General features: G+C 37.1%; 1 protein-coding gene and 1 pseudogene across 2 annotated transcripts; both read left to right on the forward strand.

Moving 5' to 3' along the window:
- The first annotated feature begins 20137 nt into the window (after positions 1 to 20137).
- Positions 20138 to 24837, forward strand: LOC143596956 (uncharacterized). The gene is made up of 10 exons (XM_077075599.1): positions 20138 to 20245; positions 20596 to 20715; positions 20792 to 20900; positions 21314 to 21550; positions 22255 to 22367; positions 22890 to 22954; positions 23064 to 23269; positions 23366 to 23513; positions 24448 to 24494; positions 24584 to 24837. Exons 1-10 carry the CDS (start codon positions 20141 to 20143, stop codon positions 24721 to 24723), a joined length of 1290 nt encoding a protein of 429 aa, XP_076931714.1. The 5' UTR covers positions 20138 to 20140; the 3' UTR covers positions 24724 to 24837.
- A 1700-nt stretch (positions 24838 to 26537) lies between these two features.
- On the forward strand, positions 26538 to 35860 carry LOC143596958 (ATP-dependent Clp protease proteolytic subunit-related protein 3, chloroplastic-like; annotated as a pseudogene). Its single transcript, XR_013146813.1, has 10 exons — positions 26538 to 26815; positions 32298 to 32399; positions 32676 to 32798; positions 32878 to 32937; positions 34155 to 34251; positions 34330 to 34403; positions 34538 to 34591; positions 34668 to 34751; positions 34832 to 34949; positions 35656 to 35860. The product of XR_013146813.1 is annotated as an ATP-dependent Clp protease proteolytic subunit-related protein 3, chloroplastic-like (transcript).
- Positions 35861 to 72089: the final 36229 nt, after the last annotated feature.

Genomic DNA, 72089 nt, shown 5'->3' on the forward strand with positions numbered 1-72089 from the left:
TATGTCATCAACATACAATACTAAGAAAGTAATGATGCTCCCAGTAGCTTTCTTATACATATAAGCCATATCAGTGTTCTTGATGAATCCAAATTTCTTAACCTCTTCATCAAAACGGTTAGTCTAACTTCTAGATGCTTATTTCAATCCATAGATTGATTTCTTTAACTTGCATACTTTATTAGGATGTTGTGGATCAACAAAACCTTCGGGCTGAACCATAGACATGTCCATTTAGAAAAGCGGTTTTGATATCCATTTGCCAAATCTCATAGTCATAATATGCGGCTATGGCAAATAATATCCTAATAGACTTTAGAATTGCCACCAACTAAAAGGTCTCATCATAAACAACCCCTTAAGTTTGAGTAAAACTTTTTGCTACAAGTATTTCTTTATAAGTATCCAAGTTTCCATGCATATAGGCTTTCTTCTTGAAAACCCACTTACTTCCAACCGGTTTGGAATTAAGGGGTGGTACAACCAAATCCCATACTTGGTTGTCATGCATAGATTACATCTCAATGTTTATGGCTTCAAGCCATTTCTCATAATCGGATTGTGACATTGCATCATGGTATGTGGTGGGTTCATCCGAATCTACCACATAACATTCATCCATGAAAAATCCATATCTTTCAGGTGGATTACTAATTCTACCAGATCTTCGAACGTTTTGTGTGTCTTGATCAACCATTTGATGATTCTCAATAACCTCTTGTTGATTAATAGTATCAACCACACGTGTATCAGCTTGTGGTTCACGATCCTCTTCGAGTTCCACCGTTATACTAGTTCCTTCCATTAGGAACTTAGTTTCCAAGAATTCGGCCTTTCAAGCAATAAACACCTTTTGCTCGCTTGGGTTGTAGAAATAATATCCAATAGAGTCTTTGGGATATCATACAAAGATACACTTAGTGGATCGGCTTTCAGGTTTGTTTTGGGTGCTGTCCTTAACATAAGCCTCACAACCCCATACCTTTAAATATGATAATGATGGAACCCTTCAATTCCATATTTCAAAAGGTGTCTTGTCCACTTTCTTGGTTGGGGCCATATTTAGAATACGGGTCACGGAGAGTAATGCGAAACCCCAAAATGATAGAGGCAATGTGCTTCTAGCCATCATAGATCGAATCATATCCAATAGAGTTTAATTCCTCCTTTCGGACACACCATTATGTTGTGGTGTTCCTAGTGGAGTGAGTTGTGAGATGATCCCACAATTCCTAAGATGATCTTGAAAAGCATCACTAATATTCACCTCCTCTATCGGAACAAATTACTTTGATGGTTTTATTGAGTTTATTTTCAACTTTATTTTGGAAGTTTTTGAACATTTCAAAGGCTTTATCTTTGTGTCTTAACAAGTACACATACCTATAACAACTATAATCATCGATAAAGGTAATGAAGTATCTTTCACCATTCCTTGTCATTGCCTTAAAAGAACCACATGCATCCAAATGTATGATACCTAATAAGTCTTTTGCCCTTTCGTTAATTCCACTAAAGGGTTCCTTGTTCATATTTCCTTGTAAACAAGATTCACACTTATCAAATGAATCTTCATTTGATTCCAAAATACCATTCTTTTGAAGTGTATGTATGCGATATTTGTTTATGTGACCAAGGCGACAGTGCCAAAGATAAGTCTTACTCAAATCCACTTTGAGTTTCTAGGTTCTTGATTGGGTACAACTTGTTATCAAATGATGTGTTATCATAAACTAATTCATAAATGCCATTAGATGGCATTGCTTTAAAATAAAAGACCTCGTTCATGAAAACACAAATACCATTGTCTACAAACTTCAAATCATAATCATGTTGTCTTAAAAGAGAAATGAAGATAATATTCCTAGTCAAACTAGGAGCATACAAATTGTTTTTCTAAACAACTTCCAAACCATTTAGAAGCTTCAAAATATAGTCTCCTTGGGCTTCGACATCAACTTTTGCTCCGTTGACCATGAAAAGACTTGTATCTACTTTCTTGAAATTCTTATTTCTTTTGAACTCCTGCAATAAATTGCAAATATGAGTTCCACATCCGGTATCAAATACCCATGTGTTAGAAGAAATAACATTAAGATCAATATGGATCATGAAGGTTGTACCCGAGGTTTTCCCCTCATTCCTCTTGTCTTTCAATTCCTTGAGATAGGTTGCACAATTCCTCATCCAATGTCCTATCTCACCACAACCAAAGCACGGATCCTCCGAGCTAACCTTTAGCTTCTTCTCCTTTGGTTTAGGTGGTTCCGCTTTAGCCTTCCCTTTGAACTTACCCTTAACGTGTCCCTTACCTTTGGCAACCTTTGCCTTAGGTTCCGGGTGATGCCTCTTCTTATTGCCACCTTCACTGATCGTGAGAACCGGTAAAACCTTTTTACCCATTCCCGCTTCGACTATTTTGAGCATTGTGTGAAGCTCACCAATGCTTTTGTCCCATCCATTCATGTTATAGTTTATGACAAAAGTCTCAAATCTTTTGGTTAGACCATTGAGGATCATATCCGTGGCTAACTCTTTTGAGACGGGACAATTTAGTCATTCAAGTCGATAAATGTGGCTTTTCATGTTAAGCACATAAGATGAAACCGATTGGGTTTCTTCCATACGACATGCATGAAGCGCTCGAACCGTTTCGAAGCGTTCCACCCTAGCTTGAGTATGGAACATTTCCTTAAGTTGGGTGATCATGTTATATGCCCCATGATTGCAAAGTCCTTTTGAATTTCGGGAATCATAGTTCAAAACATGAGACAAGAAACTTGCACCGAATCCTCTGTGTCTTTCAACCAATCGTTATAGTCATCTAAATCGCCAATGTTTGGTTTGTTGGCTATAGGATTGTCCAATATGTAGGATTTCTTTTCTTGCTTAACGATTCTCAAGTTTCGATTCTCAAGTATAGCTCTTAGTGATAGGTTATGCACGGGCGGGATAATTGCGTTAGGTGGATTGTTGATTGCGGCCATCTACATAATTTATCAAAGCTCAATTTTAGTATTTTCGATATCATTTAATCAATTTTAATCGTTAATACACTTTATGTCTCTAATACAATTAATGATTAAAATCTAGAACCCAAAGTTACATTCAAATAGTAGTTAGGTGACCTTTATCCTACTATTGAATTAACAAGGTAGTCAACGTTTGACGATTACAACCCTTTGAAACTCCTAGTTTTATGGGATCCGTTAAACATCTTATGTATAGTTGGCATGTTTAATCCCGTCAACACCTTTGTACGCCATGCTTCGTTGACCCTATTCACATGATTTCCAAATCAAGTCGTCCTACTTACACACACATGTGAATTTGCACATACAAGTGGTTAGGTGACCTTTATCCCACAAATATGGCAAACCCATCTCAAACTCACAAGTTTCCTCCAATGTGGTTAGGCGACCTTTATCCCACATCAAGTCCCAAGTGATTCGAGTGTTGTATAAAAGGACGGTGTTAGACTTGTTTTAAAAGGGATTTAAGTTTTCTAAAATCTAGAATGGAAAACTATTTGCATACCTTGCATTTGCATGCATTCAAATGCATGGTACTTTGTTTGAAAATCAATTTTCAAAGTTCCTTTTAATAAAACCCATTTTATTGTGAAATCATTAACCTTTAATAAAACTAATTTTATTAACTAATAATTTCTAAGGAACCAATTTTATGCAAGTTGTTGATTTTAAGTTAACAATCCATATTCAAAACATAAAACAACCAAACATGCATAAATAAAACAACCACAAGTTCATAACCATAGCGACCTAACATTGACAACACTTGTTGATCGAAACAAGTGTGCCAAAAGGTCTCTTCTAAGGGACGAGAATAACACAAGGAATGTGTAGATGAACTCCCACTTGACCCCGCATCCAAATGCTTCAAGTGTCTACGTTGTGATGTGACTCTTACACTTTATATGGGCTTCCTTTTGGGCTTCAACTTCAGCTCCTAGATTTCTTGGGCCTCCATGTTTGGGTTTTGGCCAATGGGCTAAAATCCCATCTTGGACTATGAGGTCCATTAAGACCCAAAACCAAAACCCTAACTTTGTTGCATCATCTTTTATAATAAATATATCCTAATACATTTTTCTTTAATAAAAGAAATACAACTAATCTACTTATTATTACAAACCAATATGAAATGAATAAATAGATTACAAACCCAAATAAAAGAATATTACAACCATATTGACTAATTTGAAAAAATCACAACATAATCACACTTCCAAATACAAGGTCATGGCTAGGTTATGAACATGCAAATACATATCTAAATATGCAAGTAACGCAAGTCCAAAATTGTTCCCCTTTTGACGCTTAAATTTTTGGCCAAAGTTAAATAAACCGAATATTTTGGGTTACGTCCAAACAAATAATCAGTCATCCATATCACTTAATTCTTCAAATTTACCACATGCATGTAAAGAATAATCTTGAAAAACCAAGGGGTAACCAAAAGCCCAAAAATTATCTGCCATATGGTGAACCACACCAAAAAACCCGAAAATGTTTTAGATTTGATGTGGTGAAAACTGTCAATTAAATATTAACTAATTAAACAAGTAATAAAAACTAGACCTAAGACTCAACTACACAAAACATCGGCAAGTGAACCGATCAATTGTATTAAAGCTAAGTAAGTCCAGAATATCGAACCCACATGACTCTATAAATTACGTTAATTAACTAATTAGACTCGACTTACGACACGACTATTTATTATTAATGTTTTAAGGGGGATTTTAAACTAATATTAAACTAAGAAAGTAAATAAACAAGTACACGAGAAACAAGAGATAAATCACAAGATTGAAACCAATAAGAGAAGGAATCTACCTAGGTAAGAATCCCATGCATCAACAATCATCAAGCAATGGATAAATAACATGATTATGGAAACTGATTTCTAAACATATTCATCTAACAAAACCCTAAGGACCTTTGACTGAATCAAATGAAATCCCAAAGAACAATTATTAGATTATTAAGCAATCAGTATTATTGATTTCTTCAAAGTCATCAATTAGGGTTAATTAAAAGTATCTAAAGCAAGCAATCTTACGAAACACTAAACCCTAGATAACTTAATAAGCTAACATGACATCATGAACATGGATCAACACAATAAGCAAGAATATTGTCAATACTATCCTAGCATGCAATTGACCAAGACACATGAACAACTCCTCACCTTACAGCTTTTGGAATTTGGCAAACATTCATAATCCTAATCAACAATCAACAAGCTTCTATGATCTAACGGGCCCATTTAATCACAATAATCAAAACACCAAGTAATGATTTAAACATAAACCCTAAATCTAAAGAATACAATCAAAAGATAAAAGATCTATGTGAAGCAATAGTAAATAATCAATCAAGATAATAAATACTTATACGCATCATGAAAACAAAACCCAAGTCTTTTACTATTAAATCAACAAAACCATAATCAAAACAATATCCAAAGCAAGAATCATGTCGAAGACATGTTCATCAAACCTAGGTAGACATGAAGTCTAGCCTAGCATAGTTATAATAAAAGACAAATAACTAAACCAAAAACAAAGAGAAACATCGTGAAAATTAATGAACAAAGACAATGAAAAAGAACGAAAGAACCCGTCTTAATCGATCCTTGAACACCCATATGAAAGCTCGATGATCTCCCTTGATTCCTAGCTCTAAAAATACCTTCAACTTGGCTCTAACCTCTCCAAAATCGGCTGGAATAATTGTGTCTTCGGCTAGGGACATAATGATGTTTATATAAGCGAATACCGGGCTTGGGCTTGCAAAAACGTGTGAACAGTGAGCCCTAGGCGCCCCGCGGCCCTTTACTTCGCATGCGGCGGCTTGCTTTTTTTTGCTGATCAGAAGGCCTAGGCGCCCCGCGAAGGCATAATGCCTTTCACCTTCGCGCGCGACGGCGCCCTCTAAAGGGAAAATCCGGATTTTTTTATTATTTCTTGATTATTCTTGTTAAATCTTGATAATATTCATTCTTGAACTCCAAGTAACGAAAAGAATCTTCTAGAACTTGTTTCCCTTGCTTCTCCAAAGCCACCATCTACATGAAAACAAATCGAAACTCTAAGTGGAATAATCATGTAGTCATTGACGAGTAAAATGAACATAAACTTCGCATGAAATGATAGAAAGAACTAAGTAAAAAATGAAAGACATCAAACGATTCAAAACATGATAAATATGAAATACTTGACTCAAGAACTTAAATTAATAAAATATAAACGAAACATGAACTAAATCGAACTCAAAACATTAAATAAACAAAACATTACATAGGATTCGAGATGTATAAATAGATGTATATCAAATATCCCCACACTTACTCTTTTTTCGTCCATGAAAAAGTCTAATGTTGTTGGATCAGAATCGGAAAATTCAGTCTTACAAACATATAGGTTAATTTTTAAAGCTTAGAAAACGCAAAACCGCGATCACCGATATTGTTGTCCACTTAAACCCATGCCTTAATCTTTACCGGTACAAATATGATCCGACAATAATAGTACTTAGTGGTTTACACAATTAGGACCCGCTTATTTTCAGCTTTTACCGGACCAGACCACCCCAAATTGACTTAAACCTCAAAAATTAGCAGATTTAAAACTTTTGTTGCTCTATTTTTTATGAACAGTTAAGACGATCAAGGGTATTGTTTATCCACCTAAGCTTAAGCATCAAAGTCCACCAAGCAGCCATTAGATATGATTAAGGTTCAATTAAATTATAGCTAGTGTTCCCCACAACATGAAATACTCCCGTTATCAAGCAATACACCGAACCATTACCATAGGTGAATATGAAAAATTTCATCTGTAGGGCTTACATGTGGCGTGTCCCATGTGATCCGTTTCATAATGGGACGCAAGCAAGGGAACCCCACATGGCTAACAGCATGGATGATCAAGTCTGTAATGCATTTGTACTTTTTGTACTTTTTATGATCATGTTTAAAGACTTAAGTGGCAGAAAACTGCGGGTTTGCTCTTTTTAGCTTTATTTTAAATATTCACAATCCCATTTGGAATTGTGAATACCCAGATGAATAGTCGGCATACAAACCCATGGTCTCCGAACCCGGGGCATCCCATCAATACAAGATTTAAGGTTATAAAACCATACGCCAATGATGTGTAAAACACTAAAACTAGCAGTTTAAGATTTATATCACAGGCTACACGGCATACTCTAACGTTAAACCTACCCAAGCATCATATGATAACGTATTCAAATTTTAAACTTTTTCAAACATTTTCACTTTTCATACCAATAATTGAGGCTTGAGTATGGCTGACCTTTCATTACTTATCTTACACAGACAAAACGCTTTACCCACAAGAGATTTCCGACCCATTTTATCAAATTTGCCATTTCATTTTCAAGGCTGAGCCTATCGACACATCCCGAGTTAAGTGCGCTTTCTTTTATTTATCTTATATTATTAGTAGTTTGAAAAACCAATTTCCGATAAATATCATCATCTCCCACTTTAACGCAAAAAAAAAACTAGATTCAAGGGACATTTTTTAAACATTTTTCAATTTTTTTAAATTTTTAATTTTTTAATTTTTTCAATTTTTCTTAATTTAAAGCAAAATTAAACTACGACTCAAATATCCTATCCCCACACTTAAATTTTGCATTGTCCTCAATTCAAGGATAAGGACGACTTAAAATAAAAGTAAAAAATATAAAATAAAGTCGGACTACAAAAACTAAAAACTAAAAATTAAAAACAAAAACAAAACAAAAAGTTAACAAGCTAGATAAATGGAAAAGACTTAGCTGGTAATATGCGAATGAAACATGATGCCAAAGTCTTCTTCCATGAATGCCCTCCAACTACGAACGTGCTCAGCAAATGGTAACTCCTTCTCTCACGAACGTAGCGGCAAAAAGTCAACAAACAATATCTAAAAGTATATCTTATCAAATTGATAGATATTAAAACATTTAAACTATTTCACCAACCAACAAATATATAAAACATGAATAATTCGAAGCAAATAAATAAACATGAAGTATACGGCTCCACTGATCCATCATCCCCACACTTATTTTTTTCATAAAATTCTTCCTTGGGGATCGTCTCTAGCTCAATCTTTCTTCAAACTAGCAAAACTTTAAAACACAAAAACAAAGACGAACTACAAAAAACTACGTTAGCGACTCAAAGAAAATAAAAATAAAGAAAAATCTACAAACTCTACACTTGAGTTTTCACTCAAGAACTCATGTTATGCGAATCACGTGGCGGACCGAGTGGAGCTTCCTCCACCTCGGTAGAACTCCAATGCCCTCAAAGATATCGAATCACGATCCGACCATTCGTCAATCTTGGTCTTCTTCTTTCTAACCCCACGAACCCTCTCAACCTTACGATTTCCACCACCTTTTTCTCCAACACGCTTTACCATTACCCGAGAACTCGAAACCTCTAGCCCCTTTTCACACTAAAACTCACCAAACGGGGTTTTTCAAGACTAGGACCCATGCCCAAGATAAATGATTCTATCGAGTAAACTGGGTGACATGGATCAATGAGACCGTCTTGACCACTCGTATGCCTCATGGGCTTAGCCAAATACGTGGCACTATCATCACCGGCTCTAAGAGTTATCTTGCCTTCAAACACATCGATGGTTGCCCTAGCCGTACGTAAGAATGGACGACCTAAAATAATAGGAACTCTCTCGTCGGCCTCCATATCTAAAACAACAAAATCATCGGGGAAAACTAAATTGTTTACCTTAACAAGCAAATTCTCCACGACACCCCTCGGATACTTAACGGAATGATCAGCTAAAGACAACGTCATACGAGAAGGAGTGAGCTCTCCGAGACCCAACTTTTCATATAAAGAATACGGCATGAGGTTAATGCTAGCTCCAAGATCAGCCAATGCTTGATACGTCGTCTCACTTCCGAAAAGACATGGAATAGTAAAAACACCGGGGTCGGGTAATTTCTCCGGTACTTTATTCAGAACCACCGCAGAACACTCTCCATTTAGCGGTACAGTCGACAGCTCCTCCAACTTATCCTTTCTTTTAAGAAGATCTTTCAAGAACTTGGCGTACTTCGGCATATGTTGGAGGACCTCGATGAACGGGAGGTTAACATTCAATTGGCTAAATATATTGAGAAAATGCCCGTAATCTTTCGTATATTGTTGGTTTTTTAGAAGGGCGGGGTACGGGACATAAGTAGGGTTAATGATGTGTGGTGGTGGCTGGACTCCAACCGGCTTCTTTTCAACTTGTGGCTCAATAATCGATGTTGTAACTTGTGACTTACCCAGAGCCTCTACCTCTATTTCCTCATCTACCAACTCATCGTCCCCATTTTTCCCAATTTCTTTACTAACTACCTCCGGACCAAAAACCCTACCACTACGAGTGGAGATGGCTTTCAATTGAGCAGCCGGATTAGTTTGAGGAATACCCGAAAACTAACCTGGAAACCTTTCTTCTAAACGACGAGCAATATCACCAAAAGTTCTTTGAATATCGAGAATAGAAGATTGTTGATTCTTGAAAAGCAAATCGTGCTCGGCAAACTTCTTTTGTGTGGCTTGGTCTCTCTCCAGCATTTGCTTCATCATCTCTTCCAAACGTCCAATTCCACTGTTCGAATCCTGCACATTATTTTGAACATTAGTATTATCGTTGTTATTATTATTAAAATACTAACCTTGTCCTGAAGCATAAGAATTTTGAAATCCGGGTGGTGCGCCTAACGGACGCCAATTAGAATTATTCTGACTCGGGTTTTTGTAGGTGTTCCAACTCTGATTGTTGCTATTGTTGTAATTGTTGTAATTGTTGGGAAACTTATTCTGACCAGCAACAAAATCAACCTGTTGATTCATCACCGGACACTCCAACGTACCATGTCCACCCCTATAGAACTCACACCTGTCCACCTTGGCCTTTAGCTCCCTAACCTCTCTAGTTAGTGATTCCAAAGCAGCTGCCACACTAGTATCCAGATTAACCTGGTGTACACCTGGAGCGGATGAGGATGTACTGCTAACGGGAGTGGAATTCCCGTGATGTGGCACTTTGGCAAGGTCCGATTGAGCGAAGCTCTCAAACATCTCATTACACTCGGTGACATTTTTCCTAGCCAGTAGACTTCCTCCCGCGGCCGTGTCGAACCGAACTTGGGTTTCGTAGTTCAACCCAATGTAAAATTTCTCTACAAGAGCCCACGGCGTGTGACGATTCTTTGAGCATCGAGACAGCAAGCTCTGAAAACGCTCCCAAGCATGACAATATTACTCCCCCCCGGCTCCATGTGAAACGAGTGAATCTGATCGATAAGAATAGCCGCTTTATCATGTGGGAAGTATCTCTTGATTAATGCAGAACGTAATGCTTCCCAAGTGGTGAACGTCCAGGTGGCTGCGTGTCAAGCCAAGTAGCTTCTTTACCTGCAAGTGAAAACGGAAACAGATGTAAGAAAATAGCATCTTCGGTAGCACCTTGTAAATTAAAAGTTTTGAGAACGCGGTAAAGTCGATTAATGTGAGCCGGTGCATCCTCGTCATCACGCCCATTAAACTGATTGGTTTGAACGATGTTGTTCATGACGTATGACGGAATCTGCCACGAGTTGGGATTGTTGATCTCGGGAACGACGATGCATGACTGATTTTCGGTTAAGCCATCGAAGGCTTAAGCAGCAATTGTCCTATTGTTGGCCATTTGATCTTGACGTCTAGGACTTTCGGGGGATGAACTGGGCGGTGACGAATTTGGTGTAGATGCGGGTTCTGACGGTTGTTTTTCTACTGACGAACTAGCCTCGGTCTTCAATGGAGAAGAGTCAAGATTATCCAGCGGTGGTCCTTGCGAACGAAGATGTGGCATAAACTTGTAAAAATGCAACAGACCAAATGAGTAGACTCGAATACTTGAAAATAAACTAAAATAAACTAAAACTTAAATTAGACTCCTACGGCTCAAACAAAAATAAAACAAATAGCACGGATGTAGCAGATAAGTCCAAGTAAATCTAATAACGCAATCGCCAAGAGTCCCCGAAAAAGGCGCCAAAAACTTGATGTGGTGAAAACAGTCAATTAAATATTAAATAATTAAACAAGTAATAAAAACTGGACCTAGGACTCAACTACACAAAACACCGGCAAGTGAACCGATCAATTGTGTTAAAGCTAAGTAAGTCCGGAATATCGAACCCACAGAACTCTATAAAGTACGTTAATTAACTAATTAGACTCGACTTATGATACGACTATTTATTATTTATGTTTTAAGGGGGATTTTAAACTAATATTAAACTAAGAAAGTAAATAAACAAGTAAATGAGAAACAAGCGATAAATCACAAGATTGAAACCAATAAGAGAAGGAATCTACCTAGGTAAGAATCCCATGCATCAACAATCATCAAGCAATGGATAAATAACATGATTATGGAAACTGATTTCTAAACATATTCATCTAACAAAACCCTAAGGACCTTTGACTGAATCAAATGAAATCCCAAAGAATAATTATTAGATTATTAAGCAATCAGTATTATTGATTTCCGCAAAGTCATCAATTAGGGTTAATTAATAGTATCTAAAGCAAGCAATCTCACGAAACACTAAACCATAGATAACTTAATAAGCTAACATGACATCATGAACATGGATCAACACAATAAGCAAGAATATTGTCACTACTATCCTAGCATGCAATTGACCAAGACACATGAACAACTCCTCACCTTATAGCTTTTGGAATTTGGCAAAGCATTCATAATCCTAATCAACAATCAACAAGCTTCTATGATCTAACGGGCCCATTTAATCACAATAATCAAAACACCAAGTAATGATTTAAACATAAACCCTAAATCTAAAGAACACAATCAAACGATAAAAGATCTATGTGAAGCAATAGTTAATAATAATTCAAGATAATAAATACTTATACGCATCATGAAAACAAAACCCAAGTCTTTTACTATTAAATCAACAAAACCATAATCAAAACAATATCCAAAGCAAGAATCATGTCGAATACATGTTCATCAAACCTAGGTAGACATGAAGTCTAGTCTAGCATAGTTATAATAAAAGACAAATAACTAAACCAAAAACAAAGAGAAACATCGTGAAAATTAATGAACAAAGACAATGAAAAAGAACGAAAGAACCCGTCTTAATCGATCCTTGAACACCCATATGAAAGCTCGATGATCTCCCTTGATTCCTAGCTCTAAAAATGCCTTCAACTTGGCTCTAACCTCTCCAAAATCGGCTGGAATAATTGTGTCTTCGGCTAGGGACATAATGATGTTTATATAAGCGAATACCGGGCTTGGGCTTGCAAAAACGTGTGAACAGTGAGCCCTAGGCGCCCCGCGGCCCTTTACTTTGCATGCGGCGGCTTGCTTTTTTTTGCTGATCAGAAGGCCTAGGCGCCCCATGAAGGCATTATGCCTTTCACCTTCGCGCACGACGGCGCCCTCCAAAGGGAAATCCGGATTTTTTTATTATTTCTTGATTATTCTTGTTAAATCTTGATAATATTCATTCTTGAACTCCAAGTAATGAAAAGAATCTTCTAGAACTTGTTTCCCTTGCTTCTCCAAAGCCACCATCTACATGAAAACAAATCGAAACTCTAAGTGGAATAATCATGTAGTCATTGACGAGTAAAATGAACATAAACTTCGCATGAAATGATAGAAAGAATTAAGTAAAAAATGAAAGACACCAAACGATTCAAAACATGATAAATATGAAATACTTGACTCAAGAACTTAAATTAATTAAATATAAACGAAACATGAACTAAACCGAACTCAAAACATTAAATAAACAAAACTTTACACGGGATTCGAGATGTATAAATAGATGTATATCAAGATTTATAGAAGCAAAACGGCTCTTGATGCCATTTTTGGGTTTTAAAAAGATTATAAAAATCATGTAATCCCATTTATATGGAAAATTCAACTGATAAATAAGTTTTAATCTTGTTAATTAGATGAATATAAAACCGATTTTTTATGCAAAAACCAAGCGCCAAATCCATAAACAAAATTGCACGCTTACCAATATAAATAACCATATGGTGTTTATGTAATATACCTTAAAGAGTCCAAGAAAGTGAAGGATATGAAGATATGAATGGTGCGTCTTTAAGATAGAAGAACCTCAAGCTTGTATACCCTTCAAGCTTCCAACAAACACCTTTGTTATGCTAGAATTTTACACTCAAAACTCCTTCTTGTTCCTCATTAGCCTTGGCCAAAAATATAGAGAAAAGAAGAGAGAGTTTACTTGCTTTCTTGTGTGTGTGAGCAGTATAATAAATAGATGAGAGAGAGATTTTTCCCTCCCAAATATTCAAACCCTTTTATTATTTCATATGTTATATTTGTTACATTTTATAAAGTGTAACATAACATAATGTAAGTAACATGCATCATGTTATTTAACCAACTTAAATAACATAATAAAATATCTTCTCTCAAAATATAAATTATCCATATAATTTATTTACTATACAAGTGCAAATATTTAGAAATGCAATTTCTAAATACTCTAAGTGTTGATATCTATTTGTTAGATCATATCTTAAAATAAATATCGTGGTGTTTGTCAAGCTTGTTATTGGGTGTGACCCGACTTGGATCTTAACGTACTAGAAATATTAAATCTAGCATGTGTCTTGGGCAGACCGAGTCCAACATATCGATCCTGACAATCAGTCCACATTCGTTACACATGAACGCATGGGTCTCATTCTCTATAGATACCATCATTCGTTACACAAAATAGCGAATTAATACTTACGTTAAACCATTCTTCATTCCTTAAACCGGTTAACGATTGAACTTCATACGTTAAGAACCTGTGTTGAATGTTCACAGTGATTTAACGAATGAGCCATTGGAAAGATTACTGTAGCCACCCGAAAAATGAATTTCGCCAGAAAAATCAGTTTCAGTGATCGAAAAAACGGTCATCATCTCTGGAAACTTCAAACCTTCGTCAGATCTTCAAATTAACATTCCATATCTTCAACGAAGCTTTAAAGATACACTACGAACTTGATGCAATCATCAATTTCCTCAAGAACACGCATTATCATCAATAATTGAATTAACCAATAGCTTCAAGCTTCATTCACGGCTATCCATGGTGGATCTGATCAAACAACCAATTCATCTACCAAAATACATTACGAAGCCTCAGATTTGCATCAGGAACATGAATCAACAATCACTTTCATCAATCATCCATTGAATCTTCCAAAAGACGATCAAACAGTGACTTAAGCCTGAAGAACACGAAGAACATCATATCGGATCAAAATCACAATGAAATTGGTACGTATTAAGACTAATTCCAGCTTTTATACAAACTGAGGAAACCATTTAATCCTCTAGCAAGATCTAAACTCGTAATATGATACATACACTAGACGATTACATAAACAATACTTTATTGATACGTTACTATTTATACATTACATACGTTAACCCTAGAGAGACTCCTGCATGGTAACATTACTTCAGTATGTTAGACATAGATGTCTTAGCTCACGTGAGTAGGATCTACCTATATATAGGCACAACCACCATTTGTTAACATCACCAACGAATGGGGTGATCCTATTAGCGAATGAGCTCCTATTCGCTACATTCCATTGCGAATGGGCATCCTTAAATAGTTAATAAGTTACATTCTCTACACTCTTAGCGAATGTGCTCCTAGTCTAATGAATGAGGCAGTTAATATAACGAATGGACCTTATTCTCTAAACATGCTTAGCGAATGAGAGATATTACATTATAGCCTATTGACTAAATTACCCATAGACTCTTTGATCAGCTGTGGAAAGCAAATCATGCACTAACAGGCCCTCTCAATGAGTTCAGACTATAGTGTAGTAGTAGAAATGTTAGAAGGAAAATCATCATCATTCAACTTAATATTTTGAGAGAGAAGTGATGATGATACAAGTACCCATGACTTACCTACCTTTGTCTTAATTGACAAAGGCGTCTTTTTATCAATGTCATAATAGATACAAGCTTTCTTCCAAAAGTCATTGAGTGTTTGTGGATAAAGATCAGAATCAATCCTAAAAAAAATTTAAAATATGCTTCATGTGATTGTTCCAATCATGGTGTCATATTCTGGGTAGTTAGGGTTGGTGATAAGGTATGGCAAACAATTATGGGAGTTCTAGAATTCAAGGTTTCTAGCGTGTTATGCCATAGTTGCAGAGTATGTGAAGATGATGATGATAGAAAGCAAGTTGTATGAGTGAACTTTGAGATAACCGGGTGTAATATAGGCAAAATATTTCTTTAGAATTAAGAAAGATGATCATGGAAGGTAGTTTGTGATTGCTAAGGGTTTAGGTGGTTTAAGCAAGTTGTTGTGTTGGAATCAAGAATTGATCAAGGAAGATTAAAATCTTCTCAACCTCCTCAAGAAATGGCTATGTATGGAATTCGAGCAAACTTGACACTTCAAGCAATCCTAGAACTTATTCAAGCTAGGTATCATACTTCGAGCAAGGTTATCTTCTGGAATTATTCTAAGTGTTAGTTCGAGCAAACTACATCAAGCAAGGTTGTTCTTCTGTCGAGCAAGGTTTGTTTCAGAACAAACCCTTGAGTTACCCAAGCTTAAGCCAAGTAATTTGGTGGATCGAGCAAGGTTTCTATAAACAGTGATCTCAAAAACACTTGTCGAAAGAATATGGAATTATACTAAGGACTTCTACGAGCAAGGTTCGACCTCGAGCAAGCTACAATGTCACTAGCACACTTAGTTTGCTAGAATAAGTTATTTACAAAAGGTTGAAGAGATCAAGAAGAACAAGTTTGATCCTAGGATATTATCAAGCAAAGTTTGATATTCATGAAGATTGAAGTTTGCTTGAAGAATATTTTCTTTAGAAAATATTCTAAGTGAAGCTTGCTCGAGGAAATTTTCTTGCACACTTATGGTTTACAAGGTCTTCTCGACAAAGACAAAGCTTACACGAAGACCTGTTTACATTTGTAATATTTTAAATACGTTTGAATATGTTATGTAACAATCATTAAGGTTTCTAGAAGGTGTCAGGTGTGCCTATTTAAGGAAAGGTTAGGTTACATTTATTAGGACACAAAGTGAATTATTTGACAGCTAATTATGTGAATGAGTTTATTGTCCTTAACACACATTTACGCATACGTATATACACAAATACGCACACATGCACTTACATAAACACAACCATACATATACACACATGCACATACATATGCATACATGCAGGTAGACATACATATATACAAATACACACACATATACATATATATATACACGCACCAAATACATACATATACATATATAGTTATGAAGGGTTCTATATTAGTTTTTTGGTCGAATAAAAAGTTTCATTAAACTCATGGGTATTTTAACCTCTTAGCTATATTTATTCAATGATTCGGATTAAATAGTTGTAATATTATTTTTTGTAATACTTGATACATGAAAGTACAAGAAACATTAGAAGTACAAGAAACATTAACGGGTTGACTCGTTTAGAAAAACCTGATGTCTTTCGTAATGTCATAACTTGTTTGTTAATGTGATCCAGCTGGACGAAGACGAGGATTTCATTGATGTGGTAAACCCGAATACTAAGAAAGAGATTGCAGCATTTGGGGATGCAAATATGAGAAACTTGAAGCGCGGAGACATATTGCAGCTTGAGAGAAAAGGCTACTTCAGATGTGATGTTCCTTTTATCAGGCCTTCAAAGCCTATTGTGCTCTATTCTATTCCCGATGGCAGGCAAGTTGCAAAGGCGTAGTTAATTGGTTTTATTTTAATCGACGACGGTTTCTAATGTTTTTTGTGTGATTTGGGATGTTGTAAGGCTGACATTAGCTATTGACTATTGGCAAGTGTTATATTTATATGAAGATTTTGGGACTTATTACAGGTGTTGATGTGGATTTATGTTTATGAACTTGTGAAACGCTTTATGCGTCGCCGTTTAAACTTTAAACGAGAAACATGAAATGATTACAAACCAAATGAACCATTTTTGCCTTTAGGTAATATTTCATTTGATGGTTAGATCTTTTCTCTGTTCGGTTCATGAATTGTATCCGCGGTTTCAAAACGTTGTTTAAAACTTTAAATTGAACATAATACATAATATCTTGTGTTGCTTGCAGTTATGTAAGGCATCTGCAAATTTGTACCATCTATGGTGCTCGTGTCGACCATTTTAACTTGCGTAATTAGACGTGTCATGGGGTTGATTATTTTTAACTCGTTTAATTAAACTAAATGATGCTAAAAAGGGGTGGGTAATTAGTGTATGTGACCATGCAGTGTTTTTTTAAAGGATTACTTACACCGTTTCTTGCGTTCGATAAGCTAACTGGTAACCACATACAAAACAAAACAAAACAAAACAAGTGAATACCCGATATAGTTTAGCAAGCCTTATTTCTAAGCCTTGCTCAAGTAAATTGGGTATTTTTTTTTCCTTTTCACTTTTTCTCATATTAACAAAAAACTACACTTCAAAAAAAAAAAAAAAAAGAAACGACTTTGTGTCGACCACCACTACCATAGCCACCACCGCAACCACCTGACCGACACCGCCACCATCGTCGTCTCCAACACCACCTTCGTCGTTGCCGCCGCCACCACCACCACCACCACCTTACCATCAGCGTTACCACAACCGTCGCTATCATTGTCACAGTAACCACCACAACAATTGTCACCGTAACCACCACAACCATTGTAATCGTCGCCGCCTGATCATCACCGCCACCACCACCGTCGTTGCCTGACCACCACCACCATCGTCGCCACCCTACCATCACCATCACTATCACTACCAATGACCATCGCTTGACCACAGCCACCCCTCTAACCACCACCGCCCTTGCCGCATGACAGCCACTACCACCATCATTTTCGTCGCCGGAGCTACCACCACCACCGTCGCCATTGCAGTTTTTTTTATTTATTTATTTTTTTTGATAAAAAATTTTACTTTGAGATAAGAGTGCTTTTGTTATTTCTATTTCATTTATACAATTTTTGAACACCAAAAAACATTAACTAATAATTCATTTCATTCACATGGGTTAACCAAACAAACAAAATGAATGATAATGATCCATTCAATTCCTTGCTCATTCCATTCATTCTCCCATTTTATACCCCTTCATTCCATTACCTCTAACCAAACATATGTTTATTATCATTTATGTTCTCTCTTTCAAATTTAACTTCTTCTCCTTACACAATGCGTCACTTTATCTATGAATATGTTGTTCTTTACTGGTCCAAACAAACACTTGTCCCGATGAGGCGATGACAATAAGGGAACATGAATGATCATAATATAATTTTTTTAAAAAGAAGCAAAGAAAACCTTAGTGCATGACATCAAATTATATTGTGATTTGTGACGGGTCCACATTAAGCCCATCGGGTTCACATAAACCTGTTGATTTTAAAAAAATCATATAAGTCCTTGTTCGTTCATCCCTCCTTTCGTTGGAGATTATTGCTTTGATTCCACGGCTTCGCATTCACACCTTCACCAAATTTGTCATCTCCGTCAGTCAATATCCACTACAGCTCCGGCCTTCGGGACTTCACCCCATCTCTGGCAACCCGACTAGCCTGACCCGAAAACCTAACATTTTAGTTGTGAGAAATTTGACTACCGAAAAAAGGCAAGCCCATTGAAAAAAATCTTGGTTATGCCATTATTTGACACTTGTTTATTTAGGACCATACTAGGAATCACATACACGACAAGTCCAATTTAGCAATTTTGACCCGTTTCCATTTGAGCCGACTAGGTGGAGCGGGTTACACTTGAACAACGATCGGGTTGGAAACAAAAATGAGAAACAATAAATGAAGAAGAAGAAAAAGCACCGATTGAGATCTTGAAAGGAGGATAACCAGTGATGACTTTTAACATAAGCAAACAACAATGGCTTTGAACAAAACCAAGTTTATTAACACAAAGTAGAGTTCACGATAACATTGGGACGACATGTACGTCTAGAATGATCACCTTCAAAATAGATTTGAGTCGCATCAAAAGCATGATATTTATAATTTTATCTACGATTTTGGATGACTTCTTCCTCAAACATATATTACACAAATATATGTGTTTGTTTCCCAATAGTAGTTTTGATATTATAAATATCAACATCTTTGTAACAAAAAATTTACATCAACATATATCTTTCTTTTGTTATATAGAACTGTAAAAGTTTGGTTCTTTTAGTGAAGATTCAAGTTTGAATTCCACTTGTGTTATTTTTGGGTGAATATTGACAAAGAAAAATTTAAGCTAGCCCTTATGCAAATGTTGTTAGTTCGAACCTAGAGCCCACATGGATTTTTGTCCCACCGTGTGCTATGCAGGGAGTTCTGCTCTTGTGATGGCACGACGACTGTCAAGTGACAGTCGACGGTATGGTTTCCCTAGAGAACGCCCAAGCCAATCTCTAAAGTCATCATAGACCCGGTTAACAAAACATAGTCTGACCAGAATGAAGCATTGAGACTTTCAAATTCAAAGAGTGCCGTAGCAATATAAAAATTCCCCGTAGTTAAAAAAAAAAGAAAAAAATTGTTAACAAAGCTTTTTTAACAAAGCTTATAGCTTTTTTAGCTTTTTTTATAAAATAAGCTTTATTTGGTGTTTGGTTTAGCTTTTTTAGCTTAGGCTTATAAGCTTATATAAGTTAATTTGTAGAAGCTTAATTGAAGATGGTTTCTTAGCTTATTTGAAGAAGCTTATTTGTTTAAGGGGGTAAATTACTTATTTGCCTTCAAATGGTGATGGATTAATAATATTGAAGAAACTTATTATTATAACAAATTAAAAATAATGGATTTAACAACTTATTAAGATGTATAATCAACTTATAGAATATAAGCTAATCCAAACGCTTAAAAAAAAACTTATCAAATAATATAAAACAAGCTATAAGCCATACACACAAAACAAAAATATAAGCCAGGCCAAACACCCCTAAATTGTTCCCGCCATTGGAAAGGAAATGGATTGGAGGCTGAGTGGAAACGCTCTGAAGACGTTCGCTCGATCAGTGACGTGTCTGGCACGCATCGGCAATGACCTCACTCTCCAAGCTTCACCTTCACAGGTTCTTTGAATTCATTATTATTATTGTTAATATTATATGCTCCTCGCCCTGCTAGGGTTTGTTTATTCATTCACCTAATTTACATTACTTTTGTTAGTTGTTCCATTTAATCCCCCCTAGTCTTTTAACTTAGTGAGTAGGCCTCTTTGCTACTTGAACTTATTGTGAGTCAATTCATATTCAACCTCACTTCAGATTGAAATTTAATAGTATGATTAAAACAAACCTCACTTACAAAAACAGTTTCTAATAATGATTAATTTAATATACACAGTGTTGAATACACTTGTTTACTGGTTTACATTATTATCATTTTATCTGAATTAGCTAACAGTTATCTTGTGTCTCAGTTAGCTTTGCACACTCTTAACTCTTCAAGGTCTGCATATCAATCCATCATACTAAAGCCTTCCTTCTTTGATACGTATACTGTTACCGGATCCCAAGTACACTGCAGCGTGCTTTTAAAGGTATAATTATACATCTATGCCTATACTTATATCTATGCGTGTGTGTGCTTCATTATATTTACTTGATTGTGTGCAGGCCATTTGTTCTGTTCTTAGGACACCATTAACAAGTATCGACCATTTAAATGTGACATTACCTGATCCTGATGCATCTAAAGTGCAGTGGACTTTGAATTGCTACAATGGTGAACATTTTTTTCCCATTTTTGTTTTGTGGTAATGTGTTATAACTAAAAGAAAATTTTGAATTTGGTGAAAACCTATCACTTAAGGTGATCATATGTTGATGAGATTTTGAACTTGCACATAGTGCTATGGTAGAACATCAGTTGCATTATTATTATTGAACTAATCTAATTTCTGTAATCATCTGTACACACTGAGTATTTTAAAAAAAGTTTAAAAAAACAACCTGGACAGAAAGTATTCCGAGTCAACCCAACACGTTTTGACTACTGAAATTTCATTATGCATTTTGGTAGTCTGTAGATAGGCATGTAAATGAACTGAACGTTCAATGAACCGCCTGGCAGGAAGTTTGATTATTTAATTAAATAATGAACGAATGTGAACACACATGTCTTTGTGATTTGTTCAGGTATGCAAAAATCATATTGGATTACATGCAATGTTGAAGAAGATGTGCAACAGCTATCTCTTGACAGAAGAAGACTTCCAAGCTGCTTTGTAGTGAGACCGCGTGATCTCAACCGATTGCTTTCTAATTTTCAGTCAACTCTTCAAGAATTAACTGTCATTGCAACGGAGCCCACATCTGATGATGAAGTTGGAGGAAAAGCTGTGGAACTTAGAAGCTATATTGACCCTGCTAAAGGTAACTTAACCTACAAAGTTATTTCTTACTAGCTATTTCATAGAGGTCACAAAATGGCCTTAAAACAATATTTTTTTATTACTTTTGTAAGTCATTGGTGTGCCGAATATGACTGTAGCACTATATTTTTTTAGCAATCTAGTTATTTGGAAAGACGATTATAAGGTTTTTTTTGCATCAAAATTAGGACAGTTCAAAAAGCTCCTGTAAACAAGCCGAGTCCAATTTTATATAATAACTATAATAGTAATAATAATAATTTTAATAGTAAAAATAACAACATATAAATATACTGTAAAAAACCTGAAAATAATACATATAATTTTCTATTCTATCTCTTGATCTATAAAAAAATATTAATAAGAACCAAAATAGTACATATGTGTATTTTAAAAGTTTATTTATTTTTGTTTTTTTATATATCAATGTATAAAAAAGTTTAAAACACAAAACAAAGAAAACTAACGACCCGGCTCGAGTTTGACTTTTCAGCTTGATAAAATAAACGAGTCTAGCCGAGCTGGCTCGTTTACAGCCCTAATCAAAATACACTATGGACGAGCTTCTAGCCGCTTGACCAGCTTTTTTTAGGCTATTTTTCTCGTTTACTTCGTTGACCACGTAAAAGTAAAGCATAGCCACAGTCGACCAATTTCTTTAGTAGATGACTAATAACTGCTTTTTTTTCTTATTTGTGTTTGTAGAAAATGATTCGTCATTACACACTCAGTTGTGGATAGATCCTTCTGAAGAGTTTGTGCAGTATAAACATACCGGAGACCCTGTTGATGTAACCTTTGGTGTCAAGGAATTGAAGGTACTGTAAGATATAATAATAAGTTTCTTGATCCATTTTTGTTTCTCAAGACTAATAGTTGCATGAGTTAAGTTGCATATAAATGTGGCAATTTTAACTCTTTTACATATTGATGGGTCAATTTGAGTTATATTTGTCTTTAGAGATTAAGCTAAAAAAGTAGCTAAACAGGAAATGACTTGAAGTTTTGTTAAAGCGTAGTTTAATGAGTTAAGAACCCTTCAATAGTTAATTAAAAAGACAAACTTTTTGAACTGTAATGATATTGCAATCAAACTAAACACAACAATTCCCAATTGCATATATATATTTTTTAATTTTGGATTTAACTATAATTACTTGTAATCGTTTTTGATATTTAATATAAAAATATATTCTCTTTATTTCTGTTTGTTACTTAAAAAAATGATTTAAAAACTGTTATATTTTAACATTGTGATTAATGGTGTATTGATATTTGTTATCTATTTGCATATCATACACTGACTATTTGAGATTCACTTATATGAAATCATTTGACAGGCATTTCTCTCATTTTGTGAGGGATGTGAAGTCGACATACACTTGTACTTTGAGAAAGCTGGCGAGTAAGAAAGCTTGTTATTTACTTATCCATGTAGCTCTTGTTATAATAAATGTTGAAATTAAATAGAATTTGATTTAATGTGATGGTTCCTTTGTATGCGTGCTACTCAGGCCTATTTTGATGGCACCAAAGTTTGTAGATGATGCTTCTGTTTCAAACTTTGACGCGACTATGGTACTTGCTACCATGCTGGTCTCTCAGCTTCATGCCACAACAACTTCACCTGAACCTGTACCCGAACCTGCACCCGCACCATCTAAAAATATTGGTTCAGAGCATCCTTCTGATCACACCAGAATTTGGTCAGAACTTTCTGGTATACTTTCTTCTTTTCTCTTTTATAAACTAATCACCCATCGATATATGACTTGTGTTAACAACATATTTAACATGATAATAAAATGCAAAACAGCGAGTGTGACTAAAAGTGCAAATGCGCCTAGTGCTCGTGTGCACGTGGAAAGAGATCTGAATACAAATGATAATGGAAATATTCAGAGGATTAGCACAATGCATACATCTAAAGATGGACCAGATGGAAGAAACGCTACCACCAACGTGTATCCTAAATTGCTATGCTTGACTTTGGTTTGGTTCGATTTCGTTTTGAGTTTGGTTTGGTTTCGGTTTTGGTTATTTTGGTTTTACCATTTGTGCTGAATAATACATTGGCCCCAATGAATTTGGCCTTAATTTTTTCTTTTTTGTAATTAATATATTTGGTTTTTGTGAAAACGTAAAACGAAACCGTCGGTTTTTGGTTGGGTTTGGTTATTTTTTTTTTCAGCTACGGAACAGTTTTTTCGGCTTTAATTACATGCAGAGCCAAAACTTAACTGAAAATTTGGTTTTTATGAAAACATAAAACAAAACCGTCTGTTGTTTTGGGTTCCGCTATTTTGGTTCCGTTTTAATTACATGCAAGACCGAAGCTTAACCGAAAATTTGGTTTTTATGAAAACATAAAACGCAACTGTCAAATCTTGTCTGGGTTTGTTTTTTTTTTTTTTTGGTTTTTTCAGTTACGAATTGTCTTTTTCGGTTTTATGCCGCCCTGACTTGATGTCCTCCAAAGTTTATTTTTCTTTGGAAAAGCAAGGCGTATTTTTATTCTAAATTATTTTTATTAGTGAATGTGGATTCTTATTATTACTCTAGTGATGTTGTTTTTGTACCCATAATGCATGCATAACTGCATAAGTAATTAAAGAAAATGGACAGTGTTTGTGGTTCAGTAAAAACCCTAGGCCCATTTTGACCGACATTAAGTTATATTTATATTTTCTAATGATTATTACTAATAATTTATTAGCATAGTCAAGTTTTAAATTGTGTAATTATCTTATTAATTAAAGAGGGATTTATCTTATATTTATATTTTCTAATGATTATTACTAATAATTTATTAGCATAGTCAAGTTTTAAATTGTGTAATTATCTTATTAATAAAAGAGGGATTTATCTTTTGAATCATTTTACTTGACTCGATATTAGCCACCAGGCGATGCAAACAGAACACGAGCATGAAGATGAAGCTCGCGGTTAGTCACAGTCATGGATTGAATTTTATAACTCTTTATCATTTTACAGCACCTAATATTAATTAGATTTTATCTTATTATATTTGCAGATAGGAGGGTTGATGTCAATGATCATGCTGCTGCTGTTTCACAACACCATCTCAGTAACTGGGTTGAAGATGATGATAATGATGAGACGGATGATGATTCAGAACCATATGTTCAGGCAACACCACCATATTGCGAGTAGCAGAGTTTTTGTAATGTCATTCGTAACCAAACATATAAAAACATGCAATTACTATGATGTTACGGTGTCTGTTTAGCTTATCCTTTATGAAAGACCAGTTAATAACATATGACCTAGTCATATGATATAATCATTTTTTTCCCAAAGTAAATTCTATTACTTTTCGGAATTTGAACTCAGCACTTTTGAGTGTTTAAAAATTTTGTGTATCTGTCATTGGATTAGACCACCAACGCTTATATTTAAACCAACTGGTATTTGTTTTGTCAACTATAATTTTAATATTAGAGTCTAAAAGGTGAGAAACTAAATTAGAGGCTTGTTAATCCAATAAAAACAGATAAATTGTGTAAGTTAATGGCAAACAACTAAATAACAATAGTTCTCGAGTACAATTGCTCGTATTATTGGATTGATTATTTGAAAATTCAATTTTAACCAAAAGTGTTTCTATAGTTCATTCTTTTAGCTTAGGTAATTAATTAAACAGATAAAATCAAATAGTAGGAAAACTAGAAAATCATTACGCACTTCAATATACAAATAAGTGGTAAATTATGATAAACAAACTTGTAATTGGTAAAAAATATATAATTGAACAAAAAATTCTCTCTTTTTCATCATCAATCAAATCACTTTTTGCAACTCATGTTTCTATTTTATTATCAATCCTGTCATAGTTCACGTTTTTTTTCTTTTTCTTATCATTGAATAAAATATGACTTGTATTTCTCGAAAAAAGTGATTCAATTGATATGATTTAATATGATATTATGTGATCAATGATATTGATATTCAAATATTTCTTCTTAGAGCATATTAATTTGACCCCATAAGCGAGACCACCACCTAATAGCATGCTGAGATGGAGAGTTTCATGTTACGTTGTCACATGGTAGAACAAAGTTTTAGGGAAGAAAAAATTGAATCCAACCATTTGAGATAAACATGCACAATCACCACAAATACCACTAGGAAAGATAACCATAGTGCCATGAAGCACCTAGAATCTATTTATTCACTTGTAAGGGACATAAAAAACCACATTGTTTAGAAAAATGAATTCAATTACAATTTGATAAGCTCAAGATATAGGTGTGCTTGGGATTGCTTATTTAAGTCAAAAACGACTTTTTGTTAAAATGAGTTATTAACTTATTAATTTTTTAAAAGGAACTTTTAAAATAGTGTTTGGATTAGCCGGGAAAGTAAAAATAACATTAAAAAACACTCTCTTTTTTAAAAGGAGTGTAATGAGTTTTGAGGGTGTAATAAATAAATCAAACATAATAAGTTAATAAGTTACACTTTTTCAACTTATCAAAACCTCCTTAAACTGCTTTGTTGATAAGTTAAAATCTATAAGTGCATTATGTTTACAAACAATTTATATAACTTATTAACCTTTTAAAAAGTTAATAATTTATGAGACCATCCGTAGTGGATGGCATTATGTGGCGTTTCGAAGCCATAATGCTTGGGCCACCCCCCCCCCCCCAACGCATTATTGGCGAGGAGTGTTATGTCCATAAATTTGTGTTTGGGCTCAAATTTTGAGGGGTTTGTGAAAGAGAGGTACAGAGGGGGAAGAGATATGCGTTTTAGGGACATTTTCTAACACACCTAATTTTTATAAAATGCCCAAAAGCTGACTAAACGTCAAATAATGCAAAATGCTCGGATGTGGTTGGTTAAGTACGCGGAGACTCAAATAACCTACCCATGCATTACAACCGCGTATAATTCATCGTAGAGCGGTAGTGTCAAAATCAATCAAACGGGTCGGATCTCCGTACATAAGAAACAACTATCCAGACCTCGCTACACATTTCTCTTGTCTTGTCCCCAACAACAAAATGTCTTGTTCCACAACCTTGGGCCTATCATCAATGGCGTCTTCCACTATTTCTTCACCTTCATTCCGCCGAACTACCACCTGTTCGCTACGTGCTCGGAACAGTATGAAACCTCCCATAAACCCTAAGGACCCATTTCTGTCGAAGCTCGCATCACTCGCCGCTACTTCGCCCGAGAAGCTCCTCAATCGACCGGCCTCTTTGACTCTCCCACGCTCATGGCCACTCCGGCCACGGTATTTCTCTTCTCTTCTCTTCTTGTCTGCTTATTTCAATATTATTATTGTTACTCCAGGTTATATAATTGTTTTCATTTTTTGTTGATACATTAGGGCTAGTATTACTTTATCTCTATGTATTAGGATACTAGCTTTTAATTTTAACCTCAATTTGGAACTGCTATTAGGATACCAAACCCTAACCTCAATTTGGAACTAGGTAATTTACAGAAAAACAAACAGCCGGGCCGCTAGTGAGCTACTTGAGATCGGAGTCGATAAAAGGCTTCAAGCGAGCCGACACTTTTTTTAGCTCGAACCGAACCTGAGCCTCAAATAAAGTGCGTTTAGTTATCAAGCCCGAGCTCAAATTTTGTATGGGAAGCTCGTTTACACTCATCGAGCCTTAAACGAGCCTTGTGCATTTTTAAGTTTTAACTCATCGAGACCAAACTAGTTGCCTTGTTAGTGTTAGAAACCGGCGTAAACATTATTTAAAACCGGATGACATTGTACACATGTCGGACCACCGTCGCCGTCGATCTATTAGCCCCAATCGGACCACTGCCGTCAATCTATCAGCCCCAATCGTTAGACGCTGCTCGGACCACTGCTCGTCAGCCCCCAATCGGACCACTGATCAGACCACTGCATGCTCGTCGATCTATCGGCAAACCCTAACTACTCGTCAGCCCCCTTTGCCACTTCAAACACACCGCTACAGCAAATCTGAGTTTCTCCGACTCGATTACAAGGGCCAATTAATTGATCTATATCAGTTGGTTACGTGCCCGGTCTCTTTGCAATAACTGATCTCCGCCTCTGTGGTGGTGTCTCCGACTGGAATCAGTGGGCTACAAGTCTGGTGATTTATCTTCCGCTGCGTCTCTCCTGTCTTTAGTAATCAAACATTCCTTTTTGTTGCTGCCAGAAACTGAGTTGTAGGGTTCTTATCAGAAACCCTAATTTTTCTTCGGGTCAAAGAAGATTGGGGCTTGTTGTGTTGTGTTGCTGTTATTCAGAGGTGGTAATATTATGAGATTGAAGAAATAACCCTAAAGGAAGGTTATTTGCTATTTTTTCTTCTTAATCACCCTAACTGAAGCTGATCAATATTGGTGACTTGCTAAAATCCCGGTGAGATCGTTTCATATCTTTTATTTTTTGTTGGCAATAGGCCTTGATGCTGCTAGAGTAGTCAGTCCAATTTATCTGTTACTGTGTGCCGTGTGTCTATTATTATTATTATTAGTTTTTGTTACTATTATTATTATTATTATTATTATTGATTTGGTGTTCTATTGCTTGTGTTTGTGTGATTAGTTGCAACCATAGAGCGTAGGAACCATGACTATTACTTGAGACCATGTCCTGAAACGAGGGGTGTAGGAAAGAGTAAAGATAGGGAGCGTATATTGCGTTTGGCTTCTTGGAATGTAGGAACATTAAATGGTAAGTTGCTTGAATTGGTAGATGTGCTTAAAAGACGTAGGGTTCAGATAGCATGCCTCCAGGAGACTAAGTGGAAAGGACATAGAGGGGCTGAGTGTAATGGGTATAAGCTGTGGTACTCGGGGTCTGATGGAGCTAGGAATGGAGTGGGGTTTCTAGTGGCTAAGGAAATACACACTAGTGTGGTGGAGGTGATAAGACATAATGACAGGATTATGGTGTTGAAATTAGTACTAGGAGAGGAAGTAGTGGCAGTAGTCTCCGCCTACGCGCCTCATGTAGGCCTAGGGGATCAGGAAAAGAGAGAATTTTGGGATTGCCTAGACGCAGTGGTAGGGGGCATACCTAGGGGGGAGAGGATTTGCATAGGAGGTGATTTTAATGGACACATTGGTAAGGCTAACGATGGTTTTCAAGCCGTACATGGGGGTTTCGGTTTTGGTGATAGGAATGAGACCGGAACAGATCTTCTAGAGTTTGCGGTGGCACATGACCTAGGTATTATAAATTCTTATTTTAGGAAACAAGATTCTCATTTAATCACTTTTAGCAGTGGCGGACGCGACACGCAAATTGACTACCTTTTGATGAGGCAAGGAGACCGACGTTGGTGGAAGGACTGCAAAGTCATACCTGGGGAGGCAGTTGTGACTCAACATCGACTACTAGTGACTGATATAGCCTTCAGAAATAAACTGACTGTTCGAGAGAAGAAAGGTACACCGAGAATTCGATGGGGAAATTTGAAGGACGAAAATCTCCTACTGTTTAAGGATAAACTCATACTGCATACGCGGGCTCGACTAAATGGGGACTCAACTCATATATGGGAAGCTATGGAGACAAAGATCATCCAAGTAGCAAAGGAGACTCTCGGGGTCACAACAGGAAAGACAAGTGGGCATAAGGAGTCTTGGTGGTGGAATGACGCAGTGCAAGACAAGATAAGGGACAAACAAGGATGTTTTAGGGAGCTAATGAGGTGCACGAATGAGGAGGAGCAAGTGGAATTGAGGGACAACTACAAAACGGCCAAGATAGAGGCGAAGAAGGCAGTGGCGGAAGCAAAGAAGGCGGCCTTTAAACGGATGTATGAAAGTCTAGAAACAAAAGAGGGGGAACATGCTATGTTTAAGATTGCCAAAGCCAGGGAGCGTAGAAGGCAAGATCTAGGACCGGTGAAGTTCATAAAGGATACAGATGGGCATGTACTGGTCAAGGAGCAGGACATCAAGCTAAGATGGCAAACCTACTTCCACAATCTTTTTAACAATGGGAGAGCTTACCAAGAAGAACATGACAACACAAACTTTCAACGACAATAATCGAATAACTGCTACTGCCGACGGATCACACGAGAAGAGGTGAAGGACGCACTTAGGAGGATGGGAAGGTCTAAGGCGGTTGGCCCAGACAACATACCCATCGAGGTGTGGAAGTGTCTGGGGGAGGAAGGAGTCATGTGGTTAACTACTCTGTTTAATAGTATTCTCAAATCAGGTAAGATGCCAGACCAGTGGAGGAGCAGCGTTGTAGTTCCTATCTATAAGAACAAATGAGACGCCCAATGTTGTGGTAACTACCGAGGAATCAAACTACTAAGTCATACTATGAAGCTATGGGAAAGAGTGATTGAGGTTAGACTTAGACGAGAAACTCAGGTTACGGTCAACCAATTTGGCTTCATGCCGGGGCCTTCCACCACAGAGGCAATACACCTTATAAGAAGATTAATGGAAAAGTATAGGGAGAAGAAGCGTGATCTACATATGGTGTTTATTGACCTAGAAAAGGCCTACGACAGTGTGCCACGACAGGTGCTCTGGGAGTGCTTGGAGGGTAGAAGAGTGCCCAGGAAATACATAGAGATAATTATGGATATGTATACCAGGAGTGAAACAAGTGTCCGTGCGCCAGTGGGGGATACTGATTTCTTTCCTGTAGAGGTAGGTCTTCACCAGGGGTCAGCGTTGAGCCCGTTTCTTTTTGCAGTAGTCTTGGATGAGTTGTCAAAGTCGATTCAGGGGACTCTCCCGTGGTGCATGATGTTCGCAGACGATATTGTGTTACTTGCTGAGACAAAACAAGATCTAAACATGAGGCTTGAGGAGTGGCGAACAACCTTAGAGACAAAAGGTTTAAAGATTAGCCGATCTAAGACGGAGTACCTACACTGTGATTTTGGTGGGATAAACGACAGTGAAGACGCACACATCACAATTGAAGGGCAGGTGGTCCCGCAGGTAACGAAGTTCAAGTATTTAGGATCATTTGTACAGAGCGATGGGGAATTAGACAGTGATGTGACCCACCGAGTTCAGGTAGGATGGTGTAGATGGAAAGCAGCTACAGGTATATTGTGCGACAAGAGTTTCCCGACTAATCTAAAGGGAAAATTCTATAGGGTGGCAGTTAGACCTGCAATGCTATATGGAACAGATTGTTGGGCCATCAAGAAGGCACAAGTGCGGAAGATGGAGGTAGCAGAAATGAGAATGCTACGTTGGATGTGTGGGCACACAAGGCTAGACCGAATAAGAAACATTGTGTTTCGCGAGAGATTAGGGGTGGCGAACATAGCAGACAAGATAAGAGAGTGGAGATTGAGATGGTTTGGACATGTAAAGAGAAGACAGACGACGAATCCTGTTAGATCCGTAGAAAACATTACTATAGAGGGGAAGAGGGGTAGAGGACGACCGAAATTGACTTGGGATGAGAGGATTAGGCATGATTTGATAGACCTAAACCTCTCCGAGGACATGGTTGAGGATAGGAATTCGTGGAGAAGTAGAATTAAAGTTAAGGATTTTTAGAGAGAATTGAATACCTTAGTGCTTAGACTTAACTTATTTAAGTCACATACCATAATGGTATTTCCCTTACATATATTATTATTATTATTATTAGCTTTTATATTGCTGTTAAACTGTGACCTTATTATTAATATTATTATAATTAGTAGTAGTTTTTATATAACTGTTAAACTTTGATTTCCTTTATTTTGCTTCATACACATGTACTTAGAGCCGAGGGTCTCTCTGGAAGCCACCTCTTTATTCCTTTGGATAGAGGTACGGTGTGCCTACATCCCACCCTCCCCAGACCCTACCTATAGCTTTGCTGTCGGTGGGATTTTACTGGGTATGATTGATTGATTGACCTCTTTTGAACTTCTATGTATCAATTTTATACTGCACTGCCAAGATCGAGCTGAGTCTTTGCTTGATGAAGGTGCTATGCGAGCTTAAGTTAAGCTTTGGTTGGTTTTAATTTTTTTTTAAATATATAAAAATTTATTATTAAGTAAGTCAAATGAGTCGAGCTTGAGCTCTCGCAAGTCAAAAGCTTGGGCTCAGCTTGTTTACACCTCTACAAACAGCTAAAGTTCATTTTTTTATATAAAGACACAACTGTATGCAATAGTGTCCTAATTGGAAATATAAATTCAAGTATAATGTTGTAGTGGTGTCCAACAAGCTCTACCATGTGATTTACTTTTGTTGCATGGTCTTAGAAAAGGAAATAGGGCATATCAGTATTATTTGTGGATTTGGAGTTTAGCTCTTTAGAATATGGGATTTTAACAAAATAGGTATCTTTCTTTTCTCTTTTTTTTTAACTATTGAACAATTGTCTTACTTCAAAAAGGCATGCTGAGGAGGTTTATATGTGGAAACAATCTCATGGATGAAGATATAGTGAAAAGTTTACTTGATATGTAGGTTCATATGTAAAACATATGAGAGAGATGCAGCTTTTGATTGTAATAAAGCTTATTTGGTTGTACATAGACGGGCACCTTGACTTTATGCTATCGTCAAAGTAATTCTGATTGATTTTATATTGTTCAATTTGGCTTGTACTATGTGCATGCTGCTACATAAATTAAAATATAAGAACGGCTTAACTTGTTTTAATTTTTATTCGGATTTGCCTTTTACTGTGTTGAAGTCAGTTATAGCTTAATTGTCTGTGTTTGTTACATAAGTAATTAACTGGGATTAATCAATACTGGTAGTATTTTTAATTTTTTCTTATTGTATAGGTGGAACGATCCGTTTCATACAATGAACACAGGCCAAGGAGGCCGCCTCCAGATTTACCATCATTGCTTCTTCATGGAAGAATAGTGTACCTTGGCATGCCGGTAACTGCTTCCTTCATATCAATGTTGTAAAACTCCCGAGTAGGCGGCCGAGTACTCCCCGATTACTCCCCGCCTCGGCCGAGTAATCCTTAGGTATTTTCCGAGTAATCCCTGACTACTCCCGAGTACTCGCAACTCCCCAGTCGACGCCTAGGACCGCCTAACGACTTTTACAACATTGCTTCATATTATGTTTTTTTTTAATTTTTTTATATATTTTTTCCTTATTTGATAATTTTAAATAAACTAGTTTTACTTTTGGTGGCCTTATATCAGTTGGTACCAGCAGTAACAGAGCTCATCATTGCAGAACTGATGTATCTGCAATGGATGGATCCCAAAGAGCCAATTTATCTTTATATAAATTCCACTGGAACCACTCGTGATGATGGTGAATCGGTGAGTTCTTTTATTCAGTGTTTTGGCTAATGAGAAAACTACAGTTATGCCATCAGTTGACGTTTGTTACTATGATCAGGTTGGATTGGAATCAGAGGGTTTTGCTATTTATGATGCTATGATGCAATTGAAAAATGAGGTAAATATGCTCGTTTGATGTCTGTTACATTATTTTGATTTTCATTTATTTGTGTATGTTATCTTTTCAACATGATTTATGTTTAGAGCAATAAGACATTAAGGCAAATATTTTTTTTGCATGTTTGATCTTTACATTGGAACATACTAGAAGCTGAGGTTTTACTTGGTATTTGACTATTTGTGCATATTTCTAGGCCTGTAAATGGACCAAATGTTCAGTGACCTGTTTGTGAACCATTTAGTGGGAAGTTTGTTTTGCTTATGTTCGCATATTTAATAAACAAACTAACTTGAACAAAAAACTTTGTTCATTTAGGTAAGCTAATGAACATGAACACATGCTTTGTTTGTTGATTTATGTTCGTGAACGTTCGTTTTTTTAAATGTTTTATGTTTGTTCGTTTACATTTATTTATGTTAGTTAATTTACATCCTTTAACATATTCTTTTATATTTCTTACGCCCATAACAATTCTGTCTAGTTTTAATAAATTTTTAGGTAAAAAAATTGTTTTTCACATTTACATTTATTTGATTTTAGCTCAGTAATGTTTGTTCGTTTATGTGAACGTTCGTTTACTTTGATAAATCGTTCCTTTATACTGTTAACAAACGAACATAAACGAACACAACCATTTTCTAAACGAACACACGAACAAGAAAATCCTATTCATTTAAGTGTTCTTGTGCGATCGTTTGTTTGGGTAAAGTTATTAAATATATTAAAGGACTTGTTTAATCCTCAGAGTGCACATGTCTAAATTCACATAAAGTATTATTATTACAAGTCCACACACGCCATAACGTTAAAACCACACACGTTCATTCCTTCACTCGGGATGCCTCCAAAGTTCTCATTTATCTTAGAAGTATGTTAAAATATTTCTGTCAACACGAATTTTGGTGAGTTTCTCAATTAAAAGTCGGGATATAACAGTTCTCGACTTTACATCCATTTATTCATCATTATTATCAATGATAATTTTCATCTTCTCCATTATTTTCGATGAGAATAAAGTACTTTGATAACGACCACGAACATGCTCCGTTCATGATCGTTCGGTTCGTTTACATGCCTATTTTTATTTCATTTGTTCTTCTGTGAAACATGAAGTTGCCCATTTGAACCTTCTGTGATAAACAAGTCATAAACTTAAAAGAAACTGCCAATTTAATATTATCTTTTTAACTACATTATAATCTAAAAATGTACAGATTCATACTGTTGGAGTTGGTGCTGCAATAGGCCAGGCATGTCTATTGCTTGCTGCAGGGACTAAAGGAAAAAGATTTATGACGCCTCATGCCAAAGGTATTTCTCCTCTTTTAGTTGAATTTTTAACCATTTTCGGGTTTAACTAACTAATCACAACTGTTTGGTTTGTTTTAGCTATGATATAACAACCTCGTGCTCCATCATCAGGGTTAATGGCTGGCAGTGATGTTCTCATCCGTGCAAAAGAGGCCAGTGCTAATTGAAAGAACATAAACGGACATGAACAAGAAAATCTCGTTCGTCTAATTGTTTTGTGTACGATTGTTTGTTTGGTTTGTTACAAGCCTTTTTATTTGTGTGAATCTGTATTCCTTTTTTACAGGTACTTGTTAACAAGGACACACTCATTAGCCTCTTGGCAAAGCACACCGAAAATGTAAGTTATATATTTAAAAAATTTAGCTATTGTTTATTAATATTATTATATTGAATGCATGATATTATTGAATCAGACCGTTGAAACGGTAACACAAAAGATGAGAAGACCGTTTTATATGGATTCAACTAAAGGTAAAGAGTTTGGTGTGATTGACAAGGTACACAAACACATATTCGTAAATTATATTATTGTTTGATTGGGTCAAATAGTCAAATGAAATTTTTGTTTGGTGGCTAGATACTTTGGCGAGGCCAGGAAAAAATCATGGCGGATGCTGCATCACCTGAGGCATGGGATAAGAATGCCGGCATTAAAGCTGTTGATGCTATTTAGCAACTTGCTTATTATACTCTAGGTATTTAAAATGCACTTTTTGTCATTGGTGAATTTAAATTCTTCTCTTAGTTTTATTCCACGCCACACATTAGTTGTTTGGGTTATATTTTGTTCCTTGCTTAAAAATATAGGTAATTAAGAAAACCGGTTTGATGTTTAAAACCCACCCGGAAATATAATAAACCTGGAGTTTGCATGTTACTTCGAAAATTCAAGTAATAACCGAACGAACCAAACCCAAACACGAAACCAACAGTTTGGTTTTTATGTTTTTTATAAAACCCAACTTTCGGTTTCGGTTTCGGTTTTGCATCTATTAAAACCAAACGGAACAAAACCAAACCAAATTTATTAGTTCTTATTTTTAGTTTTGAATTTTAAGTAATTTATAAGAATTTAATAAATAGTGTAAATACACCCGAGAGAACCAAAACCCAAACAAAAACCAACAGTTTGGTTTTTATGTTTTTAAAAAAACCCAACTTTTGGTCTCGGTTTTGCATCTATTAAAACCAAACCGAACCAAATTTATGAGTTTTCATTTTTAGTTTTGAATTTTAAATAATTTATAAGAATTTAATAAATAGTGTAACCCAAATGTATAATGAGTGCGCAACTGCACATTGAAGTTTTTATTTTGCACATTGTATTATGGTTGGATGTATATATGTGTACAAGTGATCTTGATGTTTGAATGTGAAGTTAATTTCTCTTTTCTATTTTAGATTTCAACATATACAAGTCAAAGAAATTGAAAAGGTTCAAGTGATGAAGTGAGAGGACGATTGATATGCTTGTCTTCGACTTGGATATGTCTAGGCCGAACAAACTTTGAAATTCAAGTCATTGTGGATATTGGATATTCTAGACACATCAGGTCTATGTATTAGTTTACATGTCTTTAAATACATATTTATATAGCTTGCAAAATGAATGGGGTTGGGTAGGGCGAGTAACGTGTCAGGATGGGTTCCAGGTAAGAGACCGTGCCGATTGAAGGAAAGATTTAATTTGGTTCATGTTAAGGTGGGTTATGTCCAAATTAAGTTCTAAAAGGTATTAAATTAAAATACATGATCTTATATTAAACCTCAAATTTGGTATGCAAACTACAAGGAATACAAACTATATGCAAACCACAAGGAATACAAACTAAATTGTATAGTTACCTTTGTTGAATGTGACAAAAGGATCTTGTCAACAGCACTGTGTCACTTGTACTTGCAGCTGCAATAAAAGCATTCAACTTGCCACTAAATCCCATTTTTAGTTTTCTTATTGGCATTATATATATAAAATCTTATTCATTTACCCAATGCTAAGTTTTATTACTCATGAAAAAATACATTTGATTGACCAATTACAAAAAATAGGTTTAATGTTATTAAAATATAAAGTTACCCAATAAGATTTAGAAGTGAGAAACAAAATTTTGTCTAACAACACTCTTTTGGTAAATAGTTTTGAATCAACATCAAATTGGTAAAAAATAACCCTCCGATTAATAAACCAACTTTTAAAACCCGGATGCGAAACATGTAGATTGTAGAGCAAAAACCTTAAGGCCCTGTTCTTGAGTTTTTTTTAAAGGAGAGAAATGAAAGGAAAACTAAGGATAGTTAAAATATCGGTGTTCTTGAGTTTTTTTAAGATGGAAAAGAAAAGAGTAGGAGGAGTTAGGAGGGATTAAATTAATGTATTTTCCGAATAAGTTATCCTCCTAAAAATGGGATGATTACTAAGGATAACATAATTATCATTTCCTTTCCTTTAATTTCCTTACAACTCAAGAACACACCTAATTAAAAAAATTATCATTCCCTTCCATTCCCTTTCTTATCCTTGCCTTTCCTTTTCTTTTCTTGGTTAAAAAACTCAAGAACAAGACGTAAGAGATTTTAATAACTTTCTTTTTTCTTAACAACAAACAATTTATTCCAAAACAAACTGCTACCAATTCATTCACTATAGTGAATAACACAACAATTACATGGTAATTTGGGCTGGTCTGGACAAAGTGTTTAGTAAGATGCTACCTTTTAATGGTTCATAACCATTTAATGGCTAAGAGATAACAATAAGTTTGAATGGTTAAGGGATAATCATTAAGAGGTAGCCTCTTAACCATTCAGACTTAAGGTTACCTCTTAACCATTAAGAGGTAGCCTCTTAATATCCATTAAGAGGCTACCAAACAATAGTAGTTTGTAGAAAATAACTTTTGCAGAGTTGAGCGTGAGCAAGCGGTGACTTTGGAATAGCATATGTACAATACTGTTTACCTTAGCCTATGCGTTCTGGGTCACTCTCCATCATTCCGGATCGTTTGTCACATCAACTTTTTATGCATCATTCAACTCCGTCACTCAACCAATGTTATATTTGATTTTGCATCATTCTATTTATTTATTTTTGAATAAAAAAATAATAATAAAAAATAAAAAAAAAGATGAAAAAAAGTGATTGGCTAGTGATTTGCAATGAGGGTGATCACGTCACTAGTGGCCTGAGGAGGAGAAAGGGGGGGGGGGGGGGGGTTGGGGTCGGGTCGGATGGTGTTTCAATGACTTCACACAAACCACATTAGCATCAACCTTATATATTGGCGAGTTAGCAAGTAAACAAAAATAAAAATTCTGATATGGTTACGTGGATGGTCAAAATGTGGCTATCCCTTAAAAAAGGCTTGTATTTCCAGCAGAAAAAACCAGTTGAGAACGAGCAGGGCGGCCTGGGTGGTCGACGACCCCTGACCTAACACACCTCAAGGCACCGAATTGCTTTTCTTTTAGTAAAAATTATATGTATTTTTATTAAAAACAATATGTATATTTTCTGTTTAAACTCAATTACATAACTACTAGATTGGTCTAGTGGCAAAAGGGTATTACTCTCAACCAAAAGGTTATGGGTTCTAGTCTAATTTGAGAAATGTTTTAATCTTATTTTTATAAAAAAGTTTTTTACACAACCCAAATTATAACCAAGTAAGTTCATATAAAAATTAAATTATTTAAACCAACAAAATATTCCTTTTACTTAAAGCCCAACAATTTTTTCACCTTAGGTCAATTTTTTTTTCATCTTCTCGAAGCCAACCTTGAGAACGAGCTCTAGAGAAGGCTAGGAGATGGGTTCAGTTAGTGCCTTTCATCCTCAACTAGTTCAGTTAGTACCTTCTTGGAGCCGGCCCTGAGAACCCACTGTCCTTGCACTTTGAACATATTTAAGTTGGGTTATATGGCTAGCACACATTACCGAACTACAAGGCTGTTAAGAGTCTCGGCTATGGTATAAGTGTTGGCTCAATTGTTGTTTGGCCTGACTGTATGGTCCAACCCAAAAATTAAAAAAGGGTTGATAGTGAGCATGTGAACAATTCATAAAATGCGGGCAGATAATACATAGAATATATATCATGGACACTAAAGTTATAACTATTCTAGGTCGTTGGTCTAACCACATATTTTACAATCATTCGGCTCTACTATCAATCTGTAACACCTGGACCTTAGACGGATTATACCCTGGGGTGGTAAGTTGATTGCTCTTAGCTCGTAGACGTTATTGATGTGTGTCTAATGAGTGTTTCTTTTTACGGGACTCACAACTAAGCTTTAATTTTAAAACGGAAATTCCTAATAACACCACACACAACCGACAAGTGTACCGATCACAAGTAGCATATACCTAAGAAGTCCGAGTATCGAACACAAGGACACGTGAAAACACCTATGATTACTAAACCCTAGATACGGCCTTCCTAAGAATAATATTTTTATTTGATTTTTAATAAATAAAACTACTTGACCTAAATTACTTTAACTAAATTAATTAACTGGACTAACAAAACTGACAGACAAAACTTTCCTAAATTGGAGACTTAACTGATTGTGACTTTGACTGAAAATGGAGAAAACGTCTACGTAGGTAAGACTCAAATTGACGGTCTAACAAGCATATGGATTGAATGATCTCACGAAACCGGTATCTAAAGATGACACAACTAAGGCTCGCTCAAGCTAGCTAGATCACCTCTTGGTCTCACTAACAAACCCTAACTTACACTTAATTGATTTTATTAACAAACTGAAAAATGATTACTAAGGTGTTCTAATGCCGACTCTCCTCTCGGAGTCACCGACACTCGACCCTAATGGAAATGAATACTACACAACCAAAGATAGAGGAACAGTTCAGACTAAAACAAATTAGACCAACTAATCGCTCACAAACCCAAACCCGACAAGAACCGAACTCGCTCTTGCGCAATCCTAATCCTAGCATGCAAAGGCTATGAGACAACCTTACTTCTTATCACCTCTCGGTCTCTAAGAAGGTGCTTACCCGCTGCTTTTTAACAATTAATTAACTTAACAAAGCCCTACGGTTATATCTACTGCAAACAAATTCTAAACAACATGTAAAGAATCAAACAAACAACAATTAATCAAAACAAATTCAACAAATCGAAGCATGAGGTTTATGAAGTATAATTAATAAAATATTAGCCACTAAACACAACCTAATTCAATATTAAACCAAACTTTACAATAGTAAGTCAAGTCTTTTGATCAAACAATCCATAAAACTCATCAAAACCGAACAATTATCATCAAACGTAGGCAGAACTAACAAGATTAGCCAAACATATTATTTGGACATCATTAAATACTCAAGATAACAATCATACTACTCATCCAACTCATAAGCAAACTCATTCAAAAATCAATAGTAATCAAACTCAACTCAATCCATAATTCAATTGCAAAAGAATTAAACTTTATAATAAAAAAACAAGACAATTATGAAACTTAAATCACACCAAAGTATATGAGGATGAAGTATAATGTTCATGGCTGTCCCTTTATGCGTAAAACACTTAGAAAACACTTGTAAACCTGCTGCCAAACCCCTTCTCTTCCTTGCCTAGCTGCTGCGTTCGGAACTCAACCCTAGAGTTAGGGTTAGGGTTTATAATTTTTTTCTTTTTTTTTCTTGATGGCTGCTGCTGATTTCGAGATTAGGGGCTGATTAGGGTTTATTTTTTTGTTGTTTATTGTATTATAACACATATGGGCTTCACAAAATGGACATGGGTCTTGCCTTTAACTTGATTTTTCAATAATAGTGCATAAAAGGCCTCTAAATCTCTTTCAAAGCTCGGTTTCTTTCTCTTTAAACCCGTAACCTACAAAATACATATTCATGTAAGATCATACTAAAACAAGTTAAAAACATTAAATATTAGATAAATAAGCGATTAAAACAATGATAAATAGTGTGGAAAACTAGTGTGTTTTATAACACATCAGTTATTAATGTGACAATAATATTTAATTTATTTCATCAAATCACGAGTACACAATTTGTCTGATATTATTAACCAAACTTACTAGCTCCTCACTCTGAATTTTTACCACATTCACCTCTTCCTTCTCTCTCTCACGCTTAGACATGTAAAAAACAACACCTTTCTCCTCTGTATTATCCTCGCTTACACGAGGAATACACTTGTTAGTAGAATCTGAACCAGAATCTTTATTTTCAACAGATTAATCAACTAAATTTGAAAAAATATATAAAACTTACTTACGATTACCGAAGGTCATGCACACTGTTCCGTCTCGGCAATTGATTTAAGCATTTGATGTCGCCAAAAATGGTCTCCCCGAAATCACACGGGGTTCTTCCTCCTTCTCATTCGGTGCATAATCGAGCACTAGGAAATCTCCCGAGTAATAGAAATCTCCAACTTTTACTACAACTCCAGCCAACTTCCCCAGGGCCGTGTTCGTGTAAAATCAGCTAACACCAATCTAGTCTAAACTTCTTGCAAAGGCCTGAAATCAAATTTATCATACACGCTACCCGATAACACACTTACACTCGCCCCAATAAAAAACTAATGTCTTGGTGGTCTTAAAATTGTCAATCTGAATGGGGATAAGTGGAGCCCAAATTTCAAATTCTTCCACCGTGTCATTCACCGCATTATCTTCAATGGTGATAGCAGTAACGTGTGCACTTTTACCGTTTGACGAACTGCTACCCTGGTGGTTTGGGTTCTTTAAAGTACCACTTGGTAGGTTCTTTGGATCCTTCTTCAAAGCTGACAACTCCTTAGCAAATTGGCTTATCTGTTTCTCTCTTGCAACCTTTGCTTTCTCTTGAATCTCCATTATCCGACTGAGGTAATTTAATAGTGTTAAAACTTCGGACTCTTGAGATGAATTTTGACTTTGAGCCGCTCCCTGACCTTGCTGATTTCTCTTTTGATACCCCTTATTATAGCCCCCAGACTCTCTCTGATTGTACCAGCTTGACCATTACCTGAACTGCTCCCACACTGTCACTGATATGATTGATATCCTGTCTTCTGAGAACTGCCCTGAAAATTCGGATTTTGCTGAGTGTTCGGGTTTCCATAACTGAAGTTCGGGTGATTTCTGAGGCCCGGGTGATAAGTATTTGAGTTCATGTTATTATTATATCTTCTTTCACCCTAAATATAACTGAACTCTTCTTCCTCATCTTGTACTACCCCACAACTCGAAACTTGATGTCCTAACTCACCACAACCTTCGCAGACCGGATATGTTTTTCCCGAGTTACCCTTTCCTTGCGTACCTACATCCAATTACATGTCGATTTTATTTTCCAATTATCCATTCTATCATATGACCCTTGACTGTCTACCGCTTTTACCACTGCTCTTTTGACCATTCTGTTCGACTGAGCCCGTCTTTTCGAATTAATCACATGTCTTTCAAAATGTCTCCAATCCACATTTTCATCATTATGAAGAAAAGATCCATTAGTTTCTTGAAGGTCTCGAACATCAACATTAGAAAGACTATCGTGGAATGCCATTATTAACTCCCATAAAACTATTCCATGATGAGGGCAAGTCCTCAACAATAATTTAAATCTATGAAAAGTTTCATAGAAAGTTTCACTCGTACGCTGCTAAAAACTCCGAATGACATTTCGAGCCTCTGTGGTTCTCTATGGCGTGTAATATTTATCCAAAAACTGTTGTGCCAAATCTCACCATGTGTAAATACTAGCCTAAGGTAGTGATAGGAACCACCCTGTTTTGCTGCATCCTTCAAACTAAACTGAAACACAACCATCTTCACTTCATCTGTAGTAAACCATTCACTTGAGATAGTAGCACATATCGAATTAAAATCACTCAAGTGTAGATATGGTTCTTCAGTAGCTTTTCCATGAAAAGTGGGTAGTCTAGTTAAACTGCCCTGTCTCACTGAAAAGGTTCTCCAATATCTAACCGGAACAATGATCGGTAGAGGGTTCGTGGCCACTTCTGGGATTTTGTGACTTTGAACTCCCCTAATGGGTGGTGGAATATATGCTTTCGAGACTTCATCATCAAACTCATAAAAGGGAATTGTGGCTCGCGGTTATTCTAACGTCTCAGTGCTTGATATTGCTGATTTTATGGATGGTTTTGTCAAGGTTCCTGATTATTCTGAAGATTTTGTTGCTGATACTAACCTCCATATTCATCCAAAAACTCCTCCTCATCCTCATAATCTAACCCTACATCATCCCCTTTGTTCCATTCTTTGACCCATATATCAGCCTGGTTAACCCCGGGTCTTTCCTCCTTGAATTCTACTCGTCCTTGACGATTTAGTGGGGCAGATATGACTGACCGGTTGTCATCAAAGTTTAATTGTCTTCACTAGTTACAGTTACCCCTCCGCGGTTTACTTAGTTTCTGTTACGGTTAGTATTCTGGTTTCGGTTAGGTGGTCGGTTGTTTTGAGGAACAGGTTGTTTTTGGTTCGGTGGTTGATCATGGTTATCGGGTTGGTAGTCATTCGGGTCTTTGTTATGTCGGTTACTCATGTCTTCTGCTTTTGGTATTGAAGTTGTGGCTTATGGTTTTCGGTTTAACTTGGGTTTCTGAGCTGCTCGGTTTTTCTTTGCTGTTTTTTCAATTTCTGGATCAAACTGAAGCAACTCTTTCGAGCAGAAATATCTTTTTTGCATTACTTGTAAGATCACCTTCACAGACAAAAACACTAACACCCTGCCTAAAATCAACGAAGAACTAATAAAAAATACTAAAAGTTAAATTAGCACTGTGCGCGTTGATTCCCCTGCAACAACGCCATTTTGATGCAGATTTCGTGCTCTAATAAAATACAAGTATTTATAATCACTTAACTACCTATAACTAGTATGGGTAAGTAAGGTCGTCTCCACAGAGAATCCGTGGAAAGTGCAAGATTGACTCATGACTTGAAAACTATTTAACTAGCGGACATACGATGTCAAGCGGTTTTGAAAGATTTTTGAATGAAACATGATTACTTTTAAAGTTTGTAAACAATTATGAGAAGAATGATTCACTTCAGTTTCAGGTAATTTGATGACCCACTAATCACATATTTAACTAAATTGATTGCGCAATAATTACTAAACCTAGTAGTTTGGTTGTGATGACAAACAAAAACCTATCCGAATTGTTAACACAACTGAACGTGATCTACACAATTACCAGGTTTATATTATGAAAATCAAGTACTATGCAATGCCTAACGATTATTGTTTCAGTGATACATAAACCTAGTCCTAAATGTAGATGAGCACAATCGGATAGTTGATGCACAATTTGATAACCAAAAATATAAACTATTTAAAAAATTAATCACTAAACTATAACAAGATCAAATAACATATTCAATCTAGTGAATAATACTTAAAGCACATAGAATCCGATCATACTAAGTTTACACAAAACCCTACACCTGAAGTAGTCACGAGGGGTTTTAGCCTTGCATCTTCATAAACACCGTCATCATCCAAGAGTTGTCAAGAGAAAGGCTTGTTGTCTAACTGCCATCTAAGGAATATAATTATATGATTTGCTCATGTTTTCTTTTATATCTAACTAACCAACCCGTGTTACTTTGTGAGCCCAACACATAATGCAATAGCGAGATTCATTACCCAATCACAAATAATATTAGTTGAATCCACTTTCAATTATTTTTATTCTCTTCTGACTTCCAAGCTGCACCATAACAAAAACCAAGTAACTAATATGAAAATAATTATTTAATTACTTTTTAATCGCACGTTATATAACTTAAACTCCAACCATGTGACCAACATGTAATTATTTATTTTATTTTTCATTTAACTCGTTTTATTATATACCCGTGTAATAAAAAAGTAACTCAAAGTAATAGTGTTTGATATATTTCAATTACTAAAATACATGATATTAGACATTAAAAACATATAATTTTATCCACTCATCAATTGGATTTCTAACGAATGAGATGTCATATTTCTTAACGAATGTGCACCTTTTAACGAATGAGCTTATTCGTTATATATGCTTAACGAATGTGTATATTCATTAATCATTTTAACGAATGTGAAATGTTTCATTCATTACATGTTAATGTATAACGAATGAGGGTAAGTTAGTCATTTTCTATAAAGTTTTATGTTCTAATGTGCTCGTTTATGCAGAAATGACTGATATCCCACTGGTTAATGCTCCCGAGGACAGAAATGGCTGATATCCTATTGCTCAAGAGGTTTAAGTTGCCCAAATACAAAAAAGCCAACCTGCTGATCAACATGTTGCTAATACCGAACCACAGCAAAAAGAAGAAGATGTACCCACATTGAACCAATTAGTGTCTGACAGGAAGCATACTATTTGTGTTTTCTTGGGTCAGAACTTCTATGGACGTTCTATGTTTGGAGACGCGATTATTTTTCTAAGGCGTTCAAGAATATACCATGTGATATCGACAATTCTCCTTTTTTCACTACAATATTATAAGACCATTTTGGGAGACTTCTAGGTATGTTGTTGAGGGAAAGCATATTGTTGCTGAGATTCAGGGTAAAAGGATTGTGGTTGATGTGGATGTGATACGTAAGGTATTGGGATTTAGGGATAATGACGATTGTGTGTGAGAGTTTGATAAGGATTTGATAAAATGTCGGCCCCCCTTAATAAGATATATCACTCACAAATATGTCGCAACCCACATTTTTAAAGTGTTGACAAGAAGGTTAACGACCTACTATATAAGATAAGAACAATAGTATGTTAATGGCGGAATCAGTCACTATCTGCTGCACAATAAATGCCAAGGTAACACACACAAACATTAACTCAAAAGATTTCCATTTGTAGAAAGATTCATACAAATGCAAATCAATAAGGGTTTCTGTAAGGAATGTCTGTCCGTACGAAAATAAAGATCAGCCGTCACACTCAAGGTCAGGAATATTTCCGGATATGTCCGTTGGGTGTGCTTATGGAGGCGTGCCCTAGATTATTCTATTTATAGGCCAACCTCCTGACAACTGTTATTCCTTCTAGAAACCCTAATGATTGATACATACTCAGAAAATCATATTACAAAGGATTCTAAGTAAAAAACAGGTCTTCGAGTAAGCTTTGCAGCTTTTGTCTTCTTCGAGCAGACCTGGTAACCAAAGTGTGATGGGGAACAGTTCTCCGAGTAGACTTTACTTAGAACATTTTCCTTTGAAAATCTTCACCTAGCAGACTTCAATCTTCTTAACCATAGCAAACTTTGCTCGATATGGTCATACAAACAAACTGTTCTTCATGAATCCCTTCAACTCATTGTTTATGTATAACTTATTAAGCAAACTGAAATGTGCTGGTAACACTATTTGACTTGTGCTGGTAGCACTTTAGCTTGCTCGGACTTGAACCTTGCTAGAGAAAGTCCTTAGAATAGTTCTTGATCAGCTTTCTTCAGGAATGCTCAGACTACTGTTTATTAAACAAACCTTGCTAGATCTTCCAAAACACTTGCCTTCATTAGCTTGGTTTAGTCAAGATTTTGCTTGTAAGCAAACCTTGCTCGACTTGAAGAACACCTTTGCTAGACAAAGTGAATCCTGCTTGGATTATCACTTAAGAAGACTTCAAGAAGATAACCTTGCCCGAAAGGCAAAATACCTTGCTAGGTTAAGTAAAAAGCTTGCTCGGAGGTCTAAGTGTGCTCGTAGTCCATACTTAGCCTTTTCTTGAGAGGCTGAGAAGATTCCAATATTCCTTTAAGCATTTTCTCATCCCAACATAAAAGGTATGTTTGAAAGGTTAAAGTATAAAGGTGACTTGACTAAGTCAATGTATAATAAGGCGAATATGTGTGAATAATACAAGTACCTTTTACATGCATTGATTCACTGTTTGGGAGGACGGAAAGGTGGATTCAATGAGTTTAAGATTATGCTAAAATTGACTTTTGCTGCATTAGTATTGAATAAGCCGTTTAACTTCTCGGATATTGTGTTTTATCAACTCAAGGAGAACTACACCATGAGAAAGAAAAAGTTTTTAATATATCCTCATTTTCTACAAATGATCATTAATCATTTGGAGCCTAACCTTATTAAGGACCTGGAGATCTAGTTGATTTGATTGAATTGGAGCATATGACTTAAGATACTATGCAGAGAAGATTTTAAGTATACCGTGTAGGTTCCCTGGATGGATCGCACGAGATATCTCGATCTACTCAGGTGCGGAATCCCTGCGTAGGTCGTTACGAGCGTAGAAAACGAATCAAACAAACACACGAATAAATGAACACACGTTATATATTATAACTCAAACACGTGATGTAATATCACTGTTACAGACTCTCGTCCTCACGTTACAATGAACTCGATGAACAACGAACACTCGAACTTTTTTTTTACAAGCTAATCCGTAACCTATTTAAATACACGACAACTTCGCCTGGCATGTTCAGGCGAAGTTGTCCATAACTTCGCTTGACTAACAAGTTCGCCTAGGCGAACTTGTTAACAACTTCGCTTAAGACATATATAAAACATAATTAACATTACAGACTCGATTACAGACACTAGACTATGAACTACTGACATTATGCACCAACAGACTCCCCCTTGGCAGTAGCTTCATGTCTTGATCTTCAAGCACGTGTCTTGTAACCTTCAATCTCTTTGTCTTCATGCATGTACTCCTTCTCTCACACATACCGTGACTACTCGCTGATATTTCCTCGCTTCGTCTTTCCAAGCAGGAATATAAAATATCTTCTTTTCATTTAACACCTGCAGATCAGCTTTCGATAAATTAACAAGATGCATCGGATCATACACTCTTAGCACTTCTTGTTCGTCTTCGTCTTCCATCACGGCTTCAGCAGTCTGGCAATCAACATACCACCATTTAAGGTTCTTCAACACATCCTTGGGCATTGTCTTCATCGGCACATCTTTAAGACACCGAATCGGTTTGTACTTCATTACCATCCAAGGTTTGCCATCTGCTCTCATTCCCCTTTCTTTATCTTCCACTAGCTTTCCCTTCTGTGGTTTTAATAACTCAAACTTCTTTTCTTTAATACTTTCTTTCCATACTATCTTCCCAATAACTCTGGCCATGTTGTCGTCGCTTCTATTAATCAACCCCAATCTAGCCAAATCCTTCACCTCACATTCAGGCAAGGTATTGAGAGATCTCAACGTCCTCTTAAAGTATTGAATACCATCATATCTTTTCACCACGAACACTTTTAGCTGTTCATCATATATCCAACAAATAATTCCTTTCTTTGACTCAGCGTACTCTTTAATATTATAACTTTTCTTGAACATTGTAGGTACCACTGGTTTCTTCGTTTTGATAAACCAATGAGCATAGCCTTCCTTCCACCTAGGCTGCTCCTCCCATTCAGTCTCATCATTTGCCATCTCATTACCCATATCGGCTTTCTCAACATCTGGAATGTCATGCTCCACATTCTCTTCTACTATTTCACCTTCTTCAACATCATCCTCTATCACTATCTGTGCACCAATCTTCTCAATCTCTTCGACTGGTAGAACATCATCTTCACACATAAATTCATCATCTAACATATCATCATCCAACTCCTTCAAGGCATCGATCAACTCATCTCCCATCTCCTCGTCATCTACCATCACCACCTCATCACCACCAGAACCGCCAGCTGCGCCTGCAGACTCCCCCTGAGCTGTGGAAGTCCCAAGAGCTTGAGTAGTTCTTGGCAACTCACCACCTGCACCTTTCTATGCATTGGGATCATCGTCTCTGTCATTCTTCTTCTTTGTCCTGAGCTCGTCGCCTTTACAGCTCGTCTCCCCCTGAGATGCCAAGAACTCCTTCATAGCATCTATAATTTTCCCATGTTCAATCAGGAGGGACGACTGTAGTTGATTCTCTGTTAATAGGCGCTGAATAGCCTGGGTCTGGATAAAGTTTATCCTCGATTGCTCTGCCACGACCCGTTCCAGTGCAGCTATTCTCTCCGAGTCTGATAGGGTTGCATCGAAATCGAACCTCATGTGAGATATGTCTTGAGAATACTGAGGTGGGATTTCACATGTAACCGGGACATCAGAAGTAGTTGTGGACGTAACCGCAGGTGGTATCGTGACCGACAACCCTGCAGTTGCAACGACTGTGGACTCTACAAATTGTGCAACCACCTCTGAAGGAGTAAGAGTTGGAGGTGGTAAAGACACAATCTCCGGAGTCGTCAGCTGGAAAGTAGTGGATGGGATGCCGAAAGAAGACGATGTAGCCACCACGGGAATATCCGCGGCGCTTAAACTTGTAACCTGTACTGATGTAGGGACAATCGACATACCTGACAGTGCGGGCTGAGCGAAACGTACGACTCTTGAACTCTCACCTGCTCCCATACCTGCACCTGTCCTTTCCCGTCTTGAACGTCTGATCAATTTATGAATATCTTCTTCTTCTTCTGACTCACTGTCGTCATCCGTCCTCTTTCTCTTCCCATACGTCCTCTCTCGAGTCACCATCATACGTCTTGCCTCATCCATTACATCATCAAGATCTGAGTCAGCCACCGTCGTAGCTGCTCTAGTAACATTCATATCCGGACCCTGTGCAGCAGAGACATGCACCTCTTCTTGCGGATCAAACCGGTCCATATCAAAAAATCCTTGGCCGCCAAAAAATCCTTGCGGACACAACAGGTGCAGCAGGTACAGCTTGAGGTGCTCCCGCCTGTCGTGGTTGAGGGTCTCTGAACTCGTCCCCAGTAGCAGGAACATACTCCGGGTTGATTAAATACCCAAACAGTGGAGTATGCCTAGGACGCAGTTCAGGCTTGCTTCTAGTGCTCGAAGTTCTGCATTGGGCGAAGATACGCTTGCTCACACTCTCCACGTATCTGATTGGACGTCGTTGAGGCAACGTGGGAGCAACATAATTCAAGATCATCTGAATGAATCTTGGATATATGAGGAATCTCTCACGTGCCATCGCCCTTCTCTGACGATCAAGTTCATAGAAGACCATCTGACTAAAGCTATAGCGCTTATTATATGTCAGAGCAGTCATTGCTGACTGCATGGTCGTGCCCATTCCGTCAGTGCCAGCCTTCCTCCCTGACATGCAGACAATCATTACGTGCATGAGGAAGCGCCACTGATCGAGCAGGACCCCTTCCTCCTTTGTGTATCGCCCAATGGACCAGAATATCCCATTCGTAGAAATGCTCCATCTCGGAAAGGAGCCACAAAGTCCGTCGGGTCATCCCGAGTCTCATTCCCGAAACGTAAAGCCACCCGTATTTGTTCAGAAGAGAACTGAACTTCTTGATTGTTGACGGTTGCTCGCATAACCGGGGGCTCAACGCGGCAATCGTATTCCACCGTCTGCCAGAAATCCTCAATATTGGGTAAGGATATCGGCAGAGTCGTAGTGATTGCGTGGAATATCCTTGAGCGAAGGAGGAATGTGATTATCTCGCGGTAATCCTCAACACCGCTTGCTTCCGGGTCTAAGGTGATATACATGTTGTGACCCGGGAAGAATTGCCTCTGATTATCTCCTCCATCATCTCCTCCAGCGCCTCCAGCACCTGCTACTGCAGCCATATCTGCAACAAACGAACCAAGTTAGATAAACGTTAAGGCATAACACAAGTTCGCTTGTTACCATGAGCGAAGTTGTGATAAAATCTGTATAGGCGAAGTTAAAGTTGGGGCGAAGTTGGGAACAACTTCGCTTCATCTTTAAGTTCGTCTAATAACTAATAAGTAAAAAGGTCCAGGCGAAGTTAATGATAAGTTCGCCTGTTTAACAAGTTCGCCTATATTTACAAAATCAAACCTTATAATTTGAACATTTTTCAATTAACTTTTAAAACTTCCATTTGGGAATTAAATGACACGATCAAGTCCAAGTAACCAGATATAAAAGCATACAACTACATAAAAAGAAAACTTTTAACAATTTAAAGTACAAGGGATCAAATTTCAGTCTAGACAGGGACTACTACGTTTTAGAAAAGATCCGAACAGGAATCATACTAATTACGTGACTGTCACAAAGATCCGTATTTAGCTGTATTATGACATAAAGAAACATGTTGTAAGCAGGTAAAAACTTAAGATGGTTTTCATCGTTTCTGTGATACGAGTTAGGTTCAATTATGCCTCAAAATTTAAGTGGGCAACAACTCAGATATTATGATGCCTCCTATCTATTCTCAAAGCGTATTTGGCTTTCCCCAAGTCACCCCGAATTAACCTCGACCCATAGTGTCTGATTAAGTTTGTAAGTACTCTTCATCTGCTTCCCGTTCTCTTTCTTACTCCATGATTGACAAGTCTTGTCACTGTCAGCTCTAGAATGTTTCAATAACTCATAAGATTTTTTTTTTTTTTTTTTAATAAAAATTTACATAGACTTCAGAGTAGTAAACAACTGCAAGTCCCGAATCTGGATCACTGCAGTTTCTTGAAACGCTATCTTCACGGGAATCAGGACACACACGGTCTCGTGTATGACTGGGTAATCGCTTTTCTGCCTATCATTCGGAAAGATATATATGAAGACATGCAAAACTCTTAAGGAGTTTCCACGTAAAATCGAGTAGTTTTAGTTTGTATCACATCTACTTTTACGCACCATAGGAAGCTACCATGACATACAATGACTGTCCTAAAGCCTTTTAAGCCTAATAACTTCATTAGTTAAGCACACAGAATCAGTATATCCATCATTTTCCAAGGTTGGATCAATTTTCTGTTAAACATAGCAAACGTACTTCTTACGAAGTAGTAGACTTGAAAAATAATTTCATTTCCCTTAAAAAAAATTTTAACATCAATCGCCCCGACCAAAACAAAGTCTTCAGGTAAACGGCTATCCCGAAGATCCAATGGATCAGCTGGACCGACCACATACTAGTATGTGTCCTTCTAACTAAGTATGATCGACTAATTTTAAGCGAAAGAATGAAAACTCATCATAAACCGCCCCGGTCACTTTCAGTCATCTGGTTAATGGCTATCCTCATATTCTACAAGTAGAAAAGAGGACCAAACATATCCTAAGACATGTCCTTCAAACTGATGCAACCGACATAATTCTAAGCGATAGTGACGTTTTTTTTTTTTTTTTTTTTTTTTTTAATAAACGAACATAAAAAGCATGGTTACTCGGGATTGATCATCCCATTCAGCTCAATAAGGTTTTGAAATCTTGTTTTGTCAAACGCTTTAGTATATAAATCAGCGAAATTATCAAGCGTATCCACCTTTTCAAGCACAATCAGTTTCTTCTCAGCACAATCCCGTATAAAATGATGACGTATGTCAATATGTTTAGTTTTACTGTGCTTCACGGGATTGTTAGTTACTGAGATAGCAGCTGTGTTATCAATGCAAATAGGAGTAAGTAAGAAATTCAGACCATAGTCGCGCAACTGTTGTTGAATCCAAAGAACCTGGGAGCAGCAGTTGGATGCTGCCATGTATTCTGCTTCACAGGTTGAAATTGCGACCGAAGTCTGCTTCTTGTATTGCCACAACACCAATCTGCCACCAAGAAACTGACATCCTCCAGTTGTTGACTTCCGACTCTGATTGCACCCTCCATAATCAGAATCTGTGTAAGCGACCAACTCCAAGTCTCCTCCTTTTGCGTACCACAACCCCAGCTTCGGTTTGCCTTTGAGATACAGCAAGATCCTCTTCACACCCTTCATATGAGATTCCTTTGGGTTTGCCTGAAAACGAGCACAAAGACAAACTGCAAACATAATATCAGGCCTAGAAGCAGTTAAGTACATTAAAGAACCTATAATAGCCCGATACTGAGTTGGGTCCACATCTGCGTGATTGTCAGAATCAGCACCCAATTTATGGTTGACGCAGATTGGAGTATCGAATGGAGTGCTGTCCTCCATCTTGAAGCGTTTGAGCACATCATGGACATACTTGGTCTGATGAATGAACATCCCATCCTTCTTCTGATCAACCTGCAAACCTAAAAAGAAAGTTAGTTCACCCATAGCACTCATTTCAAACCTCTTTTTCATGACGGCCTCAAAATCTTGACACATGGTGACTTTTGATGCAACAAAAATAATGTCATCCACGTAGACTTGCACCAGCAGGAAGTCGCTTCCTTCTCTCTTGAAGAACAGTGTGCTATCAATCTTTCCTCTTTCAAACCCATTTTCAAGTAAGTAATCTGATAAAGTTGAGTACCAGGCACGAGGTGCCTGATGTAGTCCATACAACGCCTTGCTTAACTTGTACACGTGGTCAGGAAAACCCGGAGGTTGCTCAACATACACTACCTCATCAACTTTCCCATTTAGGAACGCACTCTTCACGTCCAACTGAAAAACCTTCATCTTCTTATAAGCAGCAAATGCCAAAAACAGTCTAATGGCTTCCAATCTTGCCACAGGAGCGAACACTTCATTATAATCAATCCCCTCTTGTTGATTAAAACCTTTAACGACTAGCCTCGCCTTGTTTCTTATAATAATCCCTTTCTCATCTCTCTTGCACTTAAAAACCCATTTTGTGCCTATCGCATGCACATTCTTTGGTTTTTCAACCAAAGTCCAAACTTCCATTTTCTTGAATTGAGCCAACTCTTCTTGCATAGCTTCGACCCACGAGCTGTCCTTGAGAGCCATTTGATAATTCTTCGGTTCAATCTGGCTGATAAAGCAGGTGTACAAGCATTCGTTGATTATGCCTGTCTCCTTAATGCTTGTGTAAACACAGGTGTGCTCATTCAAGCTATGTCTTGTTTGTACACCGGAGGACACATCACCAATCACATTCTCCAAAGGGTGATCTTTATGAATTCTCGTGGTCGGAACAGAACCGACATGCAGATTGTCTTCCAAGTTAGAAGAGAGCTCGTCAATGATTGTTTCTTGCTGAGAGTGAAACGGATTGAAAAATTCTTCTTCAGTCGAGGCAGCAGGGGTATCGACAGCATTTGATGAGGAAGGTTGACATTTATCAAACAACTGTCTTTGGACTAGATTTTCTTCCTCATCAAGGATCATCTTCGTAGCAACTCTTTCTTCTTCTTCTGCACTATCCAAAAACGGTATGTTAAAAGACTTAAAAAGTCTATCATAGTCGAAAAACTCAGCAGGTCCGTTGCTTGGTTTTGGCGGTTGGTAACTTGTGATATCGGTGTTACACACCACCTCAACCTTGCTGGTCGATGTATTAAAGACACGTCTGTTGGGTGTCCTAACAACATAACCGACTAAGATTCCTTCATCGGCTACTTCACCAAATTTAGAATTTGTCTTTAAAATCGAACAAGGGGACCCGAATGGTTCAAGACCACTCAAGTTGGGCTTCCTCCCATGCATAAGCTCATAACACGTTTTATTAAGTCTTTTAACCGTCAAGACTCTATTTAGGATATAACAGGCTGTAGCAACAGCTTCAGCCCAGAACACCACAGGAAGCTTCGAATCAGCCAGCATAGTTCTGGCTCCTTCAATTAACGTTCTATTCTTCCTCTCAGCCACTCCATTCTGTTGCGGAGTATACGAAGCGCTGTACTGATGCTCAATCCCTTTCTGAAGGCAGAAGATCTCCATTTCAAAATTCTTGAACTCCGTTCCATTGTCACTCCTGATGAACTTAACCCTTTTATCCATAACGTTCTCAAATTTGGTAATCAAATTCTTCACCATCTGAGCCGTTTCATCTTTTGATTTCAGGAAATATACCCACAAATATCGTGAGTAATCATCAGTAATCACCAAGCAATAAGAAGTACCTCCTAGACTTTTTGCGTTCACGGGACCGAAGAGATCCATGTGAAGCAATTCTAGAGTACTGACAATAGAATTGACCTTCTTGGTGTGATGGGATTTCTTGTGCTGCTTTCCCTTCTTGCACGCTAGACATTTGTCTTCAAAGTTGAAACTTTTCAAGGGAACGCCCAGCACAAGTCCATTCTTGACAATGTGGTTCATCTTCCGAAGATGAATGTGCCCCATTCTCCTATGCCACAATTCGGACTCTGATTCGCTCGCTTTTGACATAAGACATGATTCTTCCGTGGCCATTTCAGTCGACCTCATATCCATAATATACGTATTTCTTTCACGTGGAGCCTTCATCACAATCCACTCCTCTGGTATCTGAAAACCAGGTTGCAACACAATCGCCTCATTCTTTGTAAAATGAATGGTGTACTCCTTATCACAGATCTGCGACACACTCAGCAGATTGTGCTTCAATTCTTCGACAAAGTTTACTTTCTCTAGAGTCATCTTTCCATTAGACACCGTTCCCATTCGTGTAATTTTTCCTCCACTCTCAACAGCAAAACTCACTCTCCCTCCTTGAACAGGTTTCAAATCGTGTAACAAGTATTTGTTACCCGTCATGTGCCGGGAACAGCCGCTATCCACAACCCAAAGATTATTGGCAGCCCTGTTCAACTGTTCCTGCACAATAAAAGCAAAAGATTAGAATCTAGGGACCCAAGACCAATTGGTCTTGGATCTATACATCCCGAACTTTGGCTTTCCAAAGTTAGTCTCTTGATAATTCCTGTAAGTCCTATTAGGATACCTCCTTGTAGATTGATTGTAAGGCCTTCCAAACCTTTGTGAATTAAAAGAATTATAACTTACGGTTTGGTTATTAGCAATGAAAAACTGAGATTTGTTTCTATGAAAACCTGAATTAGTCACATTTCTGAATTTTGAATGGTTTTCATTTTTACCAGTATAATGATTACCATTAGGCTTATTCTCAGTTTTAGTAGGCCTCACACCTCTGAATCGCTGCTTCAGAGGGCAATCTGCAACTAGGTGCCCTAATTGATTACACCTAAAGCAACACCTATGTTCAACCTTTTTATCAACTGGTGTTTTAGATGTCGAAGCTTTATTACCGCCCGTTTGTCTCACATAAGGTGGGACATAAGGGTTTAGCGGAGAACTCTTTTTAGTTGATTTATCTTTCTCTCCACCATTTGGCAATACCGCCTCCTCTTTTGCCTTACCAGGCTCGGATGACTTATCCGAACTTGATGAGACTGGACTCGGATCAGAAATTTTAACACTTGAAACAGGCGAACTTGTTTCGCCTCTACTAACATTTGGTTCTTTACAAGTTACTTTAACTGGAACTGTCTGAACAACCTCAAAGTCAACAGATTTCTGAACACTAGGATTAAAAATGTAATTGTGATTATAAGGTGGTGGAACCTCATGATAACCAATTCCTCCCCTCTTAACAGAGGAACCTTGATCACTAACAAGGTGATCAAGAATAGCAGAGGAATTTCTGAACTGCTCAAGTTTTCTATTCAGTTCCACCACTTTTACCTGGTGATCAGCAATCTGTTTTTCTCTCTCAGCTATTAGCTTGGTTTTTTCTTCCAAAACTTCATAACTTAGATCAATCACTTCAATTTTTTCAGCAAGTTTCGCTTTTAGACTTTTAATATCTTTTTCACAAGCTTTTATTTTAACTTTATGGCTATTTTCTCTTGCTTTAGTAAAGTGATGATCTTCTTTTAAAGTTTTAAACTCAGCATCCAAACTGACATACTGATCAGTTATAGTTGCTAATTGCTCAGACAAGTTCTCACATTTTGAACAAGTAGGTTTAGAACATACCTCGGAGAGCTGGTCTTTAACATCTGCCATAAGAGCTTTTTCTTCTCTGGTAACCTTCTCACTTCCTTCAGTTTCAACCTTTGCCAAATTGGCCTGTTCGAAAGTTTCTTCAGAATGCATGTTCCAGTTGTATTCACCATCTCCTCTGGAAATCATGGCACTATAATCTTTAGAACCCCCACTTTGCTGTGTAGATCTGCCTTGACTCCGTTCTACACGCTCATTCCTGCATTCCTTTGCAAAGTGACCGTTTTGCCGACAATTGTAGCATCTTACCTTCGTCTTGTCAAACCCTGGTCTTCCACCGACAAACTTTCTTCCAGTCTTTCTCATAAACTGTTGGTGCATTTTGTGACCGTCGCTATGCAATTCTGACCAGCGGAACGCCACAGGCGAAGTTAGCACAACTTCGCCTTAGGCGAAGTTAGAACAACTTCGCCAACGGCGAAGTTGTAACAACTTCTGCCTTAGGCGAAGTTGTGAGGCGAAGTTATGAACAACTTCGCCTACTGACGCCTACTGAAGTTTATATATATATACGTGTGTCTTGTTTAGGTTAAGTAATCCAGTAATTAGTGTGTGTTTTGAGCAGTTTGTTTGTTTAGAGATAGTAAGAGACAAGGAGAGTCGTGTGAGACGACCCGAGGTAGAGCTCACCTCGGGTCAGTCGTGTTTTCTGTTTATGTTCTGTATGTCTCGTGGTTGATTATTATATATAAGAATCTGCAGATTTGATTATCCCGTTCTTGTATTTGTTCGTGTGTTTGTTCTTGTGTTTGTGTACGTGTTTGTGTTCTTCATCTCTACACCAATAAACGAGTCTAGGAGGATTCCGCACTCCTAGACCTCGTGCGGATCTTGTATCGATCGGCGACGCCCCCGGAGGGAACCTACATGTGGTATCAGAGCCTTAGGCTCTTATGCTATGGTTCGAGATCTGTGTTTTGGTGTTTCTGGCAAGTTTCTGTGCGTTTCTGGCCGAACAGCGCCGCAGGAGAAGTTATTGTTCATCAGGCGAAGTTGCCGTCACTGTTCGTAGGGTTTCAGCGAATATATAAGGTCTGGCGAAGTTATGGACAGGCGAAGTTATAGCCAGGCGAAGTTATGAACAGGCGAAGTTGACTTTAGGCGAAGTTGACTTCTCGGCGAAGTTAAAAAAAAAAAAAAAAAAAAAAAGAGTATTTGGAGTTTTCGTCTGTATGGCCAGGTGTACACGATTATTGTGAGACCGGAGATGTTGTTCCGTCAACGAGTAAAACTTGTTATCTCTGGGTCTTACGTGTGAACAAATACGTGTCAACTCTGGATATGGAGTTGAGTTTGAGAATGGGATATTGATTGAAACTGGATATTGACACATATTTGGGTGTTTGTGGGCAATGAAATTGTTGTTGTTCGAGGTTGACCAACTGAAGAAAGTCAAATTGAACTGAAGGTTTTCGTCATTACTGGATTGCGGTCAGAGCATATTATTTATGTTATTTTCAAGGCGTTCGAGAATTGGACCCTGAAACGTGATGCTCATTTATTAGAGTGAAAATTCTGGAACAAGTTGGATTTAATCGGGAATTAAAGTGTTTATGTTCTTGATCGTTATCCCTGGTGATTGAAGATGCTTCAGATTAATTAATGGTCATGTGTTAGATTCTGTCAAGGTGGTTTTGTGAATAAATTGATCACTTGATGTTGAGTAGTTGAAGATTAAACCTTATCGTATGCCGACGAGTTGGTGAAGTTGTGGAGGACGCCCAACTTCACGTGTTGGTGAAGTCAGATGGACTCACGTGATTGGTTGAGATGATCTATTGGCACGAGGATGTATGCATTTCAAAGACCTCAATCATTATAGTCGGAGAAGCTTACACTGAAGGGGAGATCTGATATGAAAGATGCTGGGTGATTGGTAGATTTGTGAAGCTACAGGACAGTTTAAGACACGGCTGGTTGTTGAGCAAATAGAATATCATCAGTTAAGAGGGAGTCTGTTGGTGCATGTTTTGTAACATATGATCTTTTGTGTTTGTTAGAATTGAGAGCAACGGTCAAAGGGGAGACTGTTGGTGCATTTTGTGACCGTCGCTATGCAATTCTGACCAGCGGAACGCCACAGGCGAAGTTAGAACAACTTCGCCAACGGCGAAGTTGTAACAACTTTTGCCTTAGGCGAAGTTATCACAACTTCGCCATAGGCGAAGTTATGAACAACTTCGCCTACTGACGCCTACTGAAGTTTATATATATATACGTGTGTCTTGTTTAGGTTAAGTAATCCAGTAATTAGTGTGTGTTTTGAGCAGTTTGTTTGTTTAGAGATAGTAAGAGACAAGGAGAGTCGTGTGAGACGACCCGAGGTAGAGCTCACCTCGGGTCAGTCGTGTTTTCTGTTTATGTTCTGTATGTCTCGTGGTTGATTATTATATATAAGAATCTGCAGATTTGATTATCCCGTTCTTGTATTTGTTCGTGTGTTTGTTCTTGTGTTTGTGTACGTGTTTGTGTTCTTCATCTCTACACCAATAAACGAGTCTAGGAGGATTCCGCACTCCTAGACCTCGTGCGGATCTCGTATCGATCGGCGACGCCCCCAGAGGGAACCTACATAAACCGTTTCACTCTTCTCACGATCATAGCCATCTGCCATTGCAGATCCATTTCCTCCAGATCATCAGCATCAATCTGGTCATAGTCTTCATCCAACATAGCTGGATCAACAATCTTCCCCTGAATGTAGTTCTCATAGGAAGCAATAAAATAAGCATAGAGAGCAACCTGCTCTTCAGCAGATTTGACACTCATAGGCATCTTAGAGTAGTTGTTGCTAGGAATACTTGGAGAGCAACTACTCTTGCTTGCTTGCGGTTTAGAACCACTAGATCCACCTGCTACAAAGCAAACATCACCATTTGTGTTAACAAACACATGCCCCTCATGTGATGAGTTGGCGCCCGACTCTCCCTTCGAGTAGTAGGCAGCTGATTCAGTCTTCGAACCTGAACTAGTGTTGACTTTAGCACCATACATACCTGGATCTTGAACCTGATCCGTAGGTGTCTCCTTTCTAACCATGTTAAGCTCAAAGGTTCGGAGCTTGTTGACTGCCGTTTCCAGATCATATGTGGGAAAGTCTTTGTCTTCCCTCATCAGCACCTTGTACATCTCCCATTTTGGTGGGAGAGCATCAAGAAGTTTCTCAACTATCTCTTCTTCTCGGTAAGAAATTGAATAGTTGCTCAGTTCAGTCATCAGATGATAATATCGGGTGATGATATCATCTAGAGATTCATTCTTCAAATACTTGAAGACTGAGAACTGGGTTTTGAGCAATTTGATCTTTGAAGCACGGATTCCCACATTTCCTTCAAACCGGTTCTCAAGAGCTTCCCAAAGCTCTCTTGCTGATGTGTACTTTCTAAAAGTATGAAGGATCTCTTGTGGAAGAGCCATAGTGATAGCAGCATGAGCCTTGCTCTCGGCCTCATACATCTTTTTCTCTTCATCTTCCATTTTGCTGTACTTCTTGATCTGATCACGACCTTCGTACTCCATAACTGGTGGAATATAACCATCCTGGATGCACACCCACATCTTCGCATCCTGGTACTTGACATATTGTATGAACCGATCCTTCCATGCAACGAAATCGGTTCCCTTCAGCAACCTTGGGGCCTTAGTAGCTGACCCTGCTTCTACTTCCATCTTTACTAACTCAGAGATGTTAATTGACGACATCTTTCTCGAAAACAAAGAAACCCGAAAAATCAAAAAATTTCTTCTGAACAGTACTGCAGGCGAAGTTAAGGATAACTTCGCTTATGACTTAACTTCGCTGGATCTTTCTTAAATTCGTGTGACTTGGCGAAGTTGAGTGTAACTTCGCTTAGAGTAAGCGAACTTAGGAGGTAGGCGAAGTTGTAGAGAACTTCGCTTGAGTTAGGCGAACTTGAGAAGGTAGGCGAAGTTGTGGATAACTTCGCTTAACCTTATATCTTCGCCGAAACCCTACGCACAGTGACGGCAACTTCGCCTGATGAACACCAAGTTTCTGCAAATCTGGAATCTGGATTTTTCGAGGTTTTTGACAGTGTAAAGGGTTGAATACGATGGTAGGAGGTAAGAATGACACAAAAACACAGAAAACACGTCCCGCGAATAGTCGAAACGGGACGATTTCTACACCCGCGTGAATATCCCGAACCACACAATCGAGCCAATGCTCTGATACCAATTGTAGGTTCCCTGGACGGATCGCACGAGATATCTCGATCTACTCAGGTGCGGAATCCCTGCGTAGGTCGTTACGAGAGTAGAAAACGAATCAAACAAACACACGAATAAACAAACACACGTTATATATTATAACTCAAACACGTGATGTAATATCACTGTTACAGACTCTCGTCCTCACGTTACAATGAACTCGATGAACAACGAACACTCGAACTTTTTTTTTACAAGCTAATCCGTAACCTATTTAAATACACGACAACTTCACCTGGCATGTTCAGGCGAAGTTGTCCATAACTTCGCTTGACTAACAAGTTCGCCTAGGCGAACTTGTTAACAACTTTGCTTAAGACATATATAAAACATAATTAACATTACAGACTCGATTACAGACACTAGACTATGAACTACTGACATTATGCACCAACATACCGGGGTAAGACTGATCAAACGAGGCCTAACTTTAAAAGATTGATCGATCATTTGGTAAATGAAGGATATGTTGCTCCACCTGATGATCATTGGATCCATGATGATTCAGATTCTGAACATGAAGGTGATGGCAATGGTAATGATGGTGGGAATGACGTGGACCGGGTAGTCCCGATGGTGGTACAAAGGCTAGAAAAAGAAAGGCTAAGGGCAAAGCCATTGCTGTTGATAAGCCGAAGGAGAAGATTACTCGTAGGGGTTCTGGTGTATTTATACAAGAGCCATAACAAGAACTACATGTGGTGGTTTTTTCTCCTGTTCCTCCTTTTATTTCAACTCCACAGACACTGGCTGTTACTACTTAATCAATTACACCGATGGTTACTTTAATGACAACGACATCGACAGATCTGAGCTTTATGTATATTCCTCGATCTGTTTTATCTCCGTTGTCCTCTCCTCAACAAATTCTGGAAACTACAAATCCGTCTGTTCAAGCTATGCGAATGCCGATGCCAGATTTTTCATTTATTAGACCGTAGTGACCGATGTAGCTAATACATCCGAACTTTTATAACTTTCCTGTTCAACATCAGATGTTCCAGTTGATGAATCTAATTCACTTACAAGAAAATCAAATGGCTGCGGATCATCAATTTCAAGAACATATGTTGACTGATCAAAGACAAATGTTTAGAGGGTTACAATTTTAAAGAAGGAGAATAGAGAACTGAGAGCACTAGTTGTAGCTCAGGGGGAGAGAATTGAGAAACAAGATGAGATGATACTTCAACTTGCATGCAAAGAAGATATGTTAAAAATTGAAAGATCAGGATCACAACATGGATCCCGAAACGGGCAGTTTTGATCAGCAGCCAAGTGGTGGTGCTTCATCATGTGGTAATGTTTCTGCTCAGGGGGAGTCAAGTGGTAAAGAGTTATTTGTTTATCATGATTCCACTAATGTGCAACCCTTTAATACATTGAGAGTCAAAATGATGTTATTTGTGGATGTGGGGTAGTAATGAGTATGGTAGGCGCAGATGAGATCGAAGAAGGTGAATTTGTTGATTATTCATTAATAAAAGAACAAATTGCATTGTTTCTTAATTTAATCAAGGAGTATGTGGATGAGTTTGAGTAACAAGAAGACACAAATTTTAAAGATACTAAATAAGTCAGATTTGATCAACGTGTTCCATCTGGGAATACTAATTTTGATTTTGATGATGTTGAATTTGATTATGATGATGCTGATAAAAGGTTTTACCCATTTTCTTCTCCACATCCTTGTCTAATTCTAGATCAAGATCATACATCCTTTTAATCTCTTCTTTTGATTTTCGAATCATACTGTTAAAGTCTCTGGCTCTTTCAGCCAAATGATGAATCATCTTCATAGTTTCCTCATCATGTTTCTACACAAAAGGAGCATTCTCTTCAACTTGCTCTTTCTTATCTAATTTCTTCACTTCCTCCCTTTTCCTTTCTTTTGTGGGCTTGGAAGAACAAAGTCTCTATTTCTCAGGAGGAGTCACTTCCATGTTTTTCAATTCTTCTTTATACGTTTTCAATTCACTTTCATATATAGATTTCATTTGAGTTCGGGAAAGTTTGTCAATTTCAGTTTCTTCCAATCCTCCATTTCTCAACAATCTTCTCAAAAGATTAGCCTTGTCATAAGGAATACATGTTCTTCTCTTTTTTTCCTTTTCTTATCGTCATTCTTTATCTTGGATTGTGGTGGTTTATAATTTCACAAAAGGTTTCCCACAATCAAGCACCCTTTCAATATATTTTGGTTTAACCAAACACAAAGGGAATACTTCATCAGCAATAAGTTGATTACCCCCTTTTAACTTGTAAACCCTTCCTCTCCTAACTCTCTCACTTAATTGGATTCACAAACTTTCTCAACTCTTCATCTGAGGCCACTTTCTTCTTAGATAGCTTTGAAGCAACAAAAGATGCAATGTAACAAAATATTCTTTTCTTTGTGAATCACATGTGGCTCATACACATCTTCAATCACAATTCCTTCATCAGTTTGAGTAAAAGAAAGATTACCATTGATTTCAGATTTTGGAGTTAAAATATTGTCCTTTTTCTTTGTTTCAACTTTCTCCTCACAAATAGTAACAGAAGGATCTACTGTCAATGGATAATTAATGTCTACTTCTTTTAAATTCTCCGTGTCTAGTAATTTGGAAAATCATGACCAAAAGGACGAGGAATTTCAATAAAACATAAACCACTTTTACCACCTTTTTGATGATTACCATTTACCTCAATATTCTGGTTTAGTAAAAATGATGAACTTTTAAAGTTACTTATTTTCTGTTTCAACTCCAATATCTCACTTTAAAGTTCACGAGTCTTGGCTTTATTCTTCATTATTTCTTCAAACTGAAGTTTCACTACCCCTTGCTTGGTAGAAATCCCAGCTTTTACATCATGATTACTATCAGATAAAACAATTGTTTTTGTTTATAATCTTTATCACGTTCAAGCATTATCCAATAGTTATCTCTAACTATAGCAAGATCAATGATTAATGTCTCATTGTGATGATGAACTTTTCAAGTTTAGAGTTCGATTCATCACAATGAGAACACACAGATTCCTGAGAATCATCAGAACAATCACTATTTGATGAGCTTGAAATCACAGCATTAGAGGAAAAAACAGAAGAAGAGTTAGACTTACCTCTTCAATTTTTACCATACATTCGAATATTTTCTGCTGATCTTCACAAGAAATGCATGGCTCAAATTTAGACTCCTCATTCTCTAATATTTCCTTCTTCATTTCATTACACACACTCTCTTTAGTTTTAACAATCACAACCATATTTGCTTGTTGTGATTCACTTGCAGCTTCTCCCAATAACCTTCTAGACCAGTCAATCCCTTCTTGGACAACCCTTGCCTTTGACTTTCCTTGCGTTGTTTTCTCCAAAGCATTATTTGGCATCTCCTTCGACTCAGGGTTATTATCCTTCTTATTTTAGTTTTTATCTTGAGTCTTATTTCCAGAAGAATACTCTTGCCTCGTCTTGTCACACTTTTTAGCAAAGTGACCAAACTCCTAACAGTTATAGCACTTTACCTTCAGTTTATCAAACCCAATCCTTTTACTCATAGTTGACATATCACTACCGGTCCTTTCCATGAATTTCTATAATTTTCTTAGAATCATGGCCATGCTCCATTTTAGATCCATCAATACTAGATCATTTGGATTAATCTGGCCATAATCTTTATCAGTCAAGTCACAAGTAGCGACTTTACTGCCCACCAGTTGTTCATATGAGGACATAAAGGCCCCCATGAATGCAAGGGTTTTTATGTTTCCTTCATGTTAACATTCTATGATGTGGGATGAGGAATTGAGTTAGAATTTGAAGAGATGGGCTTGAAAACATTTGTGGCTCAACAAAGGCCTCTTGTGGAGGTGGCACATGACATGCTAAGGTATATGAAGCTAAAATAGGAGTAGAAGTATTCTTGCGAGTAGGAGGTTCTCCACCATATAAAGTAGGATCTTGATTTGTCTTTGAAGAACTTTGACATTTCATATTCCTTCTTTTCTAACTTTTCCACATAATCCATGTATCCCAAATTTGGATTTCTAAAATACCCATTTTTAGTTGGCATGAGCATATAAGTGGAGTAAGAATTTGGAAGAGATCCTTCAACGTATCAATTTTACCCATTTCTTCTTATTAAAATCAAACCTATTTATCTTAGCTAATAAATGACAGTATCTGGTCAACATTTCTCCAAGTGTCTCCTTAAGCATAATATTGAAGTTCTTGTACCGAAACTTCAACATTGATTTTTTGATTTCTTGAGTATTTACAAGACTTCTTGATTTTAAAGCTGCAAACAATGATATGGCTGGGTTGATGAAATATATGTTCAGGTAAAGCCATTGTCAAAGTGGAATATGCCTTTACATCAAGATAATAACATTTCTTCTCAGCAACAAACATTTCTTCTACAGGGTTGAGGGTTTGACCAATACCCGGTGCATCAACAACTGGTCACCCATATATCTTTTCAAACATTTTTATACACTCCGGATCAATTAATCCTATATGAGATTTAAATATTAAGCTCCATCTTTGGAAATCATTAAGACTGTTTAGTTTTGTAGTCTTCGCATGAGAATCAATCTCAGTTCATAGTTAAGCATTGTTTGCATGAGTGCGTTCTGAGAAGAAAGGGCATAATAATTTGTCATTTTGTTAAAGTTTTGGGTTTAACTTGTCAAAAATGAAAGTTTAGGGATGAAGAATGAACAAATATGCTAAAGTGTGATAGAGAATGAAGGGTAACTAATGAGGAAACTGTAATGAATAACGAATGATGAAACTATGATGAATTAACAGGATAACGAATGAGGTGTTTTAGCTAACGAGTAGTACTAATGATGAATGAGAGTATGGAGAATGGTTATAACGAATCAACATGATGGATGGTGGCATGACGAATGAAGGGAACAAATGAATTAAGTAACGAATGGGCTTAATCAATAGCGAATGGGGTGTTAGAACAGTTGCAACAAACTTTCAACAATCTAGCGAGTGATTTAGTAATTGTTAGCGAATGCCCGACACAAGATATTAACGAATGAAATCAAACCTTCAAGTTCAAAACCTAGTAATATTACCAATCCAAAACCACACCAAATCCAAGCCAAAATCACACCAATTCATTCGAAACCAACCCACAAACACTCCAAATCACAATACGCACACAACCAAAACACAAATCAACCAAATAGATGATCAATTTTGACTAATTAAAGTCAAATCACAAACATTCAAACCACTGTAGACTTCTTCTCAAATCCAAAATAAATTGAAAAAATTCAGTACAATTCACTCAAGCCAGGCCTAATTCCACTTCATTCGAATAATCCTTGATTCAAATTATATTCAATTATCAATTCAATTGCTCTTAATGGATTAATGTTCAGCCCGTTTAATGTCCGTACAAGTTATTCAATCAAATTCGTCTCAAACACAGACTATTAACCTAATATAGTTCAACAATTCGATCAATCAGACGTCCACAAGATATGATACCACTTGGGAAAACATGATTTTATCATCATGATTCGTATACTGTAGAATCTAGTCTTCAGACATGAACAAAGTTGATTAGTTTGGGTTATAGTGTGTAAATGGGTGTATATTGAGAGGAAATATGGGTAGTGTAACGGGAGAGAATTAAAAAGAATAATAAGAATCTTATAATTTAAGTCTGAAATATGACTATATATAGACGAGGCTCATTTGCTATACATGCATAGCAAATGAACTTTATACGCCACGCCAGTCTACACCCTCCTAGCGAATGGCCTTGGTACATGAATCTTTTCATACGCCAACAACCCTAGCGTATGGGGAATCAAAACTATTAATTCTCTAATATCCCCAAGCGAATGAACTTACATAATCTTGAAGAAAAGCTAAAGAACACTCAACTTTTAGCTGAAGTTGATTTTCAGAAAAATCTTGTTTCATCTGGCAACATCTGTGGAAAATTGAAAAAGATTAAAGAAGAAGACAAATATAAGGTTGTTCCTCAACCTTTAATGACAATTATATATTAAAGGTGGACAAGGAGAAAATAGGTAAATACCTTGAACAGTTCAAGAAAGTCTTTGAAGAAAAATAAGAATTTTTTGAGAATTATAAGATGGTTGATGTTGATGAGGAAGGAGAATTTGTGTTGAAAACTATTGAAACAAAACAGAAGAAAATTGAAAAATCCGTTGAAGTTCAAGTTTCTATTAAAGATCAAGATTCAAGTGCATCAAGTGAAGATAACTCAAGTGTGTCTAGTGATCTGCTCAAGTTGTGGTAGAATAAAGGGTAAAGACATGAACAATAAATCAAAGGACAAGATTCTTTTGTTACAAAAAATGACTCTAAAAATTAGGAAACACCATGAGAAGATTAGAATAGAACACAAATCCTTTGACTTTTGTGGGTCTAAAGGTAAGAAAAACAATGACATTCAAACAAGCAAAAGGTCATCCAAGAAATCAAGTCTCAAAGTGAATAATAAGAATGATGAAATCATGAAAAGTGAAGATCATTTTCAGCCAACCTATCCAGTGTTCTCCAATCATGAACTATTTGATGTGGGAGATGTAGAGAGCTGTAGGGTTTTTAACAAGATTAACAAGGTCATATAACCGCATTTATATAAAAACTCAACGGATAAATAACTTTTAAATCTTGATAATTAGATGAATATAAAACCAATTTTATATGCAAAAGCCTAAAACCCGGATACATATACGAAACTACATGCTATCAAAACTACCATAGGGTGTTTTAGCGTACTACCTTCAAGATGCTAAGAAAAAGAAGAGGATGAAGATATAATTACCTAGTCTTCAAGATAGAAGAACCTCAAGCTTGTATACCCTTCAAGCCACTAACAAAACAACATTGTTATGCTAGGATGTACACTCCAAAACACCTTCTTGTTCCTCCTTAACCCTTGTCCAAAATTAGAGAGAGAAGAAGAGAGTTTTTGTTTACATGTGTGTGTGAGAGAAGTTTCAAGTGTGCAACCAATGCACCACCCTTGTTGGCCAATAAACTATGATGCATGTTCTTGATAAATAAAACATTTAAGTGATGATAGAGAGGGGGGGGGGGGGGGCTAATGGGTTCCCACCCAAACATTTCAAAATCAAAATGTTTATATTATCATACTTATGTTATGCTTATAACACAACATATTTCAAGTAACATGCAAATGTAAATAAGTCTTGCATATTGTTATTTAACCAACTTAAATTACCATTATAAAATATCTTCTCTCATAAATTATCCATATAATTTATTTACTTCACAAGTGCAATTATTTAGAAACCCAATTTCCAAATATTCTAAGTGTTAATATTTATTTATTAGATCATATCTCAAATAAATATCATGGTGTTTGTCTAGCTTGTTATTGGGTATGACCCGAATTGAATCATAACGTACTAGACACATCAACTCTAATACGTGTCTTTGGCAGACCAAGTCCAACAATCTCCCACTTTCACAAGATACATAAAATATTAATGCAAGTAGCAAATACCGCCTAACAACGGTTTACCACCCCTAATATGTATGACGAAGTGCAATTCAATAACATCATCTCCTTCAAGTCCCATACTTGAAAATGATTTAGGTGAATCAATCATTTATCCTTTCGTCACAGATGTCATGTCAAATCCAGAGACACAGAGTGATCATTCTCTGCTGATTTTAACTTAGCAGGCCTTAGACATCTTACTCCCAACGAATAAAAGAGGGACAAATCCCCTCTTGACTACATACGTCTCTTACAATCACCTTGTACTACACTTAGCTTAGACTTATGTACTGTCATGTTTCAGAGAAGTGAAGAACTAAGTCAAAGCATAATATTTTGTGAATATCAAGACTTAATATGTATCTCAGGTCAGAGGATACTATGATATTCTCCTTTACTCAAATTCTTATGATCAATCACAAAGATTCCATGTAGTAACATTTGAGAGCAGGCCAGTCCAATACTTATATCCCATAAGTATCTATGAACCTTGGTAGCAACTCCTTGCTTTATATTCATACCTTATGAATATCCACCAATCCAAGTTCATAATAGTCTTACCTTCATATTTGTTCCCACAAATATGAACGACTAAGGACATTTAGAATAATTAACTTATTCATGGATTTAAACATGCTAAAATGGAACATAACTCATAATGTCATAATCATAAACCATAATCATATGAATGAGTCAAAATAACAATTGTTCCGATATCCAAATACAAAATAGATCAAATCCAATCACTAGAATATCGAAGTACTAAGGCACAAGTATGACCTTCATGCTTTGGACTTTATAAGAGATTTGTGAGTGGATCCGCAATGTTTTGATCGGTGTGAACTTTGCGAATACATATCTTTCCCTTTTCAACTGCATCCCTTATGTAGTTGAATCTCCGCTCAATGTGCCTTGGCTTTTGATGTGCACGGGGTTACCTGATTTGAGCTATCGCACCCTCGTTGTCACAAAAGATCTCTAGAGGGTCCTGAATGGTACGGACTATCCCTAGGTCAGCAATGAGATTACTTATCCACATAACTTCTTGAGCTGCCAATGAGGTGGCGATATATTCTGATTCTATGGGGACAACGCTACCACATCTTGTTTTGAGCTCTTCCAAGAGACTGCCTTACCATTCATAACGAAACATATCCCGATTGTGATCGAGAATCATATCGATTAGTTTGGATACTCGCATCCGTGTAACCTTTTACAACGAGTTCCTTCTCACCAGAACCGTATATTATAAACATATCCTCAGTCCTTCTAAGGTATTTCAATATAATCTTAACCGCCATCCAATGGCTACTTCCCGGATTTTTTTGGTATCTACTTGTCATGCTCAAAGCGCATGATATATCCGGTCTAGTGCATGCCATTGCATACATGATGGATCCTATAGCTGATCTGTATGGGATTCCTTTCATTTTCTCTTGCTCATCGTTTGACCTTGTACATTGAGACGCACTCAATATCGTTCCTCTTTGAATAGGTACCAAACCTTTCTTAGAGTTCTCCATCTTGTACCTTTTCAAGATTTTATCAATGTATGCACTTTGGTTTAAATCTATCAACCGCCTTGATCTATCCCTATAGATTTTTATTCCCAAAATATAGGCGGCTTCACAAAGAACTTTGATGGAAAAACAACTTCCAAGCCAGACTTTTACACCTTCCATGGTTGGAATGTCATTTCCAAACAGTAGTATGTCATCAACACACAATACTAAGAAAGTAATGATGCTCCCACTAGCTTTCTTATACATACAAGCCTCATCAACGTTCTTGATGAATCCAAATTTCTTAACCTTTTCGTAAAAACGGTGATTCCAACTTATGCTTGTTTTAACCCATAGATTGATTTCTTTAACTTGCATACTTTATTAGGATGTTTTGGATCAACAAAACCTTTGGCTGAACCATATAGACATCTTCATCAAGATGCCCATTTAGAAAAGCGGTTTTGACATCCATTTGCCAAATCTCATAATCATAATATGCGGCTATGGCAAAAAATATCCTAATTGACTTTAGCATTGCCAGAGGAAAGAAGGTTTCATCATAATCAACCCCTTGAGTTTGAGTAAAACCTTTTGCTACAAGTCTTGCTGTATAAGTATCCAACCCTGCATATCGGTTTTCTTCTTGAAAACCCACTTACTTCCAACCGGTTTAGAGTTAAGAGGTGGTACAACCAAATCCCATACTTGGTTGTCATGCATGGATTGCATCTCAACGTTCACGGATTCAAGCCATTTGTCACAATAGGATTGTGATATTGCATCATGGTATGTGGTGGGTTCACCCGAATCTACCACATAGCATCCATCCTTGAAAAATCCATATCTTTCGGGTGGATTACTAATTTTACCAGATTTGCGAATGTTTTGTGTGTCTTGATCTACCATTTGATCATTCTTAACAACCTCTTGTTGATTGCTAGTATCGACCAAATGTGTATCAGCTTGTGGTTCTTAATACTCCCCGAGTTCCACCGTAAGAATAGTTCCTTCCATAAGGAACTTAGTTTCCAAGAACTCAGTCTTTCGAGCAATAAACACTTTTGCTCGGTTGGGTTTTAGAAATAATATCCCATAGAGTCTTTGGGATATCCTACAAAGATACACTTAGTGGATCGGCTTTCTAATTTTTTTTGGGTGTTGTGCTTAACATAAGCCTCACAACCCCATACCTTTAAATATGATAACGGTGGAACCCTTCCTTGCCATATTTCAAAAGGTGTCTTGTCCACTTTCTTGGTGGGTTCACATTTAGAATACAGGATGCGGAGAGCAATGCAAAACCCCAAAATGATAGAGGCAATGTGATTCTATCCATCATAGATCGAATCATATCCAATAGAGTTTGATTCCTCCTTTCGGACACACCATTATGTTGTGGTGTTCCGGGAGGAGTGAGTTGTGAGAAGATCCCACAACTCCTAAGATGATCTTGAAAAGCATCACTAAGGTATTCACCTCCTCTTTCTGAACGAAGTACTTTGATGGTTTCATTGAGTTTATTTTCTACTTTGTTTTGGAAGACTTTCCACATTTCAAAGGCTTCATCTTTGTGTCTTAACAATTACACATATCTATAACGACTATAATTGTCGATAAAGGTAATGAAGTATCTTACACCATTTCTTGTCATTGCCTTAAAAGGACCACATACATCTGAATGCATGATACCTAATAAGTCTTTTGCCCTTTTGTTTGTTCCACTAAAGGGTTCCTTGTTCATCTTTCCTTGTAAACAAGATTCACACTTATCAAATGAATCATCTTCATTTGATTTCAAAAGACCATTCTTATGAAGTGTATGTATGCGATCTTTGTTTATGTGACCAAGGCGACAATGCCAAAGATAAGTCTTACTCAAGTCCATTTTGAGTTTCTTGGTTCTTGATTGGTACAACTCGTTATCAAAGGATGTGTTATCATGAACTAATTCATAAATTCCATTAGACGACATTACTTTGAAATAAAATACATCATTCATGAAAACATACATACCATTGTCTACAAACTTCAAATCATAACCATATTGTCTTAAAAGAGAAACGGAGATAATATTCCTAGTCAAACTAGGAGCATAAAAAATGTTTTTCAGAAAAACTTCCAAACCATTTGGAAGCTTCAAAATATAGTCTCATTGGGCTTCGACATCAACCTTTGCTCTGTTGCCCATGAAGAGACTTGTATCTACTTTCTTGAAATGCTTATTTATTTTGAACTCCTTCAAAGAATTTCATATATGAGTTCCACATCCGGTATCCAATATCAATGTGTTAGAAGGAATAACATTAAGATCAATATAGATCATGAAAGTTGTACTCGAAGTTTGCCCCGCATTCCTCTTGTCTTTCTACTCTTTGAGATAGGTTGGACAATTCCTCATCCAATGTCCTATCTCACCACAACCAAAGCACAGATCCTTCGAGCTAACCTTTAGCTTCTTCTCCTTTGGTTTGGGTGGTTCCGCTTTAGCTTTCCCTTTGAAATTACCATTGACGTGTCCCTTACCTTTGACAACCTTTTCCTTAGGTTCCGGGTAATGTCTTTTCTTATTGCCACCTTGTCGGACCGGTGCGGGACACGGTTTCCCAACGATTCACGGGGCAACGTGTTAGAGTGCGGAATCCTCTAACACGGCGATTCGGTGGTGATCAACAACGCACGGTTACGATTCCTAAGACGGTTTGACACCTAGGGACGGAGGAAAAGACCGACACGACGAAGATGGGCAGAGAGGATTTTCGGCAGTAGCAGGTTCGTGACTGTGTGTAATGTGTGCTCTCTCTTGTGAAATTTCCTAAGTTTCGTTTATATATCGTATACTGATTCGATCGAATGAGTATCTCATTCGATCGAATGAGTCCTGGTTCGATCGAATCAGTCACTGATTCGATCG

Source organism: Bidens hawaiensis, unplaced genomic scaffold (genome assembly GCF_021521415.1).
Source record: "Bidens hawaiensis isolate Kalapana, Puna unplaced genomic scaffold, B.hawaiensis_p1.1 tig00047416_1, whole genome shotgun sequence".
Taxonomy (NCBI): domain Eukaryota; kingdom Viridiplantae; phylum Streptophyta; class Magnoliopsida; order Asterales; family Asteraceae; genus Bidens; species Bidens hawaiensis.

Bases quoted from the DNA above. Each gene is read 5' to 3' on its own strand.
- LOC143596956 (XM_077075599.1), top strand. From the start codon at position 20,141: ATGGATTGGAGGCTGAGTGGAAACGCTCTGAAGACGTTCGCTCGATCA. The intron at 21,551-22,254 runs GTAACTTAACCT...TTGTGTTTGTAG, and splicing joins CTATATTGACCCTGCTAAAG to AAAATGATTCGTCATTACAC. The intron at 24,495-24,583 runs GTTAGTCACAGT...TTATATTTGCAG, and splicing joins GCATGAAGATGAAGCTCGCG to ATAGGAGGGTTGATGTCAAT.